General features: G+C 41.1%; 3 protein-coding genes across 3 annotated transcripts; 2 read left to right on the top strand and 1 right to left on the bottom strand.

Moving 5' to 3' along the window:
* Position 1: 1 nt before the first annotated feature.
* On the top strand, positions 2-2,695 carry LOC116747085 (actin-like protein 7A). The gene is given in 3 exon segments (XM_032618907.1): positions 2-179; positions 1,333-1,506; positions 1,509-2,695. Coding segments are annotated over 3 exon segments (1,539 nt in total).
* Positions 2,696-20,066: 17,371 nt separating this feature from the next.
* Positions 20,067-25,747, bottom strand: LOC116746946 (protein Abitram-like). The gene is given in 7 exon segments (XM_032618701.1): positions 20,067-21,172; positions 21,272-21,341; positions 21,421-21,497; positions 23,646-23,763; positions 23,765-23,773; positions 24,378-24,429; positions 25,561-25,747. Coding segments are annotated over 7 exon segments (561 nt in total). The 5' UTR covers positions 25,658-25,747; the 3' UTR covers positions 20,067-21,034.
* A 215-nt stretch (positions 25,748-25,962) lies between these two features.
* LOC116747529 (elongator complex protein 1-like) lies at positions 25,963-65,480 on the top strand. Its single transcript, XM_032619842.1, is given in 24 exon segments — positions 25,963-26,192; positions 30,799-30,961; positions 31,754-31,913; positions 33,584-33,665; positions 34,331-34,411; positions 37,707-37,792; positions 40,581-40,677; positions 40,986-41,076; positions 42,145-42,268; positions 43,234-43,327; positions 46,493-46,723; positions 47,826-47,853; positions 47,855-47,994; positions 48,808-48,905; positions 59,482-59,666; positions 61,778-61,884; positions 62,231-62,334; positions 63,137-63,141; positions 63,528-63,576; positions 63,669-63,716; positions 63,718-63,775; positions 64,371-64,386; positions 64,575-64,674; positions 65,265-65,480. Coding segments are annotated over 22 exon segments (2,055 nt in total). The 5' UTR covers positions 25,963-26,192; positions 30,799-30,961; positions 31,754-31,760; the 3' UTR covers positions 65,343-65,480.
* The last annotated feature ends 6,609 nt before the right edge of the window (positions 65,481-72,089 follow it).

The following is a 72,089-nucleotide window of genomic DNA, read 5'->3' as shown; positions in this document are numbered from 1 at the left end:
GATGGATCCTGGGCGCCTTGAGAGCAGCGGGTGTCAGCACCAACAGGCCCAGCTTCAGCGATGGCATGTGATACAGTGGCCAAGCAGCCTCAGAGACACATGTTGGGTCCCATCAAGGGACACCCCTGGGAAGAAGTCACAGTCAGCAGAACTTGGCACTGCTGGCTGGATATCCTTGGGTGAGCTATGTACCCGAGAGCCTCAGTGTTCTCATCAGTGGGACTGTAGGGTCTAATTTCATTGTCAACCCAATGACCTGGACAAAGGAGGAGTATGTGTGCACATATGTGTCCAAAAATAATTCCTCTGCAGGTTGCCCTAAGAAATAGGTGGGACAGAAGTGCTTGGCACGGTCACCATAGCATCCATTGGTCCTGCTAAAATCTAAATCAAATGGTGTCAACTCTCTGCTCAAAATTCTCTAGTGCTTTCTGACTTCACACAGAGTTAGAGCCAAAGTCCTAGCAATGGCCTATGAGACCTAACGTGAGCTGCTCTCCCTCCCCCACCCCTTCTCCCGTCTCTACTTTTCCTTGCTGTCTCCACTGCAGCCACACTGGTCTTCTTAGAATCCTCTAACTTGGGAATAAGCAAACTTTTTCTGCAAAGGGCCAGATAGTCGATACTCATTTTCAGCTTTGCAGGCCATACAGTACTTATTGCAATGACTCAACTCTGATGTTGTAGCACAAAAGCAGACATAGACAACAAGTAAACGAATGAGCGTGGCTGTGATCCAATAAAACGTTATTAAGAAAAACAGGCTGCAGGCCTGAGTTTACAGACCCTGCTCTAACCCACAGTCGTCTGCACCTGCTGCTCCCCGATATACACGTGGCACTCTCCCTCACTTCCTTCAGGTCCTCACTCAAGTGTCACTGTCTCAGGGAGAAAACTACATGGCACATTAACACAGCCACCCTCTCCCCAGCCTTCCTTGCTTTGCTTTTCTCTTTTGCCATTAACATCTTCTAACATATATTTATTTTGGTTATTGTCTGCCTCTCCCCAACCCCCACTGATTAGAATGTAAACTCTACAAGGGCAGAGATTTTTGTCTTTTTTTTTTCACTGCTGCCTGCCTTGCACATAGTAAGCACTCAATGAATATTAATTGATTGGATAAACCAGGTTTACTACAAAATTTAGTAAAAAGTAAGTCCCTTCAGAAACACTATTTCAAATCTACCCTAACACAGGAGTTAGGTTCCCACACAAACCCACACAAAGGTTCCCAGTATCTAGAAAGCCCTGGGACACTGGATTATGTCATAATCAGTGGTGTCATCACTGGGGAAATTCTCAGGTTGCCCTCTGACTTAAGCCTTTCAGGCCTTGAGGCCAGTGGGATTGAGGAACTTTCTGAGAGCAAAACAGCTCTTGAGAGCGTGTGGGCTCCACAGGCGGCAATCATAGGGGATTGGCCTTCTGAGAGAACGGGTGAACAGGACCCCCTGCAGACACAGGTCCTCCAGACTGCCTCGTTAAAGGACGGCCCAGCGAAGCAGGAGTGTGGGTTCGCCGCAACCGTTCAGAGCCAGAAGAACCTACAAAATCACCTGTGGTCAATAAGAAGCCCAAGCTAGAGTTGACCAAAGCAGTGGTCGTGGACCTTGGCACGGGCTACTGTAAATGTGGCTTTGCCGGGCTGCCAAAGCCCACCCACATGATCTCACCCACAGTGGGCAAACCCTACATGGAGACGGCCAAAACTGGGGACAGTCACAAGGAGACATTTGTGTGGCACGAGCTTATCAACCCAGAAGTTTGTCTCAAGCTAATTAATCTTCTGCGACATGGCATCATCATGGACTGGGGTACAGTGCAGGCTATCTGGGAATATCTTTTCCATCAAGAAATGAAGATTGCCCCAGAGGATCACGCCACCTTGGTTTCAGACCCACCCCTGAGCCCACACACAAATAGACAGAAGTATGCTGAAATGCTGTTTGAGACCTTCAAAACTCCCGCAATGCATATCGCCTACCAGTCCCGCCTGTCCATGTACTCCTACAGGAGGACCTCCGGCCTGGTTGTGGAGGTTGGCCACGGTGTGTCCTATGTAGTTCCCATCTACGAGGGCTATCCTTTGCCCAGCATCACTGGACGGCTGGACTATGCGGGTTCTGACCTGACGACCTACTTGATGGGCCTGATGAACAATTCAGAGAAACACTTCACTGAGGACCAGCTGGGCATTGTGGAGGACATCAAGAAGAAATGCTGCTTTGTGGCCCTGGTCCCCACTGAAGAGAAGAAAGTCCCAGCTACTGAGCATACAATCCAGTACACCCTGCCGGATGGGCAGGAGATATACCTGTGCCAGGAAAGGTTCCTCTGCTCAGAGATGTTCTTCAAGCCTTCTCTGATCAAGTCCATGCAGCTGGGCCTCCACACCCAGACAGTGTCCTGCCTTAACAAGTGTGACATCACCCTCAAATGAGACCTCATGGGGTATATCCTACTCTGTGGGGGGAGCACCATGCTCAGCGGTTTCCCTAACCATCGGCAGAAGGAGCTGAGAAGCATGTGTCCTAATGACACCCCCCAGGTAAACATGTTGCCCGAAAGAGACACTGCAGTGTGGATGGGTGGCTCCCTCCTAGCATCGCTTCAGGGCTTCCAACCACTGTGGGTCCACCGCTTTGAGTACGAGGAACATGGGCCTTTCTTCCTCTACAGAAGGTGCTTCTGAACTCCGATGAAGCGTGGTTGCTGTGGTGGCCATGCGTCAGCTTTGCTGGGTGAGCACCCATCCCATACATAGGGAGCTGAGCCAGCCAGCTCACTCCCGCAGTATTAGACAATCCTTGCGTTTCCCTCCACAGTGTATTTCTCTATTTCCTCACGCAATGAGAACTTCATACATGCAGCATCTGCCTTAAAATGTCCATTTGCCAAAACAACAGTAGGGGCTGGGTGAAGGAGAGGGGTAGTGCGGGGCGTGGGGTGGGGGGAGAAGGGGGGAGTGATTATGGACCAAAAAGACGTAGCTTATAGTTTAATTGCTTAAGTATTTGGGGGAGAAACTACCTCTAAAATTATTCTGTCCCTTATTTTGTATATTCCCCACTTTAGGTACTACAGTATTGTTAAACTCTGCTTGGAAGGGGGAGTGTGATAAAGATAGATTAGATAGATAGAGCAAATGCTGTTGTGGCCTATAAGAAGATCCCTTTCAATAAACACCAACAGGAAGTATGCTGTAATGGTTCAGTCACCCGCAAAGCATCAGAGTGCATTTCACACTTGATCAGTGATTCTGAAGGCTTGGAAAGAGCTGATGAAGATGTCTGATGCCTGCTTTAACTGTACTTTCTTTTAGTTCCAGTAGTCATTTATGTCTCGATACCAGTTCTTACCAAGCCATCATGGTGACTGGCTGCTGAAGCCTGGTGTATTATGAGCAAGATATGTGTATCTTAAGGGAAAAACTCTTCAGGGAATAGGTGCTATATAGATTTCCCCCTTTAAAAAATTGGGGGCAGATTTGTCTTGGGTTATCAGCACTAAGGTCATGAGGATGCAACCCACAGCCATTCTCCAGACACTTCAAGCAGCAGATGCTCCTCTTCAACCAGACTGGATTCTCCATCAACCTGCAGGGTATACAACTGGAGTCTGGAATGGGTGCGGGATAAAGGCTGCCAGTTCTGCAGTGTGGGTTTGTGGGAGGCTGGTCCATGCTGGTCATTCTAACCCAACTAAGGAACTGAAGGAACGTAAAGATCCTCATGGTCCGGGAAGCCTTTCCAGAGCCCAGCATGTTCTGTGGTATTTCCTGCGGGGCAGTTTATAATTGGACCTTCCATTTTTTAGAGGAGTCCCCAGTACATTCTCTGCCCTGTCTCCAACACTGGCAGGCAGCATAAAATAGTGGAAAGAACATGGGCTTTAGACTCTGTGATTTGAAACTGTTTTGCTACCAACTAGCTGTGTGACCTGAGTCTGCTCACCTGTAAAATTGAATTCAAATGCCTACCTCACACAGCTGATGTAAATATCAGAGGTAAACATCTGAATACCAGTGTGTGGCCTCCAGGAGGTGATCCCAAGCGTTGTTAGCTAGTATTATCTTGTAGAATTCTACCTCTTATAAGGAGCCCAAATGCCTTACTATGATCCTGAGCCACACGTACACCCAAAGACACACACATTCAATCACTCATAGGAGAGCGATGGCGTCTCTACCATTCCCAGGGAGAAGCCCTACAGAACCACCCTCATAGCCTCCAGGTTTGCCTAGACAGCGTTGAAAGACCTAAATGCTCCACCCTGGAGGCCTGGTAAGTAAGCACAGCTGGCTGGCACCAGCAAGCTAGAGTAGGGAAGCAAAAATAGCCACAGAAGAGCTTAGTCAGCAAGGACTAAGCCTTACCCTGGAGGATCAGGGAATCAGCTAGGAGTTGGGTACATTGACTTAAGAGAGGTATGCCTTGTTCACCTCAGTTTCTGCCCAAACCACTACTGTCAACACTCTATGAACATTCACTGATGGGTAGGTTGAAGTTTAGTTAATTCTTAACCTTTGGACCTCTTTGGCAGGGTGGTAAAGCCTATGGACCCCTCAGAATAATAGAATACTATTTTTAACTGTATCAAATAAAATACATAGGATTACAGAAATATTCTATTTTAGATCCCTTAAGGGTCTATGAACCCCCAGTCTATTACCCCGCAAAAGGTGAGGGTCTTGATGAAGGGGAGGCATGAGAGGTGGTTCTGGAGAATGGGAACTCCCAGGCCATCCTAGGACCAAATGCTATACGGCATTTTAAAATGAAAAATACCAATATAAGGGTAAACAACTGTGTAATCTCTTTCAAAGCACATTTATGAATTCTCTCACTTGATCCATATAAATCACCCTTGCAGAAAAAAAGAATCCTCCTCACACATTAAAAAAGATGAATAGTTTTTAGTAAGTATTTGGAAGTCATCTTAGTCCAATGGTTCTCAACTGAGGACAATTTTGAACCCCAAGGAACATTTGACAATGTCTAAAGATATTGGTGGTTATCATAACAGGAGTAGAGGGTACGTAGTACTGGCATCAAATGTGTAGAGGCCAGGGATATTGCTAAACATCCTATAGGCACAGGACAGCAAAGAATGACGTAACCAAAACTATCAACAGTGCCAAGGCTGAGAAACCCAGGTTATCCCAGTGGGCACACAAGGTTGTAGAAAAGCAAGATTCAGTGAGATTAAATGACTTTGTTCAAGGACACTAAGATGAGTGGACCCGTGACTTTGTTCTTTCCGTATACCAAGAGGACATCTGTTGGTCTTGAAGTTCCTGGGACTTCAAAGCTAGTAAGAATAATGGTGGAACAGCCCACTGTAGGCATGAAGCATAGGCAAGGGCTTAGGGAGCACAGAGAAAATAGGAATCAAGAGCAGGCCTTCAGGGTTGCCAAACATCACCAATATAAACTTTGGCTTGTCTACAGATCTCGGACATTTATGGTTACCTAGCTTCTAAGATGTTCATCCTCAACTCAGTTACCACTAAATATGACAGACAAGGAAGGACAGCCAAAGACTCCCAAGGACTTGTCCAGGTGGTGCTTCTAGTGAAGCAAAGAAGGTTATGGGCCAGCACAGGAGGAGGAAAAAAAGCTAATTTTTCTTCCCAAACTTGTAGTCACTTTAAATTACTAAGAATCGTCAGTTTTGTTTATTTTTAAAAACATCCTCTTCAATTATGGCTATGAAAAATCCCTCAGATGTGTGCACATGTATGTATATACACACATAAATATGTGTGTGTATATATGTAGATATGTGTGAAAAATAAATTTATTCTAAAATATGCAGCAGTGCTAAGAAATAACACCAAGCTATACTCATAAAGGCATAATAAAAACATTAGCTTCTGCCTCAGTTTTTCAAAACGTCTAAATATAAAATACACTTTGATTACAGGAGACAATCCTCTGCAAGTTTCCTCTTGATGTCTGGAACATCTGAACAAAGCTGATTCCATGGAACAAACTAAATAACTGAGGCTTTTAGCTTCCTGCAACATGAATTTGGGAAGAGCCCAAACTTGGGAGAAGAATTATATACTCTTCTCTAGAACTTGGTAGAATCTTTCCCCAAAATTAAGCATTCATCACTCCCAGGAGTTTCTCCTTTGCCTATACACAGCATTTCCCCCCATAAATTCACCCTTGACTTTGCCTTCTGCCTTCAATTTGGATGGTCTGCTCCCACCTGCTCCTTCTCCAAATGAATAAAATTCCATCTCGCTCAGAGGAGAGAGTAATTGATAGTAATTTGTATTCACACAAATTCTTTCTTGCTGTTTCCATACAGTATTTCAAGGAAAGTGAACATCCACGCAAAGTCACACCATTATAAACAGGCACATTTACTTCTATTTCCAACCCATCAGCATGGGTCCCTTTACTATTATCCATAGCAAGAGTACTATAATATATTAAAATGTCATATAAGTTACCATGTTCATTAATCCACACCAAAGAGTAGTCAAAAAGCACTTGCAACCTTTCAATGTTGGGCACTTAATTATAGATCTTCTTTTTCTATTATTTTGTGAAAATTTTCAGACACACAGAAAAGTTGAATTATACAGTGAACACACCTAGATTCTATAGTTTACACTTTGCTATATTAGGGAAAGGCTTCTTTAGTTACACAATTCTGGGTATACCTATACTCTGACTTCCTGTTAGTCTACGTAGAGTAATAAAGGTCTGGTTCTGGTATTAAAAGCATGAAAGAGATTGTTAACCTTACCCAAGAGTCAGCCACAAAACTGTTGTCAAAACAAACTGAGCTTTTTCTGGACTCACCAAAAAGAGATAAATTCTCATTTGCTTCAAAGAAAATAACTAAAAGACATAGGTCAGTTAAGCACCATAAAGAAAATTAATGAAATGGCCTAGATACTGACAAAAACACTATGTTAAAAGAAGCAACATTTGGAGAAAAAGGAGTAACTTACTACTGTTCATGCCTATGATGCACGCTGCTCACCATCCCAAATGTACGCAATACTGTTTCAGAAATTCTAATCTGTTCCAGCTCTAACACTGCTAACTCTAGCAGAACATTCACAGGCAATGAAAATAGTCCGTATGGACCCTGTAGTGATAGGAGGCTCAAACCAGTTATAACTGGAAGCACATGACCTGGCAAGATATTACAAAATAACCGCTGTCAGCATAGGAAGGCTTAGAATATCAAAGGATAGATTTCGCTTTTCATTCTGCTTTAGTTCAAGGTGAAATCATTTAAATGATGAAATTTGACCAAATGTTGGGAGCACTAATAGCCATGTTGTTTATATATAATGCTTTCCTCAAGGAACATAAAACAGTTTAAAAACATTACTTTACTTTTCTTCACACTTTTGAGGTAGCAGCCACGAAACATTCCCAACTAACTGAGGCACAAATCAATTCTGTGATTTGTCTACAGTTCCAGTATGATTCCGACCTGTAGCTGGGAATGAAACCCAATGTCCTGATTACCATAAATACCAGAAATATGCTCTCAATCAGCACTAAGTAAAAGAACAGTAATTTTTACAAAATGGTGCTATATGGGTTAAAGCTTAAAGTCTTGCTTAATGATTAAAATTATATGCAAAATAAAATAGAATTGGTGTCTGCTGAGGTCTGCTGTACAGAGCAGCTCTCCGTAATGCTAAGGTAGATGGTCTTACTCTTCCCACTTCCCAACAGCCAGGCCTCGAGGAGTGAGGAGTGGAAGGAAAACAGCCTTCTCTGCCAGAGCCCTCCTAACTGGGGTCAGAGTCACTCTAGAAGGCTCAGTTTCCACTGGGTTCTTTTGTTGATCTTTGGTGGTATAAAAAGCTCAGCATCTGAAAGGAAAGAGAAAATGTGACAGACACACTCCTTCATGTTGGTGGGATCTGAGGCAGTAGCTCTAAGCTAAAGCTAGGCGACTGGGCTTTGCACCTACAAGACGACCATCAGAACCAGACTTAATGTTTCTGTCACCCTAACAACCTCCTGGTCAGAGCAAACACAGCCTGGAGGCCCTGCCCCAAGAAGAGGAATCCCACTTCAACTTTAGGCATGTGGGAGGGTTGAAGAAAAAAATGCCCACTGAGTGATTCAAAGTGGAAGAATGTTCTGTATTTCAAATGGGAGGGGGTGGTGGTTGTGGTGCTTACGAGGCCATATACATGTATTAAATTTCACCAAACTATACACCAAAGAGCTGTACATTTCACTGTATGTAAAATTTACCTCAATTCTAAGAGTGGCGTGTATTCAGTAAGTAAAGTTAATGGACAGAAAATACTTATAATAAAAATTTCTACAAACACACTGATCAATAAAAATGTCCTTACTTAAAAAATAAATAAATAACTGGAAGAGGAGGGCGATGGTTGGGGGACATTTGTCACTGTTAGATAACACTCCCAGGCCCTCTTTCAGTTAGATTTATGGAGTCTCTTACTTAAGTAGAAATCATACACAGGAAGTAGAGACATGAGAAAATATGTATATAGAGAGACATTCTTTCTCAGTATTATTCATGGTACACCTATACATATGACCCATACAGACATGAAAAATTCTTTTACGAGAATATTTTAAAATGTGAGAAAAATGCTCCAGATAAAATGTTTTAAAAACATGATTTTCATTATACATATACACATGCATGTACACACGTATGACTACAAATTATCAAGTCTTAATTTTCTTTGACATACTTTTCTGTACAATCCAGATTTTCTCTACTAATCATAACAGTATTATAATTTCACATACAATTACTACTCCCTACACTCCCAAACAAAAATCTATTGTATATAGACAAAAAGACTACAAGAGGTTTTGCTTATTTAACAATATTGGAAAAGGCTACTTAAATTCATGGTCAACAAGCCCCATAACTTCATGTTAAATAGTAACTAAACTTTCGATGACACCTTATCTGCTTTTTAAAGAAGAAACAAGTTCTGAAAATAGTGTATCTTATTTTTAAAAATTAGGCATAAGTACAATTATATTTGATTCTTAGACTTAACTATGTATAAATACCAAGTATTGACTTATTGGCAGGAAAGAAATTATTCTGACAAACTGTATGACAGTAGGACATGACATCTTTCACATTTCCATATTTGAATTTCACAGCACAGAGGGAGTCATTTCACAAAAATATTTTGAGGGTTTTATCAGTTTTTCCAAAGACTTCTCTTAATCCTTTGATAGTCAAATCATACTCATTTGAAGTAATTTTGTTATCAGTTATAACAAGTCTAATTCGGCCATGATTTAAGCGCTACTCTGGTAAAACGTTAATCCATTTTATGAAATGGATTACATTTTTGCAAGACTTGCAATCAACCTGCATGGTACTACGTTGCCTCTTAACGTGAAGCAATCAGAAAATGCCCCATCAAGTCACTGATCCTCCTACTACTGTTATCTGGGAAGGGGCAGGTGAGGAATATTTGAGAGGAACTAATTTTGTGAGTAGCTCATCTGCCTCTTTTAGGATTATGAGAACTTCTCCTTTCCTACACAATCTACACTAGAGTTCCTACACAGGGACACTGATAATACATGCTCTGATAATGAGAAGCCTCAAAATTTTAAAGTCTTTAAGGCTCAGCTGGGAAATGGAAGTGCTCTTTGATAAAGCCAACTAGACCACCCTAGAGAAAGCTGTGACTGAACTTGACCTGAAGGTCAGCATCAAGCCAGCAGTAAGGAAAACAGGGGACAGAAATCACAACTGGATTAGACACATTACAAACTAAACAATTACCAAACTGCCTCTGGTCTGAGATGAATTGTTAGCATCTCAGAAATAAGTGTACGTTTTGGGGCTGATACCAAAGGCAGCTTGCCAGCCTCCAGGAAGAAGGGGATCTAGGGATACAGCAGTTAACTGTCTGGCTATTTGAGCTTAGCTGGAACGGAAGGTGGTTCATTTATTCCTGGTAGCAACATAAGCCATGAAAGTTAAACTTGACATGGCTCGCACAAAGTCTACTTCAAATGCTGTCAAGATGCTACCAGAGTATAGCATTTAAATGAAAAAATTTCAGAACGTTTGCCTCTCACATGCCAGGAATGCAAATAGCAGCCGTAAAAACTGCTACCTTTTCAAAGCTAAAAAGAAGTTGCTATGCTTGATTGATCCACATGAAGGGTGAATACTGTGGCACCAAACTGATCTGTCAAAAGTTTTTTAGGGAATTCCCTGGCAGTCCAGTGGTTAGGACTCAGCGCTTTCACTGCCAGGGCCCAGGTTCTTGGTCAGGGAACTAAGATCCCCTGCGGCCAAAAAAAAAAAAAAAAAGGAGTTTTTAACCGACTTTCAAAAGAAAGCTGCCTTTAGGGCTTTTAACTTTGTTGAGGAATATGTAACCTAATTGATGAGAATCCTCTCCCCCCAGCAAATAAACAAAACATTTTCGGTATAATTCAATAGGAAATGCAGATGAAATGCTAATCTTTGAATTTGTTTTCAAATTATACTGTCAATCCTAAGGATGACTAAAGAGTTCCAGCTCTTAAGCAAGGAATATGAAAATGTCCCCAAGACACAATGCAAAACTGCCAATAGCCAAAAATGATTCAGATGAATCCTTAAAATGTACATGCAGATTAGACTGTTTAGACTCAAACTTCAACTGTAATGTGCCTGTGTGGAGGAGTGTATGCCACTGCACTGACAAGTGTGTATGTCAGAACAATTTTTAAAAATTATACATTTAATGTCATGTTGGATTTCCCAGCCCTCCACCCAGGATCCCAACACTAAAGGCATTAAACTGATTTTAATAAAGATATAGTCTTAGAACTGAGGGAAAATTGTAGCGACTCCGCATTCTCTCCTAATACTACTAACCTTCTCAACACTTACAAAAAGATATTCCTTCTACTTACTAATGTAATAATTTAGAGTGAAAAAAAATACTAACCAAGAACAGGAACTGAAGTCTTCTCTTGATGATAAGAGACCATGATACCATTTGCAGTAGAACTGGGACCTAGAACCCAATAATTGGGTTGGCCAAAAAGTGCCTTCGGTTTTTAAGTAAAAATAAAAGACTCATTTTCACCAAGAACTTTATTGAGCAACGTACTCACTCTTTTGTTCTACTACCTTCTGTCATTTTTCAGGCAACTTCATAATTCCATCTTCCCAAAAGGTTTTATCTTTTTGAGCAAAGAACTGTTCCAGGTGCCTTCTGCAGTCTTCCAGGGAATTGAAATTTTTTCTATTAAGAGAATTTTGTAAAGGCCTATATAAATGGAAATCTGAAGGTGCAATGTCTGGTGAATACAGCGGATGAATCAGAACTTCCCAGTCAAGCTTTTTTGCCTGGTTATCAAAGAAACATGCAGTTTTGCGTTATCCTGATGGAAGATTATGCGCTGACTAATTCTGGACGCTTTTCGTCGAGTGCTGCTTTCAGTTGGTCTAACTGGGAGCAGTACTTGCTGGAATTAATCGTTTGGTTTTCTGGAAGGAGCTCATAATAGAGGACTCCCTTCCAATCCCACCATATACATAACATCACCTTCTTTGGATGAAGACTGGCCTTTGGGTGTGGCTGGTGGTGGTTCATTTCGCTTGCTCCACGATCTCTTCCGTTCCACATTATTGTACAGTATCCACTTTTCATCGCCCACCACAATTTGTTTTAAAAACGGAACATTTTCACTACGTTTAAGTAGAGAATCGCATGCAGAAATACGGTCAAGAAGGGGTTTTTTTGCTTAACTTATGTGGAACCCAAACATCAAAGCGATTAACATAACCAAGCTGGTGCAAATGATTTTCAACGCTTGAGTTGGATATTTTGAGTGTGTCAGCTATCTCCCGCGTGGTATAATGTTGATTGTTCTCAATTAATGTCTCGATTTGATTGCTATCAACTTCAACTGGTCTACCTGACTGTGGGGCATCGTCCAGCGAGAAATCTCCAGCACGAGATTTGCGAAGGCAAACCACTTTTGACATGTTTGATCCATCACAACACCTTCTCCATACACTGCACAAATCTTTTTTTTTTTTGCATTTCAGTTGCGTTTTTACCTTTCTTGAAATAATAAAGCATAATATGCCAAAAATGTTGCTTTTTTTTAAATTCCATCTTCAATGTTAAAATGGCTACACAAAAATTCACCAATTTAATGTCTTTTTTAAATGCACGCTTATACGACAGCTGTCACATACTATCTAACAAAGTTGTTTTGAGTGAAGTTAAAGGTGCTACTAGAGCCATCTTACGAAAAAAAAACCAAACAAACGAACGAAACTTTTGACCAACCCAGTAGAAAGTAGACTGAATCAGCAAAGATTATTTTATACTTCTGATGACTGCAAATACCCAAATCTCTGCCAGCAATAAATAGCCTTTCATTTTCATTGTGGTGTCAAACACTTATGTGATTTTAATTTGCCAGTTTCTCCAGTCTCAATTCAGACCACTTACATCTCCTGTCCACCAGAAGAACAAGGTAATGATGGGGGAAAAACAGAAAAAGAAAATCTCAGTGATATATGCCTGGTCCTTTCCAAATGAGCGAGCCATACCCTGGGAGGAGGGGGTATAATAAGAGGTTATAGAATACACAGAGCACCAGATTGTACTCAAAGATTTGTGAGAATTTTTACATTAAAACAATTCTGTGCATATCATGGAGGAGAAAGCAAATTCTGCACACGTGTTTAAGGTAAAACAAGAGACTTTGCAAGGGGCTTCCCTCGTGGCTCAGTGGTTAAGAATCCGCCTGCCAATGCAGGGGACACAGGTTCGGGCCCTGGTCCGGGAAGATCCCACATGCTGTGGAGCAACTAAGCCCATGCGCCACAACTACTGAGCCTGTGCTCTAGAGCCCTCAGGCCACAACTACTGAGCCTGTGTGCCACAGCTGCTGAGGCCCGTGTACCTGGAGCCCATGCTCTGCAACGGGAGAAGACACAGCAATGAGAAGCCCACGCACTACAATGAGGAGTGGGCCCCACTCGCCACAACTAAAGAAAAGCCCACATGCACCAACGAAGACCCAATGCAGCCAAAAATAAAAATAAATGAATAAATAAATAAAGAAGAGACTTTGCAGGAATTCCACACCTGCACGAGCCTCAGCAGGCACACTGTAGGCCCTCCACCTCGCGTTCACTCCGGTCTGCGTGTTCCCTCCTGGCGCACTCTCAGCAGTGATGTCACGTGCTCAAAACACTGCCATGGTATCCTGCACAGATGACATTACCATGCTTTACCAACCAAAGCAAAAACACAATTTTCCTGGTCATTTCTCCTAGAAGACTCATAAGTTGGTATCTTAGATGTTAACATGATCTGAATAGATGAGGATAAGGGAGGGCATGGGGAAGCACTATAAATTGTTAGCTTCAAAACCACTAGTTCTGAAGGTGATCACATTTCTTCTAAGAAGTACCTATTACAGTAAATTCAAGTATTTATGGGAGGCTAATTCTCAGTTGCTTTTATTTCTATGGCTTGTAAAATGCTTTTATATCTACCCTCTCATCTAACCTTCAAAACATTCCAGTGAAGTATACAGGGGAGTATTATCCCCATTTATAACTGAGGAAATCAAGACCCAGTAAGCTGATGAGCTGAGTTCCAGCCTCTCTCTCAGCTCCAAACCCACCCTTCCTATACACTGCTCACGATTCTGGGACTGGGGGCCTGAGAAAACACCACTCCTTTGACAGCTGTTATGCTCCAACAGTAGCAGACACCAGAGGGACAGGGCAAGGCTGGATAGAGGAAGGGGCAGGAATTTGTTCCCTTGTTCGCTTGCTTTCACTCAACAGTAGCTCTGTACCCCGCAGCAGCTGTTCGTTCAAGTTTCTGTTTATTTCTATACACTTAGAACCAGTCTCATCCTGCCCTCTCGGAAATACCAGCTCCAGCGGGCTGCCACCCCCTTCTCAGAGGTTCAAGAACCAGCTCTGCAGGGGCCTCACCGCCAAGTGTCTAAATTCTAAGAATCCCAAACTCTTCCTTTTGTTCCTTCAGCCTTAGGGGTATAAGCGGCTGCCCACAGTTTCAATCTCAACGTTCCTTCTCTGTGTTCCCTTTCTGCCTTCTCAGTCGTCTAGTATTTGGTTAACCAGTTCCATATGTTAAACTCTCTCTGATAAAATAATAGCTGTGGTTTTTGTTTTCCTTAATGGACTCTGACTGATAAACCAGGCTTTCTGAATCAAAATCAAAACTCTGAAAAATACACCTGAGGTGTAAGAGACTGAGCAGATATACACAAAAATAGATGACAATATATTAGAATTCTTGATGGGAATGGCTAATGGAATAATGGTAATAGATAACACCTTGTGCCAATTTGGTAAGTCTTGGTAATATGATTGGGGTAAAATCTCAAGCTGGCTTTGCTTTCTACCCACCCTGTCAGTATACCTGTTTTTTCCCAAACAATTTTTCTGTTTTCTCTTAAGACGATGGTTTACCAGCCTCATCTAATTGCTTCTTTCTGAGACTCATCTGTTAGTTTTCACTGGATCCAGTTTTGTAGTTTTCCTGGGCAATTCTATAGCTTTTCTTCAGGCTATTGTTTAAAGTTGTCTTAACAATTTATATAATTTCTTTATCATTTATATGCAGTTACTCATATTTCTTTATAATTTATATATTTTAGATTTTTTAGTGCATTATAGTTTTAAAATATTTCACACTTACCAGTGCCTTATAGTTTTTAAAGTGGTTTCTGCTTCATAATTTCATTTGACGTTTATCTGAGAATAAGAATATTTTGTTCACGTCTCATAGCTATTAAGGGGCAGAACTTAATTCTTCTTAGTAGCTGTCAATGTGATATTCCCTAATCTTCTGATGAGAGTGGTAGCACAAATATTATTACGATTATTTTATAGACTCAGAATTGAAACTTAACTGACATGCCTCCTCAAAAACAACTGAATTCCTGTCAGAGTTGAAATTAGAATAAAAAGTGAGAATTTACTGATTTTGGGTCAGATTTTTTTCCATTGTGGAACAAAGCTCTTTCAGTTAAGACATATTATCAGATCTTATATCTTTAACTTATGAAGCAAAATAAAAAAGTTTAAAAAGGAAAAATAAAACTTAACTATAACTTGTCACTTTTAAGTTTCTTACATTATAAAATGAACATATATAATGTTTACCTGAAATTTTTTGAAGTGTCTTAAGAAGTAATAGTTAAATATTAAAGTTGTTTCATCATCAAAAAATCTAGAAACAATAAATGCTGGAGAGGGTGTGGAGAAAAGGGAACACTCTTGCACTGCTGGTGGGAATGTAAATTGATACAGCCACTATGGAGAACAGTATGGAGGTTCCTTAAAAAACTACAAATAGAACTACCATACGACCCAGCAATCCCACTACTGGGCATATACCCTGAGAAAACCAAAATTCAAAAAGAGTCATGTACCAAAATGTTCATTGCAGCTCTATTTACAATAGCCAGGACATGGAAACAACCTAAGCGCCCATCATCGGATGAATGGATAAAGAAGATGTGGCACATATACACAATGGAATATTACTCAGCCTTAAAAAGAAATGAAATTGAGCTATTTGTAATGAGATGGATAGACCTAGAATCTGTCATACAGAGTGAAGTAAGTCAGAAAGAAAAAGACAAATACCGTATGCTAACACATATATATGGAATTTAAGGGAAAAAAATGTCATGAAGAACCTAGGGGTAAGATAGGAATAAAGACGCAGACCTACTGGAGAACGGACTTAAGGATATGGGGAGGGGGAAGGGTGAGTTTTGACAGGGCGAGAGAGAGTCATGGACATATACACACTAACAAACGTAGTAAGGTAGATAGCTGGGGGGAAGCAGCCGCAAGGCACAGGGATATTAGCTCGGTGCTTTGTGACAGCCTGGAAGGGTGGGATGGGGAGAGTGGGAGGGAGGGAGACGCAAGAGGGAAGACATATGGGAACATATGTATATGTATAGCTGATTCACTTTGTTGTAAAGCAGAAACTAACACACCATTGTAAAGCAATTATACCCCAATAAAGATGTTTAAAAAAAAAAAAAAAAAAAGTTAACCTTGAAGTTATTGCCTCCTTCTTCTTCATATGTTTTATCTAATTTATTACCAAGATCTATTATTTTTCTTCACAAATCACTCTCAGATTTGCCCTGTTCTTTTCATTCTTCCTGCTGCCACCTAAAGCTCAGTCTTCACTTCCCTGGTATCTCTCACCCTAAAACATTCTGTGTACCATTTAAAAATAATCATCCCGCATATTCTAAAGTATTTTTCAGTATTCTTTCCCATCATCCTCTTCTCCTCACTAAATTGTATAATGTATGGTGAATAGTGAAAAAATAATCCCCTCAAACGGCTGGTTGAAGAATATGTATAGGTGACAAATTCTATCTTGCTGAGCTGGAAGCAGCAATGTTCTAACACTTTTGACCTCATCTAACCCTTTTGACCCCATGTTCCAAGATTCAGCACCCTCTTATAATTGGGGATATTATGAGATGAGCTTCGGATCCATCCAAAAGCCCAGGCACAATTTTTGTGGCTAAGCATCAAATGTCTTGCGATCCTGCATGGTAATTGGAGGTGCCCCGGTGTAGGGGAGCCACTGCAGGGACTGATTCTGCACCAGGTCTGGGAAAACTGTTTCTGAATACAGTTAAACTCTTGTGTTTTCAGGGATACAACAAAAAACCACAGAAGTTCCATGACAGACCTTTTATGTTTAGGTTTTATTTTTTACATTCTGTATGAAAATTATCCATGAGTGTATTTCTTACCAACTATCTAGACGACATACACCTAACGTAGTGATGTTTTTCCTTTCTACCCGGTTTTTGCTGAAGAGGGTTTGAAGCTTGCTTCAAGTGTGCAAGTTTTCTCAAAACAGGTAATGCACGTATCCCTGCCTGGTGCTGGTGGTGATGTCGTAAATACCCACTTTGAGGGTATATTATTGAGGTATAAAGGTACTTAAGGTTTAAAAGATGGAACTTCATTGGAGTTGTTATAACTTCCTTATTTACATTTCAGCTGAAAGATGATGATAAGCGTATGCTTCTCCTGGAAATAAACAAGCTTGTTCTTCTATGCCACCAGCTCCAGACAGTAACTGACACCCTTGCAGAATCAAGTGTTTCTAAAGGTAAAAGGGAGGGTGGGACATTCAGGAAAGCACTTGAGAAACTTTCACACTTCTTTTTTTATTAGGTTAGCTTCCAGTCCCTTTTTCTTCAAATAAAGTGTTAATACCCACAGAAGAACAATTTATTTCCATTTTTCCTGCCTTGACTGCAAGAACCATTTATCATCTGCAGTTACAACTGACCCCAGGAAGCGGTAGGTTCACCAAATAAATTAGCTTTTTGGACGTGATTAATACCATAGCACAGAGCAGCTACCCTTAAATCCCAACATCATCACCTGACTAACTAGGGCACAGACCCCTCAGAGTGAAGGGCTTCTATTGTTTGTTTTAGGGAGTCTGAGTGCAAAAAAGTAGAGTGCAAGGAATTGCAAAGAAGGGGGTTCACTGCCACTATTTGGTGCCCTTTGAGAGACCCCTAAACCATCTGAAATAGAACAGGTTGACTTTCCATCCATTCTTCCTGGGGTTCCATGAAATTGGCATGAGACTTGGGCAACAGTCCCTGCTTCTGAGTTCTGGGACCTTAGGTCATCAAGTCAGCTCAGATGCCTTAATCTACATACCCTTTGAGATCCCTTAGAAGAAATGTTTACCATTTTCAAACTAAATAAATGATAAAGTCTTTTGAGGGCCTCCTTATAAGAATTTGATTTGCTTGCTTTCTGTCACTATGGTTGATAAGAGTATTACAAAGACAAGAGGCATAATGGCTATTTTGATCCAACTTCTCTCATTTTGCTATAAACTGTTGAAGAAGGTAAGATAATTTCTCTATCTTAAACTCACATTTAAAAAATTAGTCTAGGGCTTCCCTGTTGGCGCAGTGGTTGAGAGTCCGTCTGCCGATGCAGGGGACACAGGTTCGTGCCCCGGTCCGGGAAGATCCCACATGCCGCGGAGAGGCTGGGCCCGTGAGCCATGGCCACTGAGCCTGTGCGTCCGGAGCCTGTGCTCCGCAACGGGAGAGGCCAACTTAGTCTAAAGGAAAATGCAGAAGAAAATAGATACTATTTAATTTTGCAATTTTTATTTTAAGAGTAAAGCAGAAACCAATTGTCTTAATTCTTTCCAGCTTCAAATGGAAAACAACCGATGGATCTCAGTTACAAATAAAGATTCTGTGGACGGTAAAACTTGAGAAGCTCCTGCGGTCAGATCTCTGGAACACCATGTGGCAAAGCTGACATTTTTAGAAAGCAAACGATCCTGTATATTTCAGAAATACAACAATTTTGTAAAGAAAACAAACTGAAATCTTGCTTTATTTTCTGATCATGAAACCGATTGTGAAGCTTTCTGACAACTATAAATGCCATGGTGGTTGCTATATTTCTAATTGAAGTGTGATTTTAAATGGGACATTGCCATGAATAGTGTTCTTTAAAAGGCAAACCAAATATCCTTACTGCCTTAATGACAATTTAATCCAAAGAAGCTATTTTGAAAATATGCTCACCTTTGGCACATTTGACCCTAACTTCCTATTTTTTTAAATTTAAGCTTATCATCTGGGACACTAATTTGCAGCAGAAGAGACACAGTAGTCTGGGTGATGCAGGGTTTTCCTTAAACCTGTGGACTCTTCTTCAATCCCTCTGTCCACTGAGTATGACTGGGCCTCTGCTGTCTCCTCTGTCATAGATCATGCATGCCAGGAGCACACGTTTGTTCTCTAGTAAATGTTTCACAGAGCACAGGAAATCTGTTTTGATGCATGTCCGTCCCCCACCCAAAAACAGGGTCATGGAGCTCACTCCACGGAATCCTGGAGGAACTCACTAGGAGATGGTTTTTGTTCTTGCTCTAGCATAGCTAGCCTGTCTGCCCTGGATATTAGCTGGAATCCTAAGCCTATCTTACTGGCTTGAAAAGCAGTTTTTGTACTTCTCAGTAGTAACTGATGGAGCAGAAGATAGAAGACAGAGAACACTTGAACTAAGCTGTTCAAAATAATTTCTGAGTAAGTATACATATGTGCCTTTGGAATATTCATTAAATAAATGAGTTTAGTCTTTTTAATTTTAGGGTTTAAAGCTTTTGTTTTTGTCGGGTGGGTTTTGATTGAAGGATCTGGTTATAAGTTCTGTCCTTATGATGTAGTATAGTTAACTTTGTTTTTTGGGGCTTGTATCCCAGTGCTTTGAAATGAAATGTATTTTGAAATCTAACGGGACATGTCAGTTGCCAAACGGCAGTAGTTCTATAAGCTCGTCTGATGATCATTATCTGAGTCAGCCATCACAGTCAATATTCACAAGATCCTGAAGAACCACAGTGCTACGAATTAGCTAGTCAATATTTTATTGAAGGAAACTTGAATTTACTGTAGGCCTCAGAGAGAAAATGGGATGCACCCAGCTTGGTTATGACCTTTATAAAATATTTCTTTATAAAAATCATCAAACATGATTTTTATTCCCTGAAACCAAAATATTCTTTTAAATTACAATGGAAATAATGGGAGAATGATGTGAGGTAATGTTATATGTAAAAGAGATATATAATTCTTTTACTATCTTTAGTATTTTTATTTTATGACACCTTTGGGAACCCTTTGTGCTACCTGAAATGGGGACTTACTGGTTTGTGCTTACACTTTCAGCTCACAACACTATCAGAGTAGATGTTTCTATAGTTACTACCTGTATCATGTCTAGTGGGTTTACTTAGGGGAGAGTTAGGGTTAAAAGAAGTTTCCTTGTGAGTCAAAAATAATTTAAAATTTTTATTTACAAAATATTTTACATACCTCAAATGAGAATATTCTCTTATTTAAATGCAAGTAGGGGTGGGGAAGGGATAACTTTTGACTTGAACAGCAAAAGATGATGGAGAACTAAAAGAATTTAAATTCAAGGATAATGGTTTTATTTAAAAACAGAAATGTTTATATGTATGTATATGTTGCAGCCCTTAAGGAAAAATAACAATTTTAAAAGAAATCCTTTTATTTGAAATTCAATGTAAACAAGTACACAATTTTAAACTATGAATTCAGAGTTTTTTGTTTATTGTTTAAATGCTGTGAAAGCTTTTGTTCTGTTCGAAAGCACCTGTGTCTTTGAATTCCAGGAACTTCTCGGGAACTTCTTCGCTGGTGACCCTGTAACTAGAGCGTGAGACTGAGTGACCACAAATGCACATGTTACTTCATACCGCATTATAATATTGATACTTCCATGTTAGCAAAGCCCCTTTCAAAGCCTTTTCATGTGTCCCTCATTAAGAAGCCAGTGTTACAGTGCTACATTGTTCAGAGTTGAAGGCCAACCCATAGACTTAGAGAAGGTACACTCTACACCCTGCCTCTTCCCGGCAACCTGAGGGAGGCAGTTGGGGCAAAAGGGGTGGGACCAGACGTTTCGGTCGTGTCACACTGAAGCAGACTGGGTAAGAAAGGCCAGTTGTTGTTTTTCAACTTCAAAGTGATGGAAAATTGAGGCAAAAACAATAACCATGACATAATATTCAAACAGAATTACATCAAAACCTAGTATTTACTAATGGGTTACAGGATGATGGGTAAATTATTTTTACTTTCCTGTTTTTTCAAATTTTCCTCAAAGTGCTTTGTTTGTTGGTTTTCAATCAGAAAAACGCCTCTCACTTGCCAGTTGTTAGAAAGAGAAAAGCAAAAGAAGAGCAGAGTGAGTACATGCGCAGGCAGATCTGGGAGGTTGAAGACAAAATGGAATCAAGGCTTGTTATGCAAGATAAAGAAGGAAAACTAGGTCAGGTTTTAAGATCAGGCCTCCCTGCAGATAGCCCGGTGTGAAGGACGCTTCAGCGCCTCTGGTTCTTCCTTAGTGCACTAACTCGTAGGCCAGGTAAGGATAAGAATGCCCTGTTGTTTTTACTCAATCTTAATCCTCATGAGGTAGCTGTTGTGGCATTGATGCTTTTCACCACGACTTCTTCATACTGTTTTTGTGTCAGTAACCCTTCTGTTATGCTTTTACTTTCCTCAAACTTGGGCAACACAACTGCAGTGTAGCCTTCGGTGGATGGCTAGAAGGGAAATAGAATACTTAATACGGTCAAACGGTTAAAAAAAAAAAACAGATAAAAAGTATGTGGATGGGATCTTACTTCCCCAGACCCTTTTACCTTCTCTTGAAGAATAGATGGCTTATGGAGAATGCTTTCATTCACTTCCATCAACCATCCTCTAACACAGCTATTTAAAGAAAAAATTGCTTTGAAGAAAAATATTACCTTCTTTGTTTCCCCAAAATTGTGGTTAAAAAGTAACTCACCTAGACATGGTGTATTCTTCTCCATCAGAGCAGTAAATCTTACACAGAGGTGCAAGTTCTGTTAGAAACTGTGCCCCCTGATAATAAAAGGGAAGAAAAAGTTAATTGATGTACATTTTCACTTTTCTTTGTGAGGCAGCCCTCAGAGTCACAATAGGATATATTCCTGGAACTAGCGTTTTAAATAAAAATGACTTTAAGTACAGAAAAACCATTGATTTATTCAAATACTTATATACTAAATGCCTCTATGGGCTAGGCACCACCCTAGGCTCTAGAGGAAAAAGCAGGCTAAGACAAATGTGATAATAGTTAGTTTAGTTACATATTAAGAATATATTTTATCTTAACTTATTATACTTTATATTTAACTGTACATGAGAAAGCTGCACATAGCCAAGTGTAAAGATTTCAAAAGGGTAGGAAAATCTTACCAATAAGCAGTAATATAAAATTCAACATTATAGAGAATGACAGCAATATTGTACAAAGTTAGTTTCATTAAGATTTCTACCTTATTTTTATATTAGAACTTAACAGAGAAAGGAACTTCTTTATTAGGTCAATCACTAAGACTTTCTGAAGAAGGGATATTTTTCTAATTTAAAAAAATGCAATTTGAGGAATATTTGGAAAACAGAAAAGTTTTAAGTAGCAGATAAGAGTAACTTACCCATTATCCTATAACCCGCTAGCAAATACTACATTTTGACATATGTCTGTTTGAATGTTGTGGCACGGTTATACTTTCATGTACTCCACTGTATGGATATATCTGGGGAGGTTCTGACAAATATCTACTGAGTCGGCCAAAAAGTTCATTCAGGTTTTTCCCTAACGTGAAAAACCCGAGCGAACTTTTTGGCCAACCCAATACAAGGAGGCTCATGGGAAATGGATGCAAGCATGTCTGATGTGTTGCCCTTTTTTTCCCAGGAATTTTTACTGCAGTGAACATCTGAGGTCAAGATGCTGTTCTTTATGGCCTCTTTCCCACTCACAACATTATTAGACAGCATTCAGGTGTTACTGCATGCACTTCGCTCCTCTGCCTGTGGGTACTTCGTTTCAAAATACTAGTCAGTGTGACTCCCCACTTTTAGGAGGAGGGGCTGGGGGCTTGTCCCAGATGGTTTGTCTACCACTGGCTCTGTGTCAGAAAGAAGTGTTTTAATCCCTTTTTGTCACCTCCCATGGGAGAATAAATGATGAGCAGTGCTGAGATGTGATCAAAGCTTATCTACAGTGGGTTCCATATGCAGGTCCCTCTCTGTTCCTCAGAAGTAACAACAGTGTTACTATTTTGGACAAAGATTTATCACAGGAACATCACAAGCACTAACTGTTTTACTTGCAATTTGTAGACTTTTAAGAATGGTCTATGCTTTTTAAAGTCCACTTGCTTCTTGAGTGAGGAAAAATCAATAATTATAAGGCAGGTTATTAGGGGCCTTCAGGACTACAAAGGGGAGTATAAACAAGGGTCTTCCAGAACACTGAGGGTAATTAGCAGAAACTCTTAGTATGTACTCAGTAAATGAAGGATCTAAATCACCAACTGAAACTTTCCTATCCAGGGGGGTTTGTCAGGATAGTTTAGTATGGTAATGAGTTGTCCTTGGTGTGATACCCTCCTTTAACAATAAAATGTCCATCCTGCCTAAAGGTGTAGAGGGCAGAGGTAACATTTTCTATAACTAAACACTACGTGGAGGAGGAGGGTGTAGCTAGATGTGTATTAAATTGGCAGTGATTTAGGAATGGGAAATGATACGAAGCAAATACTGTATATTTTCTCAGGTTGATTTTTTTTTTCACTACCTCAGGACTTTTTTTACTTTTAAGTTCACATGTGAAAATATACGATAAAGAAGTATTGATCACCTAAATTTTATAGAATTCGAAATACTGGCTTAACAAAACTAGAAAGGACAAGACATCTTGTTATATTGGTATTAGAGTTGTTCTTTCAAAGGCCCAGCTTCTCCATCCTTCATCCTGGAGATGATAGGGATGGTGGCCCAGAAGCTAATATGACAGATAATATACCTTCTGAAATACTTCATTTTGGGGGCCTGAGAATTTCTTTAGAGTTTACGTAGTCTTAAAGTCATCTCTAACTGCCAGGGAAGTATGCTAAGCATACATTACTGGGTTCTAAGACTGGCTGGCTCTATCATTATTATGATAATAGATGATTTAAGTAGAGAAATACAGGAACATACCCGCTTAAATTTCCCAGAGACTTTGTTCTGAAGTCTGCTACAGTTGGTACTGATTTGATAGGAAATGCTTTTAATTGCTTTTCCACTTTGAAGAACTAGATGGGATCCTGCCAGTGTCGACACATATTCTACGAGGAGCAAAAATTGATCCTGTATTATTGCGTGGTATGATTCTTCCTCCTATAACACCGTATTCCTACTGGCACAAGAATAGCTGAGCTGACATTTGTTTAGTCAGCCTATCATTTCCCCCCATTTTCCTCTGGCTACTATTGTAGCTTAACTGAAGAAAAGAATGCAGTAATAAAAATGGAGAAAATGGGACTGAATTTCCTTCCCCCAAAGGGAAGAGTACCAGAGGTGTTTAGACAGCACTGAGGAGGAAGAGAGAAAAGTAAGGCATGCTGGTATGTACAGGATACCATCTGTGCTTCTACCCTAGCCCTCTCCATGGGCTTAGGCAATTCAGTGGTTAGGCACAGGCTGCTTACTTGAGGTAGTAGCCGACTGAGGGTGTGGTCCTCCATTTGGATGTTTGGGTAATCAAGTTTATTTGTTTAGCGTAGGCACTGCAAGACTCATTCTTGTCAACCAAACTCCTAGTATAAATAATACCATCTCAGTACAGTGGAAGATAATCATTTAATGAATATTTATTCAATACAAGACCATACCAGGCTACAATGCCAGAAAAAAATTTTTTTGATAATTTAAAATTCCCAATTTTCTTACCGGTTAGAGTGTTGTAGTATACAGTGGTCCTCACAGGGTTTTCCTTTGACATCTAGAAGAAATGAATGAGTCTGATGGCTGTTGAATCAATATTTACTACCACTGTCTAGTACTTTCTTTGGTTCATAGAGGTAGTTAATTATGAAGGTTGGACACATACATCACTGGTATCCCTTCATTACTCAAAACGATATACCTAAAGGCTTACCATAAAGTATTTAAAGATATCTGGTCCAGATGGAATCCTTCATTCAATGTTAAAATGATGATTAACTCTTTGCTCCACCTTTTTTTAATCCTCACGTTAAAATGAGTACAATCATTATTTCTATTAGAAAAAAAGTGATTAGTAATGTATTCTTTATTTAATTTAGTAGCATGTTTTGTTGGTCGATTTTAGAGAGACGAACTTATCCTGGTTCGCCCAGGACTGTCCTGATCTTAGCGCTGAAAGTAATGGATTCCGGAAAACACCTCAATCCAGGGTAAACCAGACAGTCGGTTACACTAAGTCTGGCTAATAAAACGTATGCTATTGTAAAATATTTCAATATTGTAAAAGATGAGTACACCTCATATTATTCCTAAATGAATGGGAGGAAGTTGGGTTAGAGGAGGGTCCCCAACGATGCTCTCATCACTGATATTTGCTGGGTACACAAAGCTATACAACAGGATACCTACTTCTAAGTGGCAAATGTGTAATACCAGCGACTTCCTTTAAGTAAAACTGTTAGATTCTGCTTTCTAAATGACTCTACTCTAACCCACCCTCTTCTCTCCATCCCTATGCCTCTACCTTAGTTTAGACCGCTACCATTTAAATCAGTTTATGTATCGCCTCTTCTTGGAGGACTGAGCCCCTCAAATCCCTTTAGGCACTCATGGAGATTGCAACCCAGCTCCTGCCTCCCTCGGGGATCTCACCTTAGTCTACCATCTTCCCGCAAGCAACCCAACCTCGTGAACTCGCACTGCGCTCGCCCTACCCAGCATGCACCCTGCTGTTTTCCACGTCTTTGCAAATGCCATTCCCTTGGCCTACAGGGGAACAGAAAGATCCAGTTCCTTCTGACTTAGGGAGGAAGCGCTGGGGAGGGCGCGTGTGGCTTATGATCTGTCATCATAATCCCTATACTGTCAGACAAATTGGGCCCAGAGGAGACTATTATTCTCCACTTACCCGCTTTGTACCAGCGAGTGAAGTAACGATCCACAAGCGACGGCACGGCCGGCTCCGCAGCCAAGGCGGCCTCTGGGGTCTCGGGCTCGGTAGCCATGGCGACCTCGGGTGCTGCAAACCCCGCCCCCTGGGGACCTGTACTCTTCCTCCCGCTTGCTACGGAGGAAGGTGTCTTTCCGGCGTGTAGCCCGGGACACGCGCTGTGCGCACGCGTGCTGCTCCCCTGGCTCTGCAGGCTCCACCTACCGGTGCCACTTACTGAGCTTTGGGGTCTGACGTCAAAGCGGGGTTCAAACACAATAGGCTAGTCAGTAGGATGTAGGGATAGGGGGCAGCGGCCAGCGCCGCTCCTCACAAATCTTTGCGGGGCGACGAAGAAGGCAGGCTACAGCCCCCCTGCCTCGCGGCGTCACTCCCGCGCCGCTCGGCGCGTGTCGGGGGATCTTCGCTTGCGAGTGTTTCGCCAGTCGCCCTCCGCCCGGCTTCAGCCACTACCGGAGGGGGTGGAGCGGCCCAGCGGCTCGGAGACCCAGTGCGCGTCGCGAGAGCTCAGAAGCAGCGGACAGGGAGAGGCCCGTGCGTAGCCCTGGGCGGACGCACCGCTGTTTGGGGGTCCTCAGAGCGCGGCGTAGGTGAGCGTTCGAGCGACCTAGCTGGGGTGGGGGCACGGAAACGGGCCCTGTCCGCCAGAGGGTGTCCTGATGAAGGGGACCCTTTAGCGCCCAACCGCTGCCTGCTGCTGGTCTGGGAGTGAAGTGCGGCTTGACCACCTCTGCCCTCCTTGAGTCCTCTTTCTGCAGACTTGCCGCCTGCTGCACCCGCGGTCATCAGTGGGCTCTGCGCGGCGCGGCAGGAGGGGGAATGACATGCTGCTCCCCCAGCTGCACACTTACCCAGTCTCCGGATTCCTTGCAGTTGCAAACCATACCGCCGAACCAAGATATGCACCAATTAAAGCGCAACAATGCATGATAGAAGGTGACGGTAGTAGAGAGAAGTTTAGGTACTGTGCTGCGAGTCCCTTCTCGCATCTGCAAGTTTTCCTTGGAGGTGTTGTCCCCGTGCATTTCCATGTAACGTGGTATCTTATGTGGCCCTCTCCCCCGTTAAGCTGTGACCTCTGAGGAGGCAGTGACTGTCAGTCATCTCTTGTCCAGACTAGCACTTAGCAAGTGCTCAGTCGGTATTTGATGTAGGCCACAAACCGGATCGTAGGATTTCGTACTATGTAAAGGATTCAAACCGTACACTGACAGGCAGGGCAGTAACCAGTGAATAGTTTACTGTGAAAGTGTGGGCAAAAGGGAAGCAGACACACAGTTTCAGCTTGGAGGACAGAGAAAGTAGGAATGCCATGTCCCCAGAGGGGAAATTAGTTTGGTGGAGAATAGCAGGTACTTCATTTAACAGGTTGCATTTGATGTGCTTTTGAGAAATCCCTGTGGTAACAGCAGGAGGTTGAGAATGTGAGCTTAGTGTTCAGTTTAGGGAGAGTCAGGGCTAGACATTTAGATCTACTAAGCATATTAGTGATCTGTTTGGTACTTGTGGTCATGGGCATGATAATTAGCCAAGAGGTGGATGGATGAAGGAGCAAGGGAAGAAAGTAGAGGCATTGTCAGAAATTTCAGAGAGGATCCAGAATTGATCTATGGAGTGGAGAGATCTTTAGCGCATTTAAGGGCTGAGAAAGGGTGATTCATTTGAGGGCAGGGGAGTTTGGAGATTGCAGATGTAAAAGAAAGGGTACTGATAAGCCAAGGTCCTGGGGGAGTTTGGAGGGTTCTCCTTTGCTGGTCTTGAAAAAGAGTAGAACACTTCTGAGAAGGTAAGGGAATAAGGATGATAGGTGTGAAATTTTAGAGAAGTTCATTTTGAGGCTGGAAGGGTTGGGGAGGAAGGAGATGAATGATGAGCTGCCCTTGTGTCACCAAGTCTAAGCTTGTACTGCTCACCACACGACAGGCCAATAATCGAGAGACGAGTTGCTGGGGCAAGGAATAATGACTTTATTCGGAAAACCAGCAAACCAAGATGGTGGGCTCGTGCCCCCAAAGAACCATCTTGCCTGAGTTAGAATTCAGGCTTCTTTTATACTAAAAGTGGAGGGAGTAAAGTCAAACATTTCCTGGTTCCCATCAGCCTCCAGAGGGTTATGTGTTAATTTCTTCCTCCCTGCAGTCATTCACAGGTGGGCCTGGTCAGGATGTTTCTTGTGAGCTAAACAAAAGTATTTTAGCTTAATGCTCATTACCTGGGAGTCAGGGTTTTGAGAGTTGGGTGATTATGTATAATTTAAGCTTATAGGCTGCATCCCTTTAGTGATTAACTTGTAATGGAACACAAAAGGTTCTTCCCTATTACACTTGGCCGGGGATTTTGAAAGCTCAGTGATTTGAGAACTCAGGTTGTTTGATATGTTTGTCAGTCAGGGTCCAGTCAGGAAAGCAGAAACCACACAATATTTCAACATAATTTAAAACGAAGAATTGGTTAAATAGCTGCTGGAGGAACAAAGAGCAAAAGGGAGCAGTGAAGTAACTAGAAAAGTAAACTGATGGAAGAAGTTACAACACTTAGCTAGGTCTGAGGATCAAAACAAGGGAAGCCATTGGGGTTATCATGACCTAACCTTGGAGGAGAGGCATTATAAAGCTGGTGTTGATAACTCTGGAATTCAGAGGAGGAGCTCCATGTTACTAGATTTCAGGCACCTGGAGGGGAGCACCTGCCTGGTTAGTGCTGGTACCTCTGGGGTGCTTGTTATCATGCTGGTCATGGGAGTGCTAGAGGCTGGGACCAAGGGCCCCTGGAAGGATGAAGGCCCATTGCTGGGGTGATATTGACTGAAACAGCAAGGTAACAGGAAAAAGGGAGTCCCCCTCAGCTCCTTCTGCCTTTGCCTTCCAAATTCTTATGCTGGGGTCCACGGACCCCAGAGCTCCACAGATTGTTGGTGAATAGAATCCAAGTTCACAGGGAGACATTTTGATGCTCTGATCATGGCAACAATAACAGCATAATTATTATTAGTTAAACCAGGATGAAATACACCTGGTCTTCTGTCGCCTGTTTTCATCTCTTGCTACTCTGTCCCGTGTTTACTCCCCTCTAGTCAGACATCCTCTCATCTCAAATCTACCCATCCTCTCAGATCTATGTCAGTGGTCATCTTTATGCTATTTCAAGATGAAAGATAATGTAATTTTTATATGCTTTCAAAAACCCAAGCTTTCTATATAGAATTAGATCTAAATAAAAAAGTCTTCATGGTGTAATACAGGTTCGAATAATTTCTAGAAGTTCTTGAATATAAATGTCATGAAAGCTTACAAGACCATTGTTTGCCTTGATTCTCTTCCTCGCTTCCACCATGTGTGGGCTTGCCTTCCCCTTAACCCACATTTTATGTTGTCTCACTCATACTACACTTAACATTTTATCTGCTATGTAGTATAAGGGTTAACTCATGTTTATACTTTCATTGTCATAAGTATGAAATGCAAGATGAGAGAATTCACCTTGGATTAAGGTGACAAGAAGGCCAGTGTGGACTGTGTAATTGTCACCCCTACCATAAGTTAGGGACTTCCAATTATAGTATAAACCTTAAAGGGGTCTGGATATAAATATACAGCACGTTAACTTTTTTCTTTCCCTCTTAGATAATTTATACGTTAAAACAAGTCTGATTTTGCCAGACCAAAGTAGATTTCCTATTGATCGTTCTTTTCTCAGCTTTTCTATTGCCCTGGTGAAAATCAGGCCGGGAAAGTGGAGTAATGTGAAGTAGTTATATCTGGTTATCAAGCTCCTCGACTTGTTGGTCATCATTTTGAAGTATACTGTTGTAATTTCATAGTGTCTTCTTTTCTCCCTGAGAGCAATAAAAGCTTTTCTTTTCTTTTTTTAAAAACAAATATTTATTTATTTATTTATTTGTTTATTTGGTTGTGCTGGGTCTTAGTTGTGGCACTCGGGCTACTTAGTTGCAGCAGGCGGGCTCCTTAGTTGCAGCATGCAAACTCTTACTTGCGGCATGCATGTGGGATCTAGTTCCCTGACCAGGGATCGAACCCGGGCTCCCTGCATTGGGAGTGCAGAGTCTTAACCACTGCGCCACCGGGGAGGTCCCATAAATGCTTTTCTTTATTTCTATGTTTGATTTCAATTTTAATATTTTAATGAAGATATAGAGCCAGAATATAAATAAATGTAGTTGGTGGTATTAAAGTAATTTTATTTTCTTCAACTGCCAGGATATATATGTGGATTTTTATATTATTTTGTAAATCTGTCAAGTTATGAAAACATCCTCATGTGCAAAAATAAAGTGTTTTCTCATTCATTGCATTCTTCTCAACTTTCCTGCAGAATAACTGATCTTAAATCTTTTTTGAAGAGAAAACTCTGAAGAGAATCTTGCCTCTTTCAAAGAGTGAGACCGTAAAATAGATTTCACAGCCTCAATTTGTAGACCATAGATTTACACAATTGACTATGTTGCTACCACTCATCTCTGTGTGGGTTCAGATTAGATCTTTTTTTTTCCTTTTTTTTTCTTGGTTATTCTAACTTCTCTGCTCCCTGAATCATTTTGCTTATATTGGAGTGTCATTTATCGCTACTAAGCTGTTTCTATTTCTCAGAGAAATAAAAGCTTCATCCAGAGATATTTGTATATATTTGCCACATATATACAATGGAATATTACTCAGCCATAAACAGAAACAAAATTGAGATATCTGTAGTGAGGTGGATGGACCTAGAGTCTGTCATACAGAGTGAAGTAAGTCAGAAAGAGAAAAACAAATACCGTATGTTAACACATATATATGGAATCTAAGAAAAAAAAAAGGTCATGAAGACCCTAGGGGTAAGATGGGAATAAAGACACAGACCTACTAGAGAATGGACTTGAGGATATGGGGAGGGAGAAGGGTAAGCTGTGACAAAGTGAGAGAGTGGCATGGACGTATATACACTACCAAACATAAAATTGCTAGTGGGAAGCAGCCGCATAGCACAGGAAGATCAACTCGGTGTTTTGTGACCACCTAGAGGGGTGGGATAGGGAGGGTGGGAGGGAGGGAGATGCAAGAGGGAAGAGATATGGGAACATATGTATATTTATAACTGATTTACTTTGTTATAAAGCAGAAAATGACACACCATTGTAAAGCACTTATACTCCAATAAAGATATTTAAAAAGAGAGATATTTGTACTTTCCTTTCAGGAGTCGCTTCATCATGAGAAATCTAAAGTTATTTCGGAGCTTGGAGTTCAGGGATATTCAGGCTCCAAGGAAACTTCAGTGCTTCTCTCTCTGAACTGAACAAGACACAGTGCTCCTTGGCTCAGAACATGGACTGATAGAAGTAGACCCTGTCACAAGAGAGGTAAGTTACTGATGGAGGATGCTAGCACTTGGCATGACTCTTGACTTGTCTTTTTCCAAACTTGCTTCCCCAAATACTATGTCCTTTAAATCTTTCTGAATTTATGTCCCGCCAAATGAATACTCCCTTCTCTTTATACTGATGTCATATTAGGCATAACTTAACTAGTACCCTGTCTTTTAGTCTGCTTCCGTTTTAATCTACGTTGGCAAAACTCTGACATTGTATTTTGTGGGGGTGCCCTACTTTTTACCCTTTCTACCATGTAAATACTATCTATTAACAGTTCTTAAGTGGGAATGCAGATGAAAATTTCCTGTAGGGCTTTTTAAACGGTTTCAGTCACCATCTCATGCCAACTAAGTCAGAATCTTCACTTCTGGAGCTTGAGCGTATGTATATTTAAAAGCTCTTTAGGTTGATTCTGATATCTTCCCTTAATTATATTTTGCTACTAATGTATTTTAGGTGATTACATTATTAGTCCCCTTTCCCCATACCGTGTCCATTTTAGGAAATCATAGTTATCAGCTTCATGTTTTATTGGATATTTTCAAAGATACCAGGCTTTTATGTTTGCGTGCCACAAAGGTCATATTAACTGTGTTTTGTGTTAAAGGTGGTAGTGTTGTGATATTTCTCAAATGAAAGTTTGGGTTTTAATCTAGGAAAAAACATTTTATAAAGCTTTTATATTATAAAAGAAACATTAAAAAGTATTTCTGGAAGTGTTGTGAATTGTTTTTGAAAGTAGATTGACTTAATTTGCATATTTGTTTGTGTTGGTGAAAGGTGAAAAATGAAAAATGACACTCCTTTGGTGGCAGAAGGCTTTCTCCCAGAGGATGGAAGTGGCTGCACTGTTGGTATTCAGGAGTTGCTGGATCACGAGTCTGTGTGTGTGGCCACAGCCTCTGGAGATGTCCTACTTTGCAATCTCAACACACACCAGGTAAGTGGAAGAGACCAGTGAGGAGGAAATCAAATGCCTTTTTTTGTTTCATGTCACTAGTTTTTCGTAGAAGTTTAAAATGTCAGGAGCCATAATATTTAAGCATTTTGCAAGTTAAAGTCTTTGCATTATATAATTCTTTACAGAAAATTGTTGGCATGGCTTTAGCTATATTTCAGGATTCTTCTAAAAGTCAGTTTTGTCTAGTGCATTTATTAATTAGAACAATCAGAACATTCCAAATAAGAACTTAACAAAAACTCAAACCTGGCCATTCTTGTATGGTATAGCTCATCTCTTACTAGAATCTGATCCTGAGTTGTAACCTTTATTTCTCGATTTATGAAGTCTTTGAAGTGTTTATATGGCTTATGTTTTCTTTTATGAATGCTGAGTAAGCCTCTCCTTGATGGCTAACTTTAAGAGTCCCTGAACTACAGGTGCTAAGGTGATAATGCTATCATTATGTGCACATCTTGTGACTACCAGAGAAGATAGATTTCAACCATTTGCCTCCTTCTCTACTTAGCATAAGGCTGAGTTTCTGGATTTCTATCCTCACCTTCTTGACAGCTTTTTAAACTTTGTTGATTACTCCCTTAGTTGTGATCTCTTTAACATGGATGTATCACAAGTCATATTACTAATCATAGGACAATAATAGCAGCTGACATTTATTAAATGTTTACAATGCGCCAGGCACTTTTTCAAGTGTTTTTCACGCAAAATTGTATTTAATCTTCACTACAACCTTATGAGGTAGATTGTTGTTTTTCCATTCTTCAGAAGAGGAAATTGAGGCACAGAGGGCTTAAATGACTAGGCCAAGGTCAAACAGTTATCAGGTGGGATTTAAACCCTGGCAGTCTAACTCTGGCACCTTTGCTTTTAACGGTTCCATTTAGTCAAACAATAAATCTTGTTCTCAGTTCATGGTGATAAATATCAAAGCCATCAAGTATAACTTAATTAGTATTTTTCACATTTAAAAGGTATGCTTTTACTTTCAAAACATTTTGTAGAACTTTTTCCTAATTACTGAGCTCCTCCAATCCATTGGTCTCCACCAGATGGTGCTGATCCTCCATGTTTGTGGCATCACAGTGTCTGCAAGACAGAATCCATGTTCCTTATTGTGCCTTATAAGACCTTTCACTATCTGTTCCCCAAATTCCGTTTTAGCCTCACTTCCCACCCTCATCATTCCTGTGTGTATATATACCTTATGCTCTAGTTGCAGTTGATTTTTAACTGCTCTTTTTAACTGCACATTTCCCGCCCCCCAGTCTCTTCCTTCTAGCCCTATTCCTACCCTTCAAAGCACCTCCTCAGAGAAGCTTTCCTGGACTCTCCGGGGCCGTTTGTCAGTCTCTGCTCTGGGCCCCCACTTAATTCCCAGAGACCTCGGTTACATCCCTAACCCTGCTGTAGAGGCATCTTTTATCTCTCTTTTAGCTCCTTAACGGGAGGAATGGAGTGGCCATAGTCACCTCCAGTCCCTATGGTCTGTATCATGTCTGGTCTTTTAATACCTGTTACTGAATAAGTGTTCACTGAATAACTTCACCTTTGTGTGTTTTGTTAATTGTTTTGATTAAGGTCATAGTAAATATTTACTGAGACGCTTATATTTTCATATCTCCCTTAACATTTTGAAATGTCTCTCTCAGCTGGAATGTGTCGGGAGTGTAGCCAGTGGTATCTCTGTCATGAGTTGGAGTCCTGACCAAGAACTGGTGCTTCTTGCCACAGGTAAGCATGTCACTGGTCCCTAATTCTTGACTTTTATAAAACATGACTCCTAATATCTAACAGGCTTAAGTTTTAGGGTGCTTAGGTTTCAAAAAAAAAACATTTCTTGGAACAAGGATACCAGCATGATAATCTATAGGGAATGTGGTGGTTTTGAGTTAAGTTTTACTTCTTAATATATTGTTTTTAAAAGTTGCTGCTAAGGTCCATAGTTATGGTTTAAAATGTCAGCAATATTTAATCTACTCTAAGAGGAAGAGTTGCTACATAAAATAAACTGATTCTAAGAACTGCTCTCCCAATCCAATTTTTTTCCCTTAAGTCTTTTCATTCCAGATGAGTTTCTGCAAACTAGCACCCTGATGAGGTATACATTTGAAGAGATATCTTGCTGACTAAATCGTTGAAGTTAGTGGAGGAGGGCTATGTGGACTTTAATGTTAGCTTGACATACATAAATAGCTGAGAATAAGCACTAGGTGACGTACCCAGTCAAAACTTCTTTATAAAAATGAGAGTCAGAACATTTTGAATAAATTCTGTCTTCCCTGTTTTGACTATAAGCTCCTCCACTCCAGCTCAGTAGCTTCCAGTGCTGTAGATACTTACGGAATGGCAGATTTGCTAAATGAGAACAAAATCATTCTTGTTTGTGCTCCTCCAAGGTCAACAGACCCTAATTATGGTGACAAAAGAGTTTGAACCAATCATGGAACAGCAAATCCACCAGGATGATTTTGGTGAAAGTAAGTATAGCTTTGTTTGAAACATTTTGTGACTTGTCTTGCACACTAATAGGCACGTCATAAGCCCAAAGAACTTAAACCCCTACTTAATTCACTGTCTGATAGCCCAGTTCCTTTAGTTCATTCCAGATTTTAAAAGGCATACCTCTGGTGCCTCTCCAAGTCTCAGAGTTGGCTTGGTCAATAACTTGGGGAATAGGGATCTGTGCTTAGAATCACCTGGGTAGTTGTTGCCCAAACCCCAGGACAGGCTTAGCCGGGGTGTTTAATGGAAAGGACTGTACTAGCTAGAATAAGGAGAGCATTTCTGAGGTACAGTTTTGGGGAGAAGACAAGAGAGGCAGGACAGAGAGCTGATTTTTGTTCCTGCTGATTAGACCTGAATTTTCATGGGAACCATCATATTGTTTTCTTGCTAAGATCTAGCTGAGATGATATGGGCATTAGGCTGTGGAACTATTAAAGGGGAGATGCTTATTGAGTATAAGAAGCTCTGGCCAACTTGGGGGCACCAGGTAGCTGGCCTGATTGAGGAGAAGGATAGGGGAGATGGTATTTTAACTTTTGCTGAGGTCTAACCTCATGACTTCTCCTTCTACTAAGTAAGAAATCATTTAGAAAGGTGCTACTCATTTATTAATTCAAAAATAATTTGTTCAGAAATAATGTTTGAGTAGGTAGTATGAACCCAGCAGTGGGTTTGGTGCTGTGGCTAATTCATCTTTTCCCTTAAGGAGTCAATAATAACAGGATATGCAGGTATTAGGGTAGCATAAGGAGAGAAAGGGAGTAATGGGGACGGAAGACTTCCCAGAAGAGGCCGACTTGAGCTGAGTTTTGGCTGATTTGGTGTTGGGTAAATGAGGGTTGAGGGTGGGGGGGTGGTCCAAGCAAGTGAATTAGTTCATTCCAAGGCAGGGATGTTTCACAGAAGCCTTTGACACAGCATGGCCTATTCAGGCAACTATGAGTACTTCAGCATTACCTAGTGACAGGACATGGATGTGGAATGAAATAAAGGGGAGGGATTTTGATTAAGTTTGATAGGGAATTTGGACATTAAGTTATAGGAGATCAGTCATTAAAGGTTCTGATGATGCAAGATTGATTGATTGGTGGAGAGGGAAGAGGCGAGACAGGGTTATCTGGTAGGAGGTTGCTACATGAATCCAGGTGAGAGATAAAGAAGGTGGGTGTGGGACTAGAAAAGGGAAAAATGCAGGAAAATTTTGATTCTCAATAAGGATAGGAGTACATTTTTTGGAATTATGGGAAACTTTTTTTGAATATATGTGCATGGTTCCCCTCCTGCCCTAGCTAGTTTGAGAAGTACCAGTTTAGAAAGTGAAATAAATAGGCTTTGGGTATGTAAGGTGAAGAAGAAAGTTTAGTAGAACTCTAGCCAGAAGCTCAGGTGGTGGAAATAAAGATGTCAATATCTGAGAGGGAAGGTGGGGGAAATGCTGGTCTGTAAAGGGTGGGTGATGAGTTCCTTTTTGGATTTGTTTAAGGGCCGTATGGGATCACCAAGTAAAGCAGGTGAGTAGAAGGGGCTGAAGCTCAGGAGAGGCCAGAGCTGTGGACTGGGTGTCATTGGCATGTGGGGAATCTTTATAGTCTTGGGATTAGATGTGCTTGCTCAGGGAGCAGGTATGGTGCTGGATCTAGGGCCCAGGGTGGGACTCTGGGGCATCCAGCTTTGAGGGTAGTCATAGAGGTAGTAACCAACACATCTTTGCATGGGAAAGTGCTCTGGACCTGGCTCATTCCACCGACTTTTCCATAAGAAGTCTAATAGAGTAAATCAAAGGAGAGGGAGTCCAAGTCAGGGTCTTAGGTCTCAGAAATGTATTTGTCAGTACAAAAAGTCACTCTGTGGAATGGTGAATAGATATTTTCCTTCTAACCGGGGTGTCGACAAACTTGTTCTGTAAAGAACTGGATAGTAACTGTTTTCCGCTTTCAGGCCATATGGTCTGTGTTGCAGCTACTCAACTTTTTTTTTTTTTTTTTTTTTTTTTTTTTTTTTTTTTTGCCGTACGTGGGCCTCTCACTCTTGTGGCCTCTCCCGTTGCGGAGCACAGGCTCCGGACGCGCAGGCTCAGCGGCCATGGCTCACGGGCCTAGCCGCTCCGCGGCATGTGGGATCTTCCCAGACCGGGGCACGAACCCATGTCCCCTGCATCGGCAGGCAGACTCTCAACCACTGCGCCACCAGGGAAGCCGCAGCTACTCAACTTTGCTGATGTAGTATGAAAACACTCAAAAGACAGTACATAAAGAAGTGTGTTCCAATACAAGTTTATTTGTAAAAGCAGATGCAGGCTGTAGTTTACTGATTCCTGCTGTAACTCCACCACTTATTATCTGATCCCACTGGAAAAGTTGTCTTGCTTTGCTCCTTGACCCTTTATCTCTCTGTGGAAACTTTCGGATAGAAGCCCAGGGGTCTGCACCAGGATAGGCACTACTGTTTGTATACAGCAGCAAGGTATGCTTTGGGGTACTACAATACTTGGATGTGCCCAAGCAGAGCATACAGGAAATGGTCATGCTGACCCATAATTTATAGGAATTATAAACAGCCCTGCATCGTCAGAATCAGCATCAGTTATAGGAAGGAAACTTTGGGTCCTGGATCTGGCCAATGCTTTCAGGGGCATCTCTGTAGTACCTCTTATAGGTGGATGTTAAGTCCTACCTTCAGCAACAGAAGGCTGCATTATTTCAAGCAACTCTGACTTTATATTTCAGGTAAGATCAGCATTATAATTTAGAAAGAAGCCCAGCCTGGAAGGCAGAAGCCCTGTGTTCTAATTTTGGCCTCTGTCACTAGGGGGTCTCGGTCTCTGTCTCTGTGAGTGGTTGAATTCCATAATCATGGTCTCCTCCAACACTAGCAGGGAGGTTGGATACATTTCGTGGATTGAACACTTACAATCGGAATTTTGTTCCCAGCTCTTGTCTTCTTGAGTTTTATGTTTTGTTATCTGTGGACGTATTGCATAGATTCTTCATGTTTCGTTCTCCTTGTAAAGTGGGGATGGATTGCTGACTGTCATCAAGGGAATTTATATACGATGGCAGTAGAGCTCTTTCCAAACTAAGGGCATTTCAACGTCTTCAAAATCACTTCAGCATATAATATGGAACATAGGTTTTTAAAATATTGACTGCTGGTCAATTTATTGAGAGGTCTCAGAGGACCCAACTTCATGAAGAATAGCTGTGAAACTGCTTTTATTTTATTTAGCTTATTGGTTGTCTTGCATATTCTCACTCAGTTGTTCTCTAGGCAAGTTCATCACTGTTGGCTGGGGCAGGAAGGAGACGCAGTTCCATGGATCAGAAGGCAGGCAAGCCGCCTTTCAGCTGCAAATGGTAAGCTTGGTATGATGGATAAAGAACCTTCTTTGGAACAAATAGAAGTTCTGCTTACACACCAGGAGCTCTTAGGTGTCCAGGTGTTACCAAAAGTGGGGTCCGGCTGCTCGCCACTCTAAAGCCAATAAAGAGGCAAGGTTGGTGGAAAGGAAAGTTTGCTTTATTCCGCTGGATGCCAGCAACAGGGGGGTGGGAGTGTTGGGGGCGGATTTTTGTGCAAAGGCCGACTCCCCTCCCTGACAACCAGTGGGCAAGAGCTTTTATAGGCCGAGGGAGGGGGCTATATGCAGAAACAGTACAGGCAGCTCTGAGAGTCATCTTGAAATTGGTGATGTGGTGGTCTGACCAGCATCACCTTGATTATTAAGTACAGTTAGTCTTTACTTCCAGGGTCGGCTTGTTCCCATTTCTTTGAGGCCAATTCTTGGATTTGTGGCAGCTTATGTCATGGCCACAGTCTGGTCATCATGTAGTTAACTTCTTCCACCCAGTGGGGGCTTCAGTATCTATAAGACAGTTCAAAGGATATGGCTCAGAATATTATCTATACCCCTTGAGGAGGAACTAAAAAAGTCCTTGACTGTGCTTAATGACTAAACTATTATTATGTAGTCATGTTGGACTGTTTTCCTTTGTTTCTGCATTTTCTCACTTCTCTGATTAAACTTATTGTTTGGCTAAAGGTTTTCTGCAGACAAAAGGCAGGCTGAGGGCTTCCCTGGTGGCGCAGTGGTTGGGAGTCCGCCTGCCGATGCAGGGGACACGGGTTCGTGCCCCGGTCCGGGAGGATCCCACATGCCGTGGAGCTGCTAGGTCCTTGGGCCATGGCCGCTGGTCCTGCGCATCTGGAGCCTGTGCTCCGCAACGGGAGAGGCCACAACGGTGAGAGGGCCGCGTACAGCAAAAAAAAAAAAAAAAAAAGGCAGGCTGAGGACATGGGGTGGGGAGGGACCATAGGGTCCTGCTCTGTTTCACAGGTAAAGGGTGTTAATGGACAGATCTCTTCTGCTCTAGTAAAGCTGAAGCTGTTTAGAGACCTTAAGGAATGAGTCATCCTAGAAAGATCCTTTTTTCCTTTCTATTGCCAAGTTGTTTTGTTATTCTTTTTTTCACATAGAGAATAATTATCACCAATATTCATTTTAAAAAATAAGTCATCACAGACAGAAATGAAACACTCTGTATCCCTTCCTGATACCCTTCCCCTTCCTCCCCAGAAGGAGCTGCTGCCCTGCATTCACTGTTGTTCATTCACATGCATGTTTTTATACTTTTCCTACATATGTATATATTAGTCTTTCTTTTTCTGATTTCCCTTTCTGGATGAAACTATGTTTTCCTTCTTTCTGGATACATTTTGAAGATAGAGCTACAGGATTTATTGATAATAGATCAGATGTAGGGTAAGAGAGAGAGAGAGAGGAATTGAGGATAATCCCCAGATGCGGGCCAAAGCAAATGGAAGCATTTTGTCTATATTATATGTGGAAATTTCCCTGAGCTGACCTTCTAGGATAGATGAAATCATATACTGCCTGCCGTTACATTTTCCATCCTTACTTTATTTCTGGCTACATTCCGTGTAACTCATATTGTCTCCTAACCCTTCACTAGAGGAAGTTTGTGTATACCACAGGGCGATTTCATTGAGAATAAATCTTGTTAGGCTGCTGTGTATTCCCTACTGTGCAGCTTGTGGCACTAGCACCATTCCGACTTAGCCTATCACTGTAATGTGATGATGGATGTTCAGGTGGTCATTTGTCCCCAACCCCACAGAATTGGCTTCTGTCTTCAAGGCTTTCGGGACGGAGGTGCAAGTGGCACTGGAAACCTTTCTTCTTTCTGTGCTGCAGAATGCGGAGCTTGTTCGTGTTTTCATCACTGCTGCTGGCTTCATCTCCTCTGGCTCTTCCCTGCCCACCTTCCTCTCATCTTCTTAACTCTTCTGTGCAGCATTGCGAAGTTTACTTAGTGAATGAAGCGCTACCCGCTTAAATTTAGACAAACATAAATTTCCTTGTATAGTTACCTGATAGATTCCTCAGCTCGTTATTTTATTTATTTATTTTTTGCGGTACGTGGACCTCTCACTGTTGTGGCTTCTCCCGTTTGCGGAGCACAGGCTCCGGACGTGCAGGCTCAGCGGCCATGGCTCACGGGCCTAGCTGCTCCGCGGCACATGGGATCTTCCCTGACCGGGGCACGAACCCGTGTCCCCTGCATTGGCAGGCGGACTTACAACCGCTGCACCACCAGGGAAGCCCTCAGCTCGTTATTTTTAATATCTAGATCTGTAGCTCTTTTTCCCTGTTGCTATGCTTGGAGGCCACCTTTTAATGCCCAGAGAAAGATTTTGTTTTGCTTTGTTAAGTTCTTTTCTCTCGATTTCTGGGTCTAAGGGCCCTTCTGGAAGGGTACCTGAGGATTCTGTGAAACTCGATTTCTAGATAGCTTAAACCTTATATAAAAGGTTTAACTTTAGGGCTTCCCTGGTGGCGCAGTAGTTGAGAGTCCGCCTGCCGATGCAGGGGACACGGGTTCGTGCCCCGGTCTGGGAAGATCCCACATGCCGCGGAGCAGCTGGGCCCGTGAGCCATGGCCGCTGAGCCTGCGCTTCCGGAGCCTGCGCTTCCGGAGCCTGTGCTCCGCAATGGGAGAGACCACAACAGTGAGAGGCCCGCGTACCGCAAAAAAAAAAGGTTTAACTTTAATAGCCTGAGGCTTGTTTGGTTCTGGGCCATTTAAGGCCCCCAGTAACATTTGTGTTTTTTCCTCTCTTTAGCACGAGTCTGCTTTGCCCTGGGATGACCATAGATCACAAGTTACCTGGCGTGGTGATGGAGAGTTTTTTGCTATGCGTGTCGTTTGCCCAGAGACAGGTATGGAAATAAATTTTTCTTCCTTTTGCTTTGAGGGTTTTCTTTCATTACACCCATGAGGTAACGATGTGCTGGTTTAGGTGTTAAATGAATATAGAGCTAAGAATTAGAAGAGTTCTTTGAGGCTATTTGGCCCAGCCTCCTACCTGTTGGATACAAATTTTTAACAAGATTCATCTAATTGGCTTTGTGAAACCATGACAGTTTTTATTAAAAAGGAAGGTGTTTGGAAGTTCGGACTTGACAACATTTATCACAGTGCTTTAAGTTTTGCCATTGTTGTTTTTCTCCCTCTATCTACTACACAGGGGCTCGAAAGTTCAGAGTGTTGGGCCGGGAGTTTGCTTTACAGTCAGCCAGTGAGCCTGTGGCAGGAGTGGGACCTGCTCTGGCTCAGAAGTGAGTGGGAGAAGAAACCTTGTAACTTCTTCCCAGAGAACTTCTTGGTACTAGGGTGGGAGTGGTGGTACCTATTGAATGTAGGTGTTTATAAAACACAAAGAGATAATTACTTTTTCTCATTTGGCTGTAAGCCTGTATCTTTCTTTTTTAGTTCTGTGAAGTCTGAATGTGGTTTGAATAGTAGATTCTGAGCTTCACAGACCTCATCATTCCAAGGCCCACACGTTTTGTAGGTTATAGGCAGGGCCTACATGAAGCCACTGTGTAAAACAGAAAGTGGTGCTTAGAAGGAAAGTTGCAGTCTGTGAATTTCTGTGGGGCAGCAGAGCTTTGGTGAAAATTAGGAAAGGGCTTCCTTTCTCTGCACAAACTCCCACACTAAGGGGACCTGTTTGCTGAGGAACACGTGGGCTGGATTTGGGCCCGATTCACCTGTTGGCCTAGTACCATTGTGCAGGTCACAACCTGCTTGTGATATATGGCTGTCCTGGTTATAGATAGAAGAAATATTTCCTGCCTCAGTAGCATCTGTTACAGGCAAAACCTAGGTCTCTAGGTTTTAGACATCTGTTTCCCACCAATATTTGAGTGGCAATTGGATGACAGAGCAAAGAGAGAAATGTATTTGAATTAAAACTAGAGACAAATATAAACAATATGGGGCGATCAAGGTGTTTTCAGTAGATTGAGAAGTCTTTAAAAATACCTACCTGGGTTGCTGAAGTCATATAATTGAAGAAATAGTTCATGGTTTTATAGGACATTATACTGGGAATGGTTTAAATAATTTATTGGTTCTTTTAAAAAGTCACCCAAGTGCAGTCTAAATCTGTGAGTCTTTGTGGGCAGATAGAGCCCTTGTGCAAATCAGGAAAAGGCACTATGTCCTCTGGGCAGATACAGTCCCACACTAGGGTGACTGCTTGCCAGGAAACATGGGATTTAAAACTTCCTTGGATGGAGGCTTTTTGTTTTTGCTGAAAGAATTGTTTCTCTGAATTTCATCTTGTTCTTAGCCAGCTGGATGAGCTTTTGGATGCTCTAACACTCTGGGTTTGCTTTAAGGCCCTCAGGCAGTTTGATTGCATCTATGCAAGACAAACCCAATCAGCAGGATGTTGTGTTTTTTGAGAAAAATGGACTTCTCCATGGACATTTTACACTTCCTTTCCTCAAAGTTGAGGTTAAGGTAGGTGCCTGAATTGTTTTACCATCACATTTAGAGGACTTTCCACAGCTATAGAGAAGATTTGTATTTGATATGGCTATGTAAATAGAAGCCCCAGAGTAGACAGTAATAAAAATAGTGGCTTCCTATGACTGAATTTTTTTTTACACACCAAATTGTTTTTATTAAGGAGATTTTGCAGGGAAGAAATAGCATTCCTTCCTCACCCTAGATAAAACACAGAAAGGAAATAAAAATGTCCGTTTTTATTGTTCATTTTGAGAAAAGCATAATTCTTCCAGTGATAAAGATACTTGTCATTTTTAACATTTAAACCTTAAGGAGGTTGTGTACCATTTGGATCTTTGCTGGAGCAGAAACAAATCATGGTAATTTTTAATTGTGTAAAAATTTAAATATATTAAAAGTTGAGAGAAGAGCTTAATGAACTCCCATGTACCTATTACTTACTTTCAACAGATATATACCAGCATTTTGCAAAATTATTTTCATCTATTCTTCACTCTCTGGCACACACACACACACACACACACACACACACACACACACACACACTCTTTGTAAAAATTTCCTAGGGTTTCAATTTTAAAAATCATATTTTCAATATTCGTTTCTCTAACAGTTGAGAACATTTTTCTTTATATAAGCACAATTCCATTATCACACCTTATAAAATTAGTAATAATTCCTTAATATTACCTAATACCTCGTCCATATTCAAATTTCCCTGATTGTCTAAAAATGTCACCTTCATTTGGTTAAGTATTTAAACATAATGCATTTTTTTGAAGTCCTCTACATATGATGACAGAGATTTGTTTAATAACTCCATAGGTTAGTAATTTACAGCTAGGGATCGACTCAAGTGTGGGATTATTTGACTTGTGAGAGCAGGGAATTTAGCTATCATAAAGATTTTGAGGTAAATACGTAAAGGCCAGTGACAGGTCTTTTTTCCCTACTAGGTTAATGACCTTCTCTAGAATGCAGATTCCACCGTGCTTGCAGTATGGCTGGAAGACCTTCAGAGGGAAGAAAATTCCACTCTAAAAACCTATGGTAAGACAGCTCTAGTATCTCAGCCTTCTGCCCCATAAAATGTAATTGAAAGTAGTAGGCCGTGGAGTTTCTTTTATCCCTTTCACTTAGTCCTATAATGGAATCAAAGATAACTGAGGGGGGTAGGTAGAGATGAGGGAGTGGTTAGTTTTGATGGGAGGGATTTCAGTTATGTATCAGGCAGGGTATCTAAAGAAATAGAATCAGGGTAAGCTGGCTGGTTGGAAATTCAGTGAAGAGTTGATGTTGCAATCTTGAGTCCAAAATCTGTGGGACAGGCCCACAGTCTGGAAACTCGGACAAGATTCTGTGTTACAGTCTTGAGACAAAATTCCTTTTTCTCTGGGAAGCCTTAGTTTTTGCTCTTAAGGCTCTATAAACTCTTTGGATGAGATCTATCCACATTATGGAGGATAGTCTGCTGTACTTAAAGTCACCTGATTATAAAGGTTAATCACATCTGCAGAATTCCTTCCCAGCAACATCTAGACTGGTGTTTGACCAAACAACTAGACGCCATAGCCTAGCCAAGTTGACATGTAAATTAACCATCACAAGTCATCAGTGCTTTCTCTTCATGGATGGTACCAGTGTAGCAAATCAAAATGCTAGCCAAAGGAATACTGTGGAAGTGAAAGAGAAATGAGATTAGATATAAGTAAGAATCTTCTGTAGCTTTTAAATGGTAAATCAAATTATAAATAAGTATTTTTCAGTGTATATGTAACATGTGAAAGCATTAGAAAATAAAGATGGGAAGAAAAAAAGTTCTTCCGTAATTCTGTCACTCAGTAATAATCACTATTTAAATTTTCTTGTCTTCCCAATTTTATGTATACATCTCAGTATAGCTGTGATCTCATTTTTGTTGAATATGTAGGTATGATACCTGCAGTTTTGTAACTTGCTTTTACAGTGTGTCACAAACTACTTCCATTTCAGATATCTATCATTTAACTTGCTGTATATTCATTTATGCTACAGTTTATTAAATCTTATGTTGTTAGACGTTTAAAGTTTTGTAATTTTTCACTGTCATCAGTAGTGCACTGAACAATTTTTTCATAAATCTTTTCATTTGCTTGATTATTTTCTGAGTGGCTTTCAAACGTTTTAATCAATAGAACTAACTGAAATGTTATTAAGAAGCTCATTCATTCATTTATTCATTCAACACAATAGTTCTCAACCCTGGCTGCAACTTTAGAAAAAAAAAATGCTATCCATGTCTTATCTCAGAGTTGCTCTCAGTGCGTTATAATGGGGACTATACATCAGTATTAATTTAAAAAAAAAAAAGCTTCCAGGTGATTTTTTTTTGGTAAACACTGACATTTATTTATTTATTTATAATTTTATTTATTTATTTATTTTTGGCTGCGTTGGGTCTTCGTTGCTGTGTGCGGACTGTCTCTAGTTGCGGCGAGCGAGGGCTACTCTTCGTTGCGGTGCGCGGGCTTCTCATTGAGGTGGCTTCTCTTGTGAAGCACGGGCTTTAGGCGCACGGGCTTCAGTAGTTGTGGCTCGCAGGCTCTAGAGCACAGGCTCAGTAGTTGTGGCGCACAGGCTTAGTTGCTCCGCGACGTGTGGGATCTTCCCAGACCAGGGCTCGAACCCATGTCCCCTGAATTGGCAGGCAGATTCTTAACCACTGCGCCACCAGGAAAGTCCCCAGGTGATTTTTTTAATGTGTAGCCAGAGTTGAGAACCACTGACTAACCAGGTGTTAATGGCTGGCCCTGTGATGTGCTCAGGATAAAAGTGTTGCTGCAAGAACAGCCACAACATCTGTCCTTACAGAGCATGAGCATGTAGTCTAACTTAACCCAAAGCTAGGTCAAAGTATTGTAGTAGCCTTGTTCTAGAACTAGGTTGGATTTGCTGTGATTGCTGAGTTAAGAATTAGTGATCAGGGAGATGTTTAAAGAAAAGAAATTCCTTAATATAATTAAAATCTTCATTTATGTGTGTCACCTGTTTAATAAAGGTTGGCTTTGACATGATTAGGTCTTTTTTTTTCCAGGTTTATTGAGATATAATTGACATGCAACGTGTACATTCAGGAGGTACAATGTGATGATTTGATACATGCATATACTGTGAAATGCTTGCCACAGTAAGGTTGATTAACTCATCCTTCACTTCACATAATTACCATTTTTGTTGTTATGGTGAGAACTTTATTTTGGCTGCGTTGGGTCTTCGTTGTTGCGTGTGGGCTTTCTCTAGTTGTGGCGAGCAGGGGCTATTCTTCCTTGCCGTGCGCGGGCTTCTCATTGCAGTGGCTTCTCTTGTTGTGGAGCACGGGCTCTAGGCACGCGGGCTTTGGTAGTTGTGGCACACGGGCTCAGTAGTTGTGGCTTTTGGGCTCTAGAGCACAGGCTCAGTAGTTGTGGCACACGGGCTTAGTTGCTCCATGGCATGTGGGATCTTCCCGGACCAGGGCTCGAACCCATGTCCCCTGCATTGGCAGGCAGATTCTTAACCATTGCACCACCAGGGAAGCCCAGTGAGAACATTTTAAATCTACTCTCGTAGCAACTTTCAAGTATACAATACAGTATTGTTAACTGTAGTCACCACGCTATACATTAGATCTCTGGAACTTGTAACTGAAGGTTTGTACTCTTTGACCAACTTCTTTCTGTTTCCTGCACTCTACAGGTTTTGGTCTTGTTCTTTTAAGGGTAATTGCATGCTGATCTCCCTTGGACATAACTGCATGCAAAACACCTGGAAGAAAATAATAAGCATCTTAAGCGTAATACAACATAGTGATGCTAGTCTAGTGCTCTTGGATTGGGTGTTTTAATACTTTTAATCTAATTGCCAAGTTTTCTTCTTTCTAAGTCTTTATGGAAAAAAAAACGACTCACTAAAGCACTGTCCTATGGTAGGAGCCTTCCATCATCATGATCATGAAGTGTGAAGGTAGAGGCAGAAATGAACACGTGTGCTTCTGACCTTGTTGATGCTTAATATTTTGTCCTCATGAAAAACTATACTTTAACAATTATTGTTAATATTATTATCTTAATGAAGAGGCTGAGCAGAAAGGGTCATTTGAAAAAGAAAAGGGTGTCCTCACCCCTCTCTAGCAAGTGGTACGAAGTCTGGTCCTCTGGCCCCTGCCTCTGATGGCCTCCTTTTCATTTTCCCCTGCAGTTCAGCTCTGGACTGTTGGAAACTATCACTGGTATCTCAAGCAAAGCCTGCCCTTCGGCACCTGTGGGAAGAGCGAGATTGTGTCCCTGATGTGGGGCCCAGTGACCCCATACCGGCTGTATGTTCTCTGTCAAGGCTGACATTACCTCTGCTATGACTGGCACTGGGCGAGTGACCGGAGCTCAGGAGATAATTTAAGTGACATGGCAAATGTGGCTGTTGTTGATGGAAGTAAGGAGCTGAAAAGTGTGTCCATGGGCCTGCAAGGGGCCTGAGCCAGGAGCCTGCAGATGTGGTAGTTTGACTTAAACAGTGCAGGATTTTTATTTGATTGATTATTCTGGTTGTTTGGTTTGTTTTTACTTGTTTTGGTTTCGATTGGATGGGAACACCCTTAGGTGAGGCGTGTACTCCCCTGAGGACCATAGTCTCTCCTCTCCCCCCCACCACATCCCTCAACTCGTTTTCTACTACAACCATGGCCTTTACATATTTACTTGTCTGGGCTTTGAAGACATTGACATTTCTGACCCTGGGTGGAGAGGAAGACAACAGTAGGCTTGTGGCATTGGTGTGTCAGCCTTGTCTTTGTGCCCTGACATAGCGTTCCGTTGACTCTCACACCACTCCATTGTGTTGCTTTGTTTTTTGATATAATGCTTGCTAATTATGTACCTTTCCAGTATCTTCAGTTCAAGTCACAGACATCTGCCTAGTACTCGGATTGGATTGGTGTTTTTTAATTAGGTTGAGGGTTTTTGTTTAGTGAGGGGAAAGAAACTAGGGAAAGTCAGTCTTTCCTGAATAGACAGTTTATTTATTGCTGATGACAAAGGAAAACTTGCTTCTAAGATTGTAATGTGAGTTGGTGTACTAATTTATGTTCTATGTAGTGATCATAATACTGATTTTACAATCATATGTTCTGTGTAGAGGACTTAAGCACATATGCCTTATTACCAGATCCATGTACAGGGAAGTGCTTTAAGGATTTTGGTTTATTCTGGCTTGGTTGCAGGCCCAGGTTTAAAGCTAGAACTCTGACCTTTTGGCCTGCTTGCCGTAGTCCCTGGCACCTGAAACTCCAAGCCCCGTGATGGACTGCTATAGGCCTGGAGGTGACAGTAGCCAGATACAGACAGAGCTCTGACACTAACTTTCCTCCTCTACACTGTATTTAAGCTTATTCATGATAAAAACACCAACAATTACTTTTAAGAATCACTGTATATTTTCTCCCACCATTATTAGTTAGTGGTACTGTGCTGTTCAGTTGCCTTGTTTTACAAATTGAACATCCATGTGTCTAATCCTCTTTCTCTCTCTCATGCAGACAGGGTATTGGTGACAGTCTTCCGGCAGTGTGGTTCCACCTCCCATGTGCACCTACCGACTGCTGCTCCCACACCCTGTAGCTCAAATCATGTTCTCCACACACCCTAAAAAGAGTAACGACCTCGCTGTCCTAAATGCCAGTAACCAGATTTTTGTTTATAAATGTGGTTTGTTCAAACACTGTTATCAGGATGTTCTGAATCAAATCTCTCCTACACAAAAGCAAACTATAGTTTGGTGTTGCGTTGGCTCTAGGGCTTCAAAAAATTTTGAAGTTTATAATTAATATCATTATTACTGTGATGTTTAATTGACTTGTAGGGTTTTTTGTGTGTTTGTGTGGGGGGCTTCAATCCTACTCTGGCTAATAAGAACAATTCTTTTTGCTTTGTTGAACTTGAAGGGTTAGTTATTTAAGAATAATTCTCAATCCTAGAAAGAACGTAGTATCTCATTACATCCTTAACATGTTTTACAGTTTTCATTGCCATTGCACATATCTTCAGTTGATCTCACAGCTTTCCTAGGAGCTATGTCAGAGGTGGAGTTTTTCTGTTTTATAGATGAGGAAACAGAATGCCAGAGGGTTTGCAGTCTGCTTGAGCAAGAAAGGACAAGGACCTCTACTTAGGTGTTTTAGCGTCTAATCTAGTTGTCCTTCCACAGTCCCGTTGCTCGCAGTTTCTAGTTGCTTTCCTGATGTACTTGGAGAACCTGTAATTTGTGAATTCTATGGTTGTGTCGTAAGTTATACTGGCGCATGGCAGTGGTAGGCTTGTTTTCAAATAAGGTTTGAATTCTCAGCCTGAAAGGTAGGCAGAAATTTAAGAAAGAGGTTGAGATGTGGTTATTTTCTAGATTGCTTTATTTGTAAAGTGGATTACCTTCTAGAACCCATTAAATGCAGGACCCCATATCCGTGGTATCAGGAAAAATGTTTGTAGCTTACTATGATAGTATTTGCATTTTTTCCCCCCTAGGTGATAGTCCAAGTGTAGACTCTGCGGTGAAACTGGGAGCTGTGGGTGGAAATGGATTTAACATTTCTCTTAGAACACCTCATCAGGACAAGAGATACATGTAGGTTGTTCTTAGTTGCCTTGGAACTCTGGGCACAGAAGCAGCCAGCATTTAGTCCTAAATTCAGCCAACTGTTATTATCTTATCCTGTGCCTTTTGCTCAGTGGAACAAGAAGTAGATACAACACCTGGGCCCTGGTTTTTCAGCCTGGTTGGGGAAGTCAGTTACCTATATATCTGAATGTCATATATGCTGATGGGTGGCAATGGAGCATAAGTCTTAAACTGACTTAGAACCCATTCCCCCACCATCCCTGGGGGGATTTTCAACAGGGAATATCCCATGGGAAAGATGGAGATGCAGATGATAGATCACAGTGCATTTGCCTACACAGATGAGGATACGTACATTGTTAATGTGCGGCTGACCTAATGCAGTCTCTAGTTTGTCTCATCCTACAGTGCAGAACTTTTTTTTTTTTTTTTTTTTTTTTTAAATTTTTATTTATTCATTTATTTATTTTTGGCTGTGTTGGGTCTTCGTTTCTGTGCGAGGGCTTTCTCTAGTTGTGGCAAGCGGGGGCCACTCTTCATCGCGGTGCGCGGGCCTCTCACTGTCGCGGCCTCTCTTGCTGCAGAGCACAGGCTCCATACGCGCAGAGCTCAGTATTTGTAGCTCACGGGCCCAGCTGCTCCGTGGCACGTGGGATCTTCCCAGACCAGGGCTTGAACCCATGTCCCCTGCATTGGCAGGCAGACTCTCAACCACTGCGCCACCAGGGAAGCCCCAGTGCAGAACTTTTGGCTGCTGTGTTTCGAGGCTCTCAGGTTGGAAATCAGAATGCATTTTCCTATGGAAACGATAGTATGAACAGTTGGATATAATTGAATACCTCAGGTACATTATAGGCATTGTAAAATAACCCAGAAGCCAAATTACTAATTATAAGTCCATTTCTGTGAGAATCCAGAATTTGATTCTGTTCTGTTTAATGAGCCCATGGTCTTTTTTTTTTTTTTTTTTTTTTTACTTTCCACTTTATAACAAAGTGAACCAGCTATACATATACATATATCCCCATATCTCTTCCCTCTTGCGTCTCCGTCCCTCCCACCCTCCCTATCCCACCCATCTAGGTGGTCACAAAGCACCGAGCTGATCTCCCTGTTCTGTGCAACTGCTTCCCACTAGCTACTGATTTTACATTTGGTATTGTATATATGTATGCGCAACTCTCTCACTTTGTCCCAGCTTACCATTCCGCCTCCCTGTGTCCTCAAGTCCATTTGCTAGTAGGTCTGCATCTTTATTCCCGTCCTTCCCCTAGGTTCTTCATGATCATTTTTTTTAGATTCCATATATATGTGTTAGCATTCGGTACTTGCTTTTCTCTTTATGACTTACTTCACTCTGTATGACAGACTCTAGGTCCATCCACCTCACTACGTATAACACAATTTCGTTCCTTTTTATGGCTGAGTAATATTCCATTGTATATATGTGCCACATCTTCTCTATCCATTCATCTGTCGATGGACACTTAGGTTGCTTCCATTTCTGTCCTGGCTATTGTAAATACAGCTGCAATGAACATTGTGGTACATGACTCTTCTTGAATTATGGTTTTCTCAGGGTATATGCCCAGTAGTGGCATTGCTGGGTCGTATGGCAGTTCTATTTTTAGTTTTTGAAAGGACCTCCGTACTGTTGTCCATAGCGGCTGTATCAATTTACATTCCCACCAACAGTGCAAGAGGGTTCCGTTTTCTCCACGCCCTCTCCAGCATTTATTGTTCGTAGATTTTTTGATGATGGCCATTCTGACTGGTGTGAGGCGATACCTCATTGTGGTTTTGATTTGCATTTCTCTAATGATTAATGATGTTGAGCATTCTTTCATGTATTTGTTGGCAATCTTCTTTGGAGAAATGTCTATTTAGGTCTTCTGCCCATTTTTGGATTGGGTTGTTTGATTTTTTGTTATTGAGCTGCATGAGCTGCTTGTAAATTTTGGAGATTAATCCTATGTCAGTTGCTTCATTTGCAAATACTTTCTCCCATTCTGAGGGTTGTCTTTTGCTCTTGTTTATGGTTTCCTTTGCTGTGCAAAAGTTTTTAATTTCCATTAGATCCCATTTATTTATTTTTGTTTTTATTTCCACTCCTCTATGAGGTGGGTCAAAAAGGATCTTGCTGTGATTTAGGTCATAGTGTGTTCTGCCTATGTTTTCCTCTAAGAGTTTGATAGTGTCTGGCCTTCCATTTAGGTCTTTAATCCATTTTGAGTTTTTTTGTACGTATGGTGTTAGGGAGTGTTCTAATTTCATTCTTTTACATGTAGCTGTCCAGTTTTCCCAGCAGCACTTATTGAAGAGGCTCTCTTTTCTCCACTATATATTGTTGCCTCCTTTATCAAAGATAAGGTGACCATATGTGCGTGGGTTTATCTCTGGACTTTCTATCCTGTTCCATTGTCTATATTTCTGTTTTTGTGCCAGTACCATACTGTCTTGATTACTGTAGCTTTGTAGTATAGTCTGAAAACTGGGAGCCTGATTTCTCCAGCTCCGTTTATCGTTCTCAAGATTGCTTTGGCTATTCGGGGTTTTTTTGTGTTTCCATACAAACTGTGAAAATTTTTGTTCTAGTGCTGTGAAAAATGCCATTGGTAGTTTGATGGGGATTACATTGAATCTGTAGATTGCTTTGAGTAGTATAGTCATTTCACAATGTTGATTCTTCCAATCCAAGACCATGGTATATCTCTCCATCTATTTGTACCATCTTTAATTTTTTTCATCAGTGTCTTATAATTTTCTGCATACAGGTCATTTGTCTCCTTAGGCAGGTTTATTCCTGGATATTTTATTGTTTTTGTTGCAATGGTAAATGGGAGTGTTTTCTTAATTTCACTTTCAGATTATTCATCCTTAGTGTATAGGAATGCAAGAGATATCTGTGCATTAATTTTGTATCTTGCTCATTTACCAAACTCATTGATTAGCTCAGTAGTTTTCTGGTAGCATCTTTAGGATTCTCTCTGTATAGTATCATGTCATCTGCAAACAGAGACAGCTTTACTTCTTCTTTCCCAACTTGGATTCCTTTTATTTCTTTTTCTTCTCCAATTGCTGTGGCTAAAACTTCCAAAACTATTTTGAATAATACTGGTGAGTGTGGGCAACGTTATCTTGTTGTTGATCTTAGCGGAAAAGGTTTCCGTTTTTCACCATTGAGGACGATGTTGGCTGTGGGTTTGTCATATATGGCCTTTATTATCTTGAGGTAAGTTCCCTCTGTGCCTGCTTTCTGGAGGTTTTGTATCATAAGTGGGTGTTGAATTTTGTCAAAAGCTTTCTCTGCATCTATGAGATGATCATATGGTGTTTCTCCTTCAGTTTGTTAATATGGTGTGTCCCATTGATTGATTTGCGTATATTGAAGAATCCTTGCATTCCTGGAGTAAACCCCACTTGATCATATTGCATGATCATTTTACTGTGCTGTTGGATTCTGTTTGTTAGTATTTTGTTGAGGATTTTTGAATCCATGTTCATCAGGGTTATTGGCCTGTAGTTTTCTTTCTTTGTGACATATTTGTCTGGTTTTGATATAAGGGTGATGGTGGCCTCGTAGAAAGAGTTTTGGAGTGTTCCTCCCTCTGCTATATTTTGGAAGAGTTTGAGAAGGATAGGTGTTAGCTCTTCTCTAAACAGTTGATAGGATTCGCCCATGAAGCCATCTGGTCCTGGGCTTTTGTTTGTTGGAAGATTTTTAATCAGAGTTTTAATTTGAGTGCTTATGATGGGTCTGCTCATATAATCTATTTCTTCCTGGTTCAGTTTTGGAAGGTTGTGCATTTCTACGAATTTGTCCATTTCTTCCAGGTTGTCCATTTTCTTGGCATAGAGTTGCTTGTAGTAATCTCTCATGATCCTTTGTATACCTGCAGTGTCAGTTGTTACTTCTCCTTTTCCATTTCTTTTTTTTTTAACATCTTTTTTGGGGTATAATTGCTTTACAATAGTGTGTTAGTTTCTGCTTTATAACAAAGTGAATCAGTTATACATATACATATGTTCCCATAGGTCTTCCCTCTTGCATCTCCCTCCCTCCCACCCTCCCTATCCCACCCCTCCAGGCTGTCACAAAGCACCGAGCCAATATCCCTGTGCCATGTGGCTGCTTCCCACTAGCTATCTACCTTACTACGTTTGTTAGTGTGTATATGTCCATGACTCTCTCTCGCCTTGTCGCAGCTCACCCTTCCCCCTCCCCACATCCTCAAGTCCGTTCTCCAGTAGGTCTGTGTCTTTATTCCTGTCTTACCCCTAGGTTCTTCATGACATTTTTTTTTCTTAAATTCCATATATATGTGTTAGCATACGGTATTTGTCTTTGTCTTTCTAAATTACTTCCCTCTGTATGACAGACTCTAGGTCTATCCACCTCATTACAAATAGCTCAATTTCGTTTCTTTTATGGCTGAGTAATATTCCATTCTATATATGTGCCACATCTTCTTTATCCATTCATCCGATGATGGGCACGTAGGTTGTTTCCGTCTCCGGGCTATTGTAAATAGAGCTGCAATGAACATTTTGGTACATGACTCTTTTTGAATTTTGGTTTTCTCAGGGTATATGCCCAACAGTGGGATTGCTGGGTCATATGGTAGTTCTATTTGGATTCCTTTTATTTCCTTTTCTTCTCTGATTGCTGTGGCTAAAACTTCCAAAACTATGTTGAATAAGAGTGGTGAGAATGGGCAACCTTGTCTTGTTCCTGATCTTAGTGGAAATGCTTTCAGTTTTTCACCATTGAGGATGATGTTTGCTGTGGGCTTGTCATATATGGCGTTTATCATGTTGAGGAAAGTTCCCTCTATGCCTACTTTCTGCAGGGTTTTTATCATAAATGGGTGTTGAGTTTTGTCAAAAGCTGTCTCTGCATCTATTGAGTTGATCATATGGTTTTTCTCCTTCAATTTGTTAATATGGTTTATCACATTGATAGATTTGCATACATTGAAGAATCCTTGCATTCCTGGAATAAACCCCACTTGATCATGGTGTATGATCCTTTTAATGTGTTGTTGGATTCTGTTTGCTAGTATTTTGTTGAGGATTTTTGCATCTATGTTCATCAGTGATATTGGCCTGTAGTTTTCTTTCTTTGTGACATCCTTGTCTGGTTTTGGTATCAAGGTGATGGTGGCCTCATAGAAGGAATTTGGGAGTGTTCCTCCCTCTGCTATATTTTGGAAGAGTTTGAGAAGGATCAGTGTTAGCTCTTCTCTAAATGTTTGATAGAATTTGCCTGTGAAGCCATCTGGTCCTGGGCTTTTGTTTGTTGGAAGATTTTAAATCACAGTTTCAATTTCAGTGCTTGTGATTGGTCTGTTCATATTTTCTATTTCTTCGTGATTCAGTCTTGGCAGGTTGTGCATTTCTAAGAATTTGTCCATTTCTTCCAGGTTGTCCATTTTATTGGCATAGAGTTGCTTGTAGTAATCTCTCATGATCTTTTGTATTTCTGCAGTGTCAGTTGTTACTTCTCCTTTTTTATTTTTAATTCTATTGATTTGAGTCTTCTCCCTTTTTTTCTTGATGAGTCTGGCTAACGTTTTATCAATTTTGTTTATCTTTTCAAAGAATCAGCTTTTAGTTTCATTGATCTTTGCTATCGTTTTCTTCATTTTTTTCCATTTATTTCTGATCTGATCTTTATGATTTCTTTCCTTCTGCTAACTTTGGGGTTTTTTATTCTTCTTTCTCTAATTGCTTTAGGTGTAAGGTTAGGTTGTTTCTTTGAGATGTTTCTTGTTTCTTAAGGTAGGATTGTAGTGCTATAATCTTCCCTCTTAGAACTGCATTTGCTGCATCCCATAGGTTTTGGGTCGTTTTGCTTTCATTGTCATTTGTTTCTAGGTATTTTTTGATTTCCACTTTGATTTCTTCAGTGATCTCTTGGTTATTAAGTAGTGTGTTGTTTTGCCTCCCTGTGTTTGCATTTCTTACAGATCTTTTCCTGTAATTGATATCTAGTCTCATGGCGTTGTGGTCAGAAAAGATACTTGATACAATTTCAGTTTTCTTAAATTTACCAAGGCTTGTTTTGTGACACAACATATGATCTGTCCTGGAGAATGTTCCATGAGGAGTTGACAAGAAAGTGTAATCTGTTGTTTTTAGATGGAATGTCCAATAAATATCAATTAAGTCCATCTTGTTTAATGCGTCATTTAAAGCTTGTGTTTCCTTATTTATTTTCATTTTGGATGTTCTTTCCATTGGTGAAAGTGGGGTGTTAAAGTCCCCTACTATGATCGTGTTACTGTCAATTTCCCCTTTTATGGCTGTTAGTATTTGCCTTATGTATTGAGGTTCTCCTATGTTGGGTGCATGAATATTTACAATTGTTATATCTTCTTCTTGGATCGATCTCTTGATCATTAGATAGTGTCCTTCTTTGTCCCTTGTAATAGTCTTTGTTTTAAGGTCTATTTTGTCTGATATGAGAATTGCTACTCCAGCTTTCTTTTGATTTCCATTTGCATGGAATATCTTTTTCCATCCCCTCGCTTTCAGTCTGTATGTGTCCCTAGGTCTGAAGTGGTCTCTTGTAGACAGCATATATACTGGTCTTGTTTTTGTATCCATTCAGCCAGTCTGTGTCTTTTGGTGAGAGCATTTAGTCCATTTACATTTAAGGTAATTATCGATATGTATGTTCCTATTCCCATTTTCTTGATTGTTTTGGGTTTGTCATTGTAGGTCTTTTCCTTCTCTTGTGTTTCCTGCCCAGAGAAGTTCCTTTAGCATTTGTTGTAAAGCTGGTTTGGTGGTGCTGAATTCTCTTAGCTTTTGCTTGTCTGTAAAGGTTTTAATTTCTCCATCAAATATGAATGAAATCCTTGCTGGGTAGAGTAATCTTGGTTGTACATTTTCCCTTTCATCACTTTAAATAGGTCCTGCCACTCCCTTCTGGCTTGCTGAGTTTCTGCTGAAAGATCAGCTGTTAACCTTATAGGGATTCCTTTGTGTGCTATTTGTTGTTTTTCCCTTGCTGCCTTCAATATTTTTTCTTTCTATTTAATTGTTGATTGTTTGATTAATATGTGTTGTGGCGTGTTTCTCCTTGGATTTATCCTTTATGGGAATCTCTGTTCTTCCCGGACTTGATTTACTATTTCCTTTCCCATATTAGGGAAATTTTCAACTGTAATCTCAAGTGTTTTCTCAGTCCCTTTCTTTCTCTCTTCTTCTTTTGCGACCCCTATAATTCGAATGTTGGTGTGTTTAATGTTGTCCCAGAGGTCTCTGAGACTGTCCTCAATTCTTTTCATTCTTTTTTCTCTATTCTGTTCTGCAGTCTTATTTCCACCATTTTGTCTTCCATGTCACTTATCTGTTCTTCTGCCTCATTTATTCTGCTGTTGATCCCTTATAGAGAATGTTTAATTTCATTTATTGTGTTTTTCATCATTGCTTGTGTGCTCTTTAGTTCTTCTAGGTCCTTGTCAAACGTTTCTTCTATTTTCTCCTTTCTATTTCCAAGATTTTTGATCATCTTTACTATCATTACTCTGAATTCTTTTTCAGGTAGACTGCCTATTTCCTCTTCATTTGTTTGGTCTGATGAGTTTTTATCTTGCTCCTTCATCTGCTGTGTGGTTCTTTGTCTTCTCATTTTGCTTAAATTACTGTGTTTGGGGTCTCCTTTTCACAGGCTACTGGTTCGTAGTTCCCGTTGTCCGTGGTGTCTGCCCCCAGTGGTTGAGGTTGGTTCAGTGGGTTGTGTAGGCATCCTGGTGGAGGGAACTAGTGCCTGTGTTCTGGTGGATGAGGCTGGATCTTGTCTTTCTGGTGGGCAGTTCTGCCTCTGGTGGTGCTTTTTGGGGGTCTGTGATCTGATTATGACTTTAGGCAGCCTCTCTGCTTATGGTATTTTGTTCCTGTCTTGCTAGTTGTTTGTCATAGGGTGTCCAGCACTGTAGCTTGCTGGTCATTGAGTGGAGCTGGGTCTTGGCCTTGAGATGGAGATCTCTGGGAGATTTTCACCATTTGATATTACGTGGATCTGGGAGGTCTCTGGTGGACCAACGTCCTGAACTCAGATTTCCCACGTCAGAGGCACAGGCCTGCCACCTGGCTGGAGCACCTAGACCCTGTCATCCACACGGCTAAGAAGAAAAGGGTGAAGAAAAGAAAGAAGGAAAGGGGGGGGGGCGGAGTGGGGGGGAGGGAGGGAGGGAGGGAGGGGGAGAGAGAGAAACAAAGAAAGAAAGAAAAGAAAGAAAGAAAGAAAAAATATAATAAAGTTGTTAAGATAGAAACAAAAAATAATTATTAAAAATTAATTTAAAAAAAGGAAAGAAAGAAAGAAAAAAGAGAGCAACCAAACCAAAAAACAAATCCACCAATGGTAACAAGTGCTAAAAACTATACTAAGAAAAATGGACAGGCAGAACCCTAGGACAGATGGTAAAAGCAAAGCTGTACAGACAAAAACACACAGAAGCATACACATGCACACTCACAAAATGAGAATAAGGCAAAAATATATATATATCCTTGCTCCAAAAATCCACCACCACAATTTGGGATGATTCGTTGTCTATTCAGGTATTCCACAGATGCAGGGTACATCGAGTTGAGTGTGGAGATTTAATCTGCTGCTCCTGAGGCTGCTGGGAGAGGTTTCCCTTTCTCTTCTTTATTCGCACAGCCCCTGGGGTTCAGCTTTGGATTTGGCCCCGCCTCTGCACGTAGGTCGCCTGAGGCCATCTGTTCCCGCTCAGACCAGATGGGGTTAAAGGAGTAGCTTATTAGCTCACTCAAGCCGGGGGGTGGGGGCTGGTGGGCAGGGAGGGAGGGCGGGGTGTGGAATGCAGTCCGAGCCTGTGGTGGCAGAGGCCATCATGACGTTGCACCAGCCTGAGACATGCTGTGTGTTCTCCCGGGAAGTTGTCCGTGGATCACGGAACCCTGACAGTGGCGGGCTACACAGGCTTCTGGGAGGGGAGGTGTGGATAGTGACCTGTGCTTGCACACAGGCTTCTTGGTGGCTGCAGCAGCAGCCTTAAAATTTCATGCCCATCTCTGGGTTCCTCGCTGATAGCTGTGGCTTGTGCCCATCTCTGGAGCTCCTTCAGGTGGTGCTCTTAATCCCCTCTCCTCGTGCACTGTGAAATAAAGAGGCAAGAAAAAGTCTCTTGCCTCTTCGGCAGCTCCAGACCTTGTCCCCGGACACACTCCCGCCTAGCTGTGGTGCACTAGCCCCCTTCAGGCTGTGTTCATGCAGCCAACCCCAGTCCTCTCCCTGAGATCCGACCTCCGAAGCTGGAGCCTCAGCTCCCAGCCCCCACCCGCCCTGGTGGGTGAGCAGACAAGCCTCGCAGGCTGGTGAGTGCTGGCTGGCACCCATCCTCTGTGAGGGAATCTCTCCACTTTGCCCTCCGCACCCCTGTTGCTGCGCTGTCCTCTGTGGCTCTGAAGCTTCCCCCCTCCAAGCCCATGTTCTTAATTACTGCACTACTTTGTCTCCTGGGAACATTTATTTCTAAATTAATGGGAATAATGAGCCAATAACTGAATATAACTATGTTTCTTAAATGTCATTATATGCAATATATTTAATAAATGAATATATTTCCTACCTGTGTATGATTTGGGAGCTGTCTGTATAATGCTTAGTAATTTTTCAAAGAGCATGTACATGGATTATTTCATTTCACAGACTTGAAAGTTTAGAGGACAGATTTAAGGCAAACTAGAAAGTGTGAGGCAATTGAGAATATAGTTTAATGTTTTAAAAGATTGTGGGAAGGATAGCTCTAAGTCATTTAGAGAAGATTTCATGAAGGGCATAAATAAATTACCTTGAACTTTGAAAAAGAGAGAGGTTTAGGATTGCCAGAGAAGGATTGAGAATGTTGGGTGTGGTGGGCAGAAGAGTGTCAGTGAGAACCCGAGGCAGGAATGCTCCTGTGTGGGGCTGAATGTAGTGGAGAGACTGAGTCCAGGGAGAGCTGGTTGAATAGGAAGATCAGACTAGTGCCTCAGCTTCTTCAGTGCCCGCTGAGGATCTGCTGCTTGAGCTGAAAGGCAGGAAGTAGCCATTGTGAGTTGCCACGTGAAGTAGTAAAAACAGGCCCTCCTCCAGTGTCTGAATGCTACAGGAGGAAGGCATTAGTGGCAAAGAAGTCATCTCCCAAACTAATTACTCATTTTGATATGAGATGCTTAGGAAAGGATCCATTCTACTGAGGCCTAAATATCTGCTGGAGCCTGGTTTGAATGCTGGTAAGTGGTAACAATGGAACACTCCTGGGGTTTATTAGTGTAGGACCTGGGGCAGTCAGTTTTTCTTCTGTAGTCAGTTTCTTGAAATGTTCTCTTCAAATCTAAAGATCTCAGAGTATAAGGTACTTAATTTTAAATACTAGAAAAACATATTCTTAAGCAAGGCAAACATTATTTTTGGATTTTCTAGTATTGGGCATTACCTCAGGTTGTGTCCCTCCAAATAAGGAGTTGACTGTATATAAAGTGGTTCATTCTTCATTCAGGAAAATCTCGGTGATGTCGAAGTCTTACTCATGTTTTGAAAATTCTTCAATATTTAAAACATAATTCAGTTTGAGAAGAGTGAAGATGAAGAAGTAAGCCCACTGAAGCTCAGCCTTCTCACCTGGGTTCAGGAAGACGTTTTCCTGGCTGTGAGCCACAGTCAATCCACCCCAAGCTCTGTCATTCACCATCTGACTGTGGCCCCTTCTGAGATGGATAACAAGCAGGGACAGCTCAATATTAGGCATTCCAACAATTCCCTGTATTCCATGTGTTAATATGTGGATAGAGTTAGGCTTCTGTCTTTTATGAGCCTAGGACTTTATTTTTGATTTTTACTTCCACTGAGCAGAGTTGAGGGGCAGTGGCTTCCTTTTTAGACATACTTAGCAAGAGGGTTAAGTCTAGTTTTTAGTCATGTCAAAATATAGATTAAAATGCATCAAGAATTGGTGAAAAATAGCACAAATACCAATAGATGAGGCAAAACATTTTTAAGGTGTGTTAAGAATTTTAATTCAGCTTATACTTACATTCCAGCAGAGTAATTATTAGCCTATGAGAATTAGCCACTCTAATTACCCTTGTTAGTTATTAAAATCAATTATGAGATCTATATATATGCACTTCATTTTGATTTAGTGACTTCAAAATACTTCTTCCGGCCTCCTATACATTTTGTTTGGTACTTGATTGCATTTATTACTAGAAAGCCTCTTCTATTTTTCTTTGCTAAAATTTCATAGCTCCCTGGCCCTGAGTTTCATTTTGATTCCTGACTGCATCTTTGTCACGTAACAGGTTTCATTAATGAATGCTGTTTTCTGTATTACAAACCCTGTTGTGCAGCAGATAGCGTTGTCTGGACAGCTCCGAGAAATCCTCAGGTTACCAGTGTCAAAACTCGGCACCTTAGGCATACATTGATAGTAATCCCCAGATTCACATGTAATTAAAGGTCTACTGGTTAGCTTGAAATTCTGAAAACCGTTGTTGCAAAATTAGGAACCTCTCTTTATTGTATACATAAAGCATATTCCAAATGCAGTCATTAACTTCATTAACTTGAATGATAATGCTTCATGTTTTTAAAAAGTATTTATTTTTGATTTATTTTGGCTGCGCCAGGTCTTAGTTGCGGCACACAGGATCTTTTCTAGTTGTAGCATGCGGTATCTAGTTCCCCAACCAGGGATTGAACCTGGGCTCCCTGCATTGGGAGTGTGGAGTCTTAACCACTGGACCACCAGGGAAATCCCAATAATGCTTCATATTTTTAAGAAGGTTTTGTGAATATGTCTGGATGCAGAATATGTGCTAGCTGCATGCATGCAGACTTAACAGGGCTTCCTTTGGAAAACAGAGCAATTTACATTAGAAATGCCTAAATTATGCATGTTTCTACTACTCCAAATTTGAAGGTTTTTTTATCATTATCTTGTAAAAGGTAGATGCCATCATCTCATTTGCTGTAAAGGAAGTGAGAAGTCATTTAAAATATATTTCTGCTGCTTTGACTTTTGTTTCTCAAAAAAGACTGTTTTGTTCATGCAAAATGTTAATGTCTTTGATGGATATGTAGTCCCCCAATCAGCTTATAGCTTACATTTACTATAGCTTGTGCTTTGTAAAAGGTACTCTTTTAAGTGCATTTCCTATATTAACTCACTTATTTCTCACAATACCTCTCTGAAGTATGTACTGTTTGGCGCCCTCATTGTACAGCTGAGGCAGCTGAGGCACAGAGCAGTTTAAGTAACTTGCCTGAGATAACGCAGGTGGAGCCAGGATCCAATTCTAGCCATTGCACCTCCAGAGTCTATTCCCTTAACTTGTCAGATAATTTATCCTCCCCAAATTTGTGGCATTTTGGAGTTTTTGGAGATTTGTTAAGAACTCTTTGAATAAATGTTAGCATTGGCACCATTTGCTTTTATCGTACCTCTTCCACTTCCTTTAAGACATGTCTACTCTTGGTTCGTTGACTCAGGAAAAACTAAAATGGCAATAACAGATTCCCCTCTTCCCATTAAGGGAGACCCACAGGTTTCTATGAATGAATATAATAGCAATAGAGGTATTAAGTGTGCTCACTTTCCTACAGATTCACTGCTTTATTTAATGCAGTAAATTGAAATAAGTTACATAAAGTTTCTGCCAGAATAGGAGTGATGACCTCACAATGTAGACACCTAGTTTATTGACATTGTGGAAAATAATGTCATGTGACAGGTAACTGCTTTACTTGGGCTTGCGCTTGCAATAGTTTATCTATTACTGTGTATATACATATGGATGTGCATTTATTATATTTATGTTATATTGAAATATTTTTTTTTTTTTTACTCTTGTCAGTTCATATGTGACAGTGGATGGGGTCATAATCCATCTGTGCTGCAACTCCAAGACCAAGTCAGTAGCACTGCAGGTGGCTGGTGGTCAGATAATTAAGTACCTTTGGGGTGAGTATCAAAATGTTAGGAAAGCATGTTTATGGCTTACGTAGATATTTAATTCTTGAGCACATATACTTGTATCTTATCAGTGCTGCGGTGGTTATTAGGTCTTTTAACTACCCTGAAAAACTATCCCTAATCTATAGAGTGGAATTAGCAGGTGTGTTCTCCCTGTATTTTCTCTTGTAATGAACTGGAGTACTTTAATGAGTTTCTGAAACACATTTGGAAAGTGATTTAAATTGCATGTTAAGCATTTTAGCAAGTATTAGTGTAACAGTTTTTTTTTTTTTTTTTTTTTTTTACAAAGAGCAGATCAGCTCTTGGTAAACCTCATCTGCCAATCCTGCAGAATCACCCTCTCTGGCTGTTGAACCATGGAAGAACCCTGGTGAATTTCCTGTTCGATTTCCTTATCTGTGCGCACAGACCGAATTGGCCATGATTGGAGGAGAGGTAAGTAAACACAAGGCAGAAAAACTTACCACTTAGAGCAGTGACCCAGAAAGTGATAGCATTAAATAGAAAGAGTGTGTGCTTTGGAGGTGGACCTGAGTGTCCACTAAATCTCAAGGCAACAATGAGAAGTTACTGTCAACAATGAGAAGTTTCCTGAGTCTCAGCCTCTCAATCTCTGAAATGGGATTAAGAGATTGCCTGGCATGTAGTAGTTAGTTGATTCCTTTCCTTGGAAGTATAAATTCAAAAATAGAAAAATGCAACTGGCAGACATTTATCTCCAGTTGTACAAAACATTCAAAGTTAGTTTTATAAGTAACTTTTGGGGACAACAGAAATGTAATCTTGAAACTAGTAATCAGTAGGTTATCATTCATCAAATATTAGAATGCCTATAATTGTGGCAGGTGGTAGGACACAGTGGTTACAAAACCAAACAGCTGACTAATTCCTGCCCTTCTGGAATTTTTAATCTATCAATACAGGTATGGCTGTCCCTTCTGATAGGAGAATGAAGTAAATGAGCAGGGCGTAATGGTAGAGAATAGAGAAGTGTTTGAGGCTAGTTAGAGGATGGTAGCTGTGAGGATGGGGAGACCAACTTTTGGTGGTCTGGGAAAGCCTCTAGGAGGTGGTGGTGTATGTGCTGAGTGTGAAGAAAAAGAAAGCTCTATCTCTGAGAAAGGGAGAGTGTTCCAGGGAGGAGGAACTGTACCTACTGTGAGCTTAGAAAGAGCTCAGCTTATTCAAGGAACCTAATGGAAGCAATGGCTAGACCTTAGTGATAGGCCATGGGAAGGAGTGTGGCTTTGCTCATTTAACATAGATTGGGAAACTGATGATTTTAATCAGGGAGTAGTGTGATGTGCTTCATGGTTTGAAAGGTTATTCTGGCTGCCCAGTAGAGAGTAGGTTGAAAGGGACGAGAGTTGAAGTGGCTGTGACTGGAGGCAGTGAGGGCCGAAAGGTGATATGTTTGAGACATGCGTAGGAGATAGAAATGGCAGGGCTTGCTGATGCACTGGATGCGCCATAGTCCACTTTGCACTAGACCAACCACATCTTAGGCATCTTAAGTCCCCATTGCAAGGACCTAGATGTGAAATCATAGGGCAATGGAACCATGTAATAGAAGAGTTTGGTTTAACTAGTTTGGTTAGAATTGTTTGTAATTTCATATTTTATTTCTTTGTCCTTGGCCTGACTGACAGATGTCGCTTTTTCATCAGTGACACTGAGGTATCAAGGCTTGTTCTGACACTGGATCTTTCTCAGTCTTGGCTCCAGGTAATATAGCTAACTCTCCCCTTTGCCTCCCCGACCTTTTGTAGGTTGCTTCAAATATCACATCATTTGCAGTATATGGTGAGTTTTTATTGTTTAACGACTCATTCCCATACTTGCCACTGTTTTTGCCTGAGAGATGCTTCATTGAAAAGTAACTTTTCAGTGTATGAAATAGAAAATAGTCCCTGCTGTAATATTATTTGTCCTTTGAAGTCTTGATGACTTAAGATTGTTGCATACAATTTGTTGCTGTTTATCATGGAGTCCTAGACTGGAGAAAACTTTTCAAGTTCATTTACTTAGCCCCTAATCTCAACATAATATCTCAGTTGAATCACTCCACACCAGTTAGCAAAGAGGAGGTCCTTCCTTAAGCAGCACATCCTAAGGTAAACAAAAATTTTCAGGAAATTTTTTAATATAACTAATATTTTACTTTGAATTACCATGTAGGCACCAAACTGGCAATATGCTCAATCTTCTTTGTAATCTTTCTTTTCTCACTGTGGCAACCCTCTATTGTATATCTGAAGGACTCCATCTCATGGTTCATAGGAAATCGGCCGCACTTTTTTCTGTGTTCCATGCCCCCCCCCACCCAGTGTGTATGTGTGTGCATGCACACAATTTTCTTATGAAAATAAAAATATCCCACTTATTTTCTTTGCTTCTATTGATAACTTGGAAACAGGGAATCTTTCACTGATACGATCATAGCTTTATCAGTACAAGAAGACAGAGAGAAGCTGCCCAATCCTCCCTGTGTTTTCCATATCAGTTGAGAAGTTGTGTATGGGCATGTCTCTGTGAGAGAGCACGAGATTCTGGGATAAGGTTGTTTATCAGAGGGGCTAATGGTCTTGAGGCTGAGTGAGAGAGCAGTGTGGCTTAGTTGTTAATTGCTTCCTTCTACTTTGGATACTCTGCAGTTTCAGCTGCAGTTAATGGAGAGTGGCTTGTCCTGTGTCTAATGGGGAATCTCTGCGGAAGGTGGAGAGGGGTTCATGCATTGTCACTGTTGTGCCCCAGGACACAAAGCTTATATTACAGGTAAGCTGATTTTTTCAGGCTATATTTCTGATAGTCGTTTGGCAGTAAATACCAAACAGAATTCTTGTGGATTATATTTTAGGCTCTCTTACCATTTGTATTAATTTATTATAAACCTTTCCTTGCTAAGTTCTCTGTTAGCTTTATACAAAGGAATGTTAATACAGGCTCTGCCCAGTAAGGCTAAGAGGGAAACTTCTCTTAAAAGTCAAAATAGGGCTTCCCTGGTGGTGCAGTGGTTGAGAGTCTGCCTGCCGATGCAGGGGACACAGGTTCGTTCCCCGGTCCGGGAGGATCCCACATGCCGCGGAGCGGCTGGGCCCGTGAGCCATGGCCGCTGGGCTTGTGCGTCCGGAGCCTGTGCTCCGCAACGGGAGAGGCCACAACAGTGAGAGGCCCGCGCACAGCAAAAAAAAAAAAAAAAAAGTCAAAATAAATTTTGAACACAACTAAATTTTGCCAAAAGTATGCTCATTTGACAGTGTTGTGTTAGTTCTCTAAGAAGAGTTAGGTAAAGTTGTATATCCTGGGTATTTAAATTTTTTTCTATTTAATTAAAAATGTTATTGATTTGATTTATTTATTTTAAGATGCCAAGGGGAAACTTAGAAGTTATTCATCATCGAGCCCTGATTTTAGCTCAAATTCGGAAGTGGTTGGACAAGTAAGTACCATGTATATGATTAGTTAGCTTATTGTTATGACTTATATGTGAAGACAGCAAGTATTCCATTAAGATTTTTAAAACTTAAAAGTCTTTAAATCTTTCATTACATATGTCTTCAATCAGATTCTCAGAGGTTCACTTTTTGTCACACTTTGCTTCTTATATCATATGGTGTAATAGACATCCCTAGCAGAAGGAATCATGAGGCTCATTGTATGAAACAGGGCTTCCTAGCCTAAGGGGAACCATATGGGCTTTAGATGGCCTGTGAACCCAGGGAAATTTTACACCATCCTGTGTCTCTGTGTATTTGTTCGGGCAGAAGACACAAGGCTTTCAGCAGACTTATAAAAAGGCCTGTGACCCAAAAATGCCTGAGCCACTGTTGTGAAGGAAATGATCCATTGTTTGAATCTCTGAATTTGGGGGAAACTTTATACTGGAAAGATATTTACTAATATTTTGTTTAAAAAGAAATTAGACATCTACACATGGAACAACTCCTACAGAACACCCACTGAACGCTGGCAGAAGACCTCAGACCTCCCAAAAGGCAAGAAACCCCCCACGTACCTGGGTAGGGCAAAAGAAAAAAGAATAAACAGAGACAAAAGGATAGGGATGGGACCTGCACCAGCGGGAGGGAGCTGTGAAGGAGGAAAGGTTTCCACACACTAGGAAGCCCCTTCGCGGGCAGAGACTGTGGGTGGAGGAGGGGGGAAGCTTCAGAGCCGCGGAGGAGAGCACAGCAAGAGGCGTGGGGGGTGGGAGCAAAGCGGAGAGATTCCCGCACAGAGGATCAGTGCCCGCAGGGACTCACCAGCCCGAGAGGCTTGTCTGCTCCCCCGCCGGGGCAGGCGGGGCTGGGAGCTGAGGCTCGGGCTTCGGTCTCGGAGCGCAGGGAGAGGACTGGGGTTGGTGGCGTGAACACAGCCTGCAGGGGGTTAGTGCACCACGGCTGTTTAGGAGGGAGTCCGGGGAAAAGTCTGGACCTGCCAAAGAGGCAAGGGACTGTTTCTTCCCTCTTTGTTTCCTGGTGCGTGAGGAGAGGGGATTAACAATGCTGCTTAAAGGAGCTCCAGAGACGGGCACGAGCTGAAGCCAAAAGCGCGGACCCCAGAGACAGGCATGAGACGCTAAGGCTGCTGCTGCCGCCACCAAGAAGCCTGTGTGCAAACACAGGTCACTATCCACACACCCCTTCCAGGGAGCCTGTGCAGGCCGCCACTGCCAGGGTCCCGGGATCCAGGGACAACTCCCCCGGGAGAACTCACAGAGTGCCTCAGGCTGGTGCAACGTCACGTCAGCCTCTGCCTCCACAGGCTCACCCCGCATTCGTACCCCTCCCTCCCCTAGGCCTGAGTGAGCCAGAGCCCCCGAATCAGCAGCTCCTTTAACCCCGTCCTGTCTGAGCGAAGAACAGATGCCCTCCAGCGACCTACAAGCTGAGGCGGGGCCAAATCCAAAGCTGAGCCCCTGGGAGCTGTGAGAACAAAGAAGAGAAAGGGAAATCTCTCCCAGCAGCCTCAGAAGTAGCGGATTAAAGCTCCACAATCAACTTGATGTACCCTGCATCTGTGGAATACATGAATAGAAAATGAATCATGCCAAATTGAGGAGGTGGACGTTGAGAGCAAGATTTATGATGTTTTCCCCTTTTCCTCTTTTTGTGAGTGTGTCTGTATATGCTTCTGTGTGAGATTTTGTCTGTATAGCTTTGCTTCCACCATTTGTCCGAGGGTTCTATCCATCCGGTGTTTTTTTTTTTTTTTGAATTTTTTTCTTAATAATTACTTTTTATTTTACTAACTTTATTTTATTTTACTTTATCTTCATTCTTTCTTTCCTTCCTTCCCTCCTTTAGACAAAGAATCATCCCAAATTGATGAGGTGGACTTTGAGAGCAAGATTTATGATTTTTTCCCCTTTTCCTCTTTTTGTGAGTGTGTATTTTTATGCTTCTGTGTGAGATTTTGTCTGTACAGCTTTGCTTCCACCATTTGTCCTAGGGTTCTATCCGTCCATTTATTTTCTCTTAGTAATTATTTTTTTTATTTTAATAACTTTATTATATTTTATCTTACTGTATTTTATTTTACTTTATCTTCTTTCTTTTTTTCTTCCTTCCTCCCTCCCTCCCTCTCTCCTTCCTTTCTTTCTTTCTTTCTTTCTTTCTTTCTTTCTGTCTTCTTCTACTAATGCTTTCTACTTATTCTGCCTTTTATTCTGAGCTGTGCAGATGAAAGGATCTTGGTGCTGAAACTAGGAGTCAGTGCTGTGCCTCTGAGGTGGGAGAGCCAACTTCAGGACACTGGTCCACAAGAGACCTCCCAGCTCCACATAATATCAAACGGCAAAATCTCCCAGAGATCTCCATCTAAACACCAGAACCCAGCTTCACTCAATGACCAGCAAGCTGCAGTGCTGGACATCCTATGCCAAACAACTAGCAAGACAGGAACACAACCCCACCCATTACCAGAGAGGCTGCCTAAAATCATCATAATTCCACAGACACCATAAAACACACCACCAGACGTGGAACTGCCCACCAGAAAGACAAGATCCAGCCTCATCTGCCAGCACACAGTCACTAATCCCCTCCATCAGGAAGCCTACGCAGCCCACTGAACCAACCTTACCCACTGGAGACAGACACCAAAAGCACTGGGAACTAGGAACCTGCAGCCTGCAAAAAGGAGACCCCAAACACAGTAAGATAAGAGAAATGAGAAGGCAGAAAAACACACAGCAGATGAAGGAGCAAGACCTAACAAATGAAGAGGAAATAGGCAGTCTACCTGTAAAAGAATTCAGAATAATCATAGTAAAGATGACACAAAACCTTGGAATAGAATAGACAAAATGCCAGAAACATTTAACAAAGACGTAGAAGAACTAAAGGTGAAGCAAACAACGATGAACAACACAATAAATGAAATGAAAAATACTCTAGATGGGATCAACAGCAGAATAACTGAGGCAGAAGAACGGATAAGTGACCTGGAAGATAAAATAGTGGAAATAACTACTGCACAGCAGAAAAAAGAAAAAAGAATGAAAAGAATGGAGGACAGTCTCAGAGACCTCTGGGACAACATTAAACACACCAACATTTGAATTATAGGGGTTCAAGAAGAAGAAGAGGAAAAGAAAGGGACGGAGAAAATATTTGAAGAGATTATAGTTGAAAACTTCCCTAATATGGGGAAGGAAATAGTTAATCAAGTCCAGGAAGCACAGAGAGTCCCATACAGGATAAATGCAAGGAGAAATACGCCAAGACACATATTAATCAAACTGTCAAAAATTAAATACAAATAAATATATTAAAAGCAGCAAGGGAAAAACAATGAATGACACACAAGGAAATCCCCGTAAGGTTAACAGCTGATCTTTCAGCAGAAACTCTGCAAGCCAGAAGGGACTGGCAGGACATATTTAAAGTGATGAAGGAGAAAAGCCTGCAACCAAGATTACTCTAGCCAGCAAGGATCTCATTCAGATTTGATGGAGAAATTAAAACCTTTACAGACAAGCAAATGCCGAGAGAGTTCAGCACCACCAAATCAACTCTGCAACAACTGCTAAAGGAACTACACTAGGCGAGAAACACAAGAGAAGGAAAAGACCTACAATAACGAACCCAAAACAATTAAGAAAATAGGAATAGGAACATACATATCGATAATTACCTTAAATGTAAATGGCCTAAATGCTCCCACCAAAAGACACACGTTGGCTGAATGGATACAAAAACAAAACCCATGTATTTGCTGTCTACAAGAGACCCACTTCAGACCTAGAGACACATGCAGACTGAAATTAAGGGGATGGAAAAAGATATTTCATGCAAATGCAAACCAAAAGTAGTAGCAAATCTCATATCAGACAAAATAGACTTAAAAATAGAGACTATTAGAAGAGACAAAGAAGGACACTACATAACGATCAAGGGATTGATCCAATAAGAAGATATAACAATTGTAAATATTTATGCACCCAACATAGGAGCACCTCCATACAAAAGACAGATACAAACAGCCATAAAAGAGGAAATCGACAGTAACACATTCATAGTAGGGGACTTTTAACACCCCATTTTCACCCATGGACAGATCATCCAAAATGAAAATAAATAAGGAAACACAAGCTTTAAATGATACATTAAACAAGATGGACGTAATTGATATTTATAGGACATTTCATCCAAAAACAACAGATACACTTTCTCAAGTGCTCATGGAACATTCTCCAGGATAGATCATATCTTGGGTCACAAACCAAGCCTTGGTAAATTTAAGAAAATTGAAATTGTATCAAGTATCTCTTCTGACAACAACACTATGAGACTAGATATCAATTACAGGAAAAGATCTGTAAAAAAAAAAATACATGCACATGGAGGCTAAACAATAAACTACTTAATAACGAAGTGATCACTGAAGAAATCAAAGAGGAAATCAAAAAATACCTAAAAACACATTTCAATGGAGACACGACGACCCAAAATCTGTGGGATGCAGACAAAGCAGTTCTAAGAGGGAAGTTTATAGCAATACAGTCCTACCTTAAGGAACAGGAAACATCTCGAATAAACAGCCTAACCTTCCACCTAAAGCAATCAGAGAAAGAAGAACAAGAAAACCCCAAAGTTAGCAGACGGAAAGAAATCACAAAAATCAGATCAGAAATAAATGAAAAAGAAATGAAGGAAACGAGAGCAAAGATCACTAAAACTAAAAGCTGGTTCTTTGAGAAGATAAACAAAATTGATAAACCATTAGCCAGACTCATCAAGAGAGAAAGGGAGAAGACTCAAATCAATAGAATTAGAAATGAAAAAGGAGAAGTAACAACTGACACTGCAGAAATACAAAAGATCATGAGAGATTACTACAAGCAACTCTATGCCAATAAAATGGACAACCTGGAAGAAATGGACAAATTGCTAGAAATGCACAACCTGCCAAGACTGAATCAGGAAGAAATAGAAAATATGAACAGACCAATCAAAAGCACTGAAATTGAAACTGTGATTAAAAATCTTCCAACAAACAAAAGCCCCGGACCAGATGTCTTCACAGGCGAATTCTATCAAACATTTAGAGAAGAGCTAACACCTATCCTTCTCAAACTCTTCCAAAATATAGCAGAGGGAGGAACACTCCCAAACTGATTCTACGAGGCCAACATAACCCTGATACCAAAACCAGACAAGGATGTCACAAAGAAAGCTACAGAACAATATCACTGATGAACATAGATGCAAAAATCCTCAACAAAATACTAGCAAACAGAATCCAACAACACATTAAACGGATCATACACCATGATCAAGTGGGGTTTACTCCAGGAATGCAAGGATTCATCAGTATATGCAAATCAATCAACATGATACACCATATTAACAAATTGAAGGAGAAAAACCATACGATCATCTCAATAGATGCAGAGAAAGCTTTTGACAAAATTCAGCACCTATTCATGATAAAAACCCTCCAGAAAGTAGGCATAGAGGGAACATTCCTCAACATAATAAAGGCCATATATGACAAACCCACAGCCAACATCGTCCTCAATGGTGAAAAACTGAAAGCATTTCCACTTAGACCAGGAACAAGACAAGGTTGCCCACTCTCACCACTCTTATTCCACATAGTTTTGGAAGTTTTAGCCACAGCAATCAGAGAAGAAAAGGAAATAAAAGGAATCCAAATCGGAAAAGGAAAAGTAAAGCTGTCACTGTTTGCAGGTGACGTGATACTATACATAGAGAATCCTAAAGATGCTACCAGAAAACTACTAGAGCTAATCAATGAATTTGGTAAAGTACCAGGATACAAAATTAATGCGCAGAAATCTCTGGCATTCCTATACAGAAATGATGAAGAATCTGAAAGTGAAATCAAGAAAACACTCCCATTTACCATTGCAACAAAAAGAATAAAATATCTAGGAATAAACCTACCTAAGGAGACAAAAGACCTGTATGCACAAAATTATAAGACACTGATGAAAGAAATTTAAGATTATACAAATAGATGGAGAGATATACCATGTTCTTGGATGGGAAGAATCAACATTGTGAAAATGACTCTACTACCCAAAGCAATCTACAGATTCAATGCAATCCCTATCAAACTACCACTGGCATTTTTCACAGAACTAGAACAAAAAATTTCGCAATTTGTATGGCAACACAAAAGACCCCGAATAGCCAAAGCAATGTTGAGAACGATAAACGGAGCTGGAGGAATCAGGCTCCCTGCCTTCAGACTATACTACAAAGCTACGTTAATCAAGACGGTATGGTACTAGCACAAAAACAGAAAGATAGATCAAATGAACAGGATAGAAAGCCCAGAGATAAACCCACGCACGTATGGACACCTTATCTTTGATAAAGGAGGCCGGAATGTACAGTGGAGAAAGGACAGGCTCTTCAATAAATGGTGCTGGGAAAACTGGACAGGTACATGTGGAAGTATGAGATTACATCACCCCCTAACACCATACACAAAAATAAGCTCAAAATGGATTAAAGACCTAAATGTGAGGCCAGAACCTATCAAACTCTTAGAGGAAAACATAAGCAGAACACTCTATGACATAAATCACAGCAAATCCTTTTTGACCCACCTCCTAGAGGAATGGAAATAAAAATAAACAAATGGGACCTAATGAAACTTCAAAGCTTTTGCACAGCAAAGGAAACCATAAACAAGACCAAAAGACAACCCTCAGA

This window comes from Phocoena sinus, chromosome X (assembly GCF_008692025.1).
Source record: "Phocoena sinus isolate mPhoSin1 chromosome X, mPhoSin1.pri, whole genome shotgun sequence".
Classification (NCBI taxonomy): Eukaryota; Metazoa; Chordata; class Mammalia; order Artiodactyla; family Phocoenidae; genus Phocoena; species Phocoena sinus.
Note: the sequence above shows the minus strand (reverse complement) of the source record. Positions and strands in the feature narration are given on the sequence as shown.